Source organism: Hibiscus syriacus, unplaced genomic scaffold (genome assembly GCF_006381635.1).
Source record: "Hibiscus syriacus cultivar Baekdansim isolate YM2019G1 unplaced genomic scaffold, ASM638163v2 tig00111392_pilon, whole genome shotgun sequence".
Classification (NCBI taxonomy): Eukaryota; Viridiplantae; Streptophyta; class Magnoliopsida; order Malvales; family Malvaceae; genus Hibiscus; species Hibiscus syriacus.
The window spans coordinates 303,398-362,260 of record NW_024063078.1 but is presented as its reverse complement, the minus strand read 5'-3'; the positions used below and the strand labels follow the sequence as shown (position 1 = coordinate 362,260).

The following is a 58,863-nucleotide window of genomic DNA, read 5'->3' as shown; positions in this document are numbered from 1 at the left end:
AATACTAAACTCTATAAAATGATAGAGAAACAAAATTTGAGAATATGATACGAATGAAGCGACTTCAGCGGTAAATGAATTATTGTTGTTTCTTAGGGTTTCATGTTCGAGCACAATAAATGACAGGGGTCTGAACGTTCAATGCCAAATGGTTAAGATATCTTTGAACATTTACTACTTTGTACTTAACCCATATTAATCTAAAATTTTCTTTTAGAGTTTTAGTCCCCTCAAAATTTTTAAATTTTAAATTAGGCCCCTAAAATTTTAGAGTACTTTTGATTAAATCCTCCCTAAGTTTTTAAAAGTTCTCTCTTTGTCTCTACAAACTTTGCAAAGTTTTAGTTAAGCCGCAATTTTTGGAAAAAAAATTAAACCCATCAACTTTTTATTGAAAACTTTAATTTGGCATCTAAGATTTTGAAAATTTTAATTACATCCCCAACCTATTTTGCCAAGATCCAACACTAGGAGTATTTAACGTAGTTAATGACTGGATTGACAAAAGTATATTATCGATGCAATAATGATACTTTAAGTACTTAATTATAATGTTTTTGAAGTTTAAGTATATATGAGGAAATTAATCCCAAAGAGAAAAGGAAATAAATAGACATATACTCCGTTATGGTCATATAGTTGGACCTGCTTCATTTGTTGGTAACACAAACTCCATGTGGGAGACGTGTGCGTTTCTTATACGCTTTACCAAAAATATATATATATATATATATATATATTTGGGGTTTAAAGGTTTCACCTTTATTATTAGGTCGTACATTTAATTTTGATCGGTGAGTGTTTAAATAGATATTTTTTACATATACAAAAATTTGAATTCGAGATATTGCTGAAACGATATTATCAACCAAATATTAAATAAAATAAAATATTTATTTATTTAATAATTATTAATAAATACAGCGAATCCCCTTTAATACATTCTCATGCATCTCGTGTAATGCTCCCTCGCCTCTCCATTTATATGCACTTCAAATCTCTCGTTGTAACATACAGGAGCCAAACAAACAAACAAAAGCAGAGTTTTCTCTCAGAAAAAAAAATAAAAAAAATGTCGAGAGCTACCTTTGAGTTTGATTTCTTTGGAATGGAGAAAGCGAACTCCTGCAATTCTCAGTTCCAGAAATTCCTCGATCGCCGTCGGAGCTTGCGAGGTACTTTTTTTCTTCATTTTTAGTGATTTTTTTTGTGGATTTGAATTTGTTTGAGCGAAGGCGATGGTGTGATTCAGTGATTTTTTTTCAGTGTTTTTTTTTAGTGAATGATTGTGTTTGCAATGAAAAACGATTGTGATTAATGTTAACAGGTATTCAAGGAGCCATTTCGAAGATGAATCCTGAGCTGATTAAGTCTGTGATTTCCTCCGATTCGTCGAACCAGAGTCCGGTTGATTGGAGAAAGTCTTTTTCAGTGCCTTCGAGTCCTGAAGAAGATCGGACTAGTCCGGTTCCTTCTTTACCTATTCTGAATCCTGCCTTAAGGTAAATCGATTTTTCTGTAATTTCATGGATAAACGATTTCTTAGAGTACCGATGTGAAAAACGATAACGTTTTGTTCAACTTCAGAGCTTCTGAGGACGGTCCTGAAACAGCTCAGCTGACGATTTTCTACAACGGAACGGTTTCTGTGTTCAATGTTCTTCGTGACAAGGTTCGTTTCAATTATTGTCGAAACCTAATATCCATAGATTTATTTTAAAAACAAATGCATTAAAAATTGAGTTATTGATTTTTTTATTAGGCGGAGAGTATTTTCAAACTTGCTGTTGAAGGAAGCTCAAAAAATGTCGAATCGACTGATTCATCAAAAGTTGCTAATCCTTCGAGCAATCAACAAAACCTTCTCGAAACTCGTAACTCGTAACGGAGGTCAGTTTCTGTTTTCCACTTTTCCTTCCATTTCTACCCTTTTCTTCCTTATGTAAACACACACATATACGTGTGTATATTCATGTTCAACTTACCAAATTCGTCTACAAAAGATTTTTATATATTTGTGGATATTTTTATGCAGATTTACCAATTGCTCGAAAGAAGTCGCTGCAGAGATTTCTGGAAAAGCGTAAAGAGAGGTAAGACCATATTTATCAAATTGCATATTTTGCTGTGCTGAATCTCAAATTACAATTCCTTTTAAGTTGGTGCTTTTAAACAAACAAATATAAGAACAACTAAAACGATTATAGGTAAACTATGCGAATAGTCCTCTTATTTTTTGTCTGACCGACTTTGATTATTAATTTAAAATTTAAGAGTATGTGGTCTCTAATATTATCGATTCATCCGATTTTAATTCATAACATTATCGATTCTTTCGATTTTAGTCCATCAACCGTTAACTCCCGTTTGACATTAGTCCCTCAGCTATGTTACATATTCATTAAGGGTTAACAGTAGAGTGATTTAAATCAAACATAACGATAATGTTATGGATCATTTACCCTCAATTTTAAATTTAGTGATCAAATTCGGATAGACCCTAAACAAAATGGACTATTCACATAGTTTACCCAATGATTATTTATGAAAATTTAAATTTTTTGGAAATATTTTTAAAAATTTTGGAAATATTTGATGGCAGAAAAAAGTAATAGGATACAAAACACAGTATAGATCCTTAATGAATAAAATACATATTTTATTTCTTGTAAAAATAAATAAAAAACCCTTATATTCACACAAAAAAAAGCCTTGTAAAATGCAATTTTGCTTGCTTGCCTGCATTTAAGCACGTGGAAAAGGCAAATGGAAACTCAATTAAATTTAGAAAAAATGCAAACAAATATCCCTAACGTTTGACTGTATATGTAATTGTGCTCAAATCGTTTTTTTTTACATTTAATCTCCCCACGTCTCATTTTGGGTAAAAAATCACACTCGTTAGATAAAAACCGTTAATCAACTGACGATCAACACCTGAAGCTGATCAGCAAGAACATATGGAGGGAGATGCTGATGTGGCATGTCCATATCATAGTAGATGATGACGTGGCATATCCTAATAGACTAAATATTGATGTGGCATGTACGTGTTTGATGCCACGTCAGTAATTTTTTTAAAAAATAATTAATAATAAATAATTATATTTTTACTAAATTAATATTACTCAATCAAATGTTGTCACTGACACATGAATTTTTATTAAATTAAGAAAAGAGGGATTATTAAATCTCTACAAATTTTACAACTCATGGGATTTAAACCTGGGTCTAAAGGATGAAAGTCTTTATGCTTAACCATCAGACCAAATCACTTGTTGTTATTGAATGGTTAATAACAATATTTAAATTATATTGTTGCTATCAAAACCATCATTAACACAAGGAACCGAACGGCACTAAAAATTCTAAAAGATAAAGAGAAAAAAAAACACGCGCTTTTAAATAGGGGAGGCACATCGACCTTGACTAAACCAAAGGTTACAATTGGCCAAAACATTAAATGAATAAATTAATCGACTAAATTTTAATTTAATTAACACTTTTATAAGTTATTATTTAAATATAATTTATGTATAAATATTTTTTTTAAATAATCTTAGTGATTATAATATAATATTTATTTAAAATTTTCTTAATATAATGTCAACTCATATATTCTCTATAGATATAATTTTTCAAACTTATGACTTTTAAAAAAATATTAAGTTTAAATTTAAATTTAAATATTATGTTTGAAATAAGCAATGAAAATTATAGGGCTACATCTAACAGGTGGTTTTTTTTCATTTGTTTCTTTCTTTAGGATGACTTGTGCATCACCTTATGTTTGGTAGTCGTTATACCTAAAACAAAACGAGTTTATTGAGGAAAGGGTAGCCCACCTTTGTTTTCAAACCCTACATTGGAGATGCTAGAAAATGGAGCCGACGAGAGGATGGGTTTAGTTTTAGACGGATAAATTATATATTTATAGATGGAAACTCGACTGAATTATACAAGTTAAGTGATAGAATGATTTATTATATATTATTAAATGTTAAGTTACTAGCTACTTTTTTTTTGGGATAAATTAGCTACTTTTCTTTGGTAGGGATTTGGCGGATTTTTTTATGACTTTGGACTTTGTATGGACACAAGATACCTTCTTTTATTAATTAATTAATTTTTGACTTTATTAATGTTATTATGTTGATTGTGTATTTAATCTTTTTTATTTTTTTAATCATCAATTTTGATTTATTAATTAATTAATTCAGATCGGATATTGTATAGGTGAGGTCGACCCTCCTAATCTAATTTGTTTCATTTGTAAATATTTGGATTCAAACCTCTGTTCTTACTTAAGGAATCTAGTGTCTCATCTCATTAGACTAATTGATATTTAATCTTTTCATTTTATAAAAATTGAGAGGTTAATTTGATTTAAATATAATAAATTAATAAAAATAAATTAGAGTATACACATTTCATAAAATAAATAAATATTTAAAAAATTGAATTTTAAGATATATACTTACCCACTCTAGGATTATAAATGAGTCTAGTCGAGTTTGAATATTGTTGAGTTCGACTCGTCACAAAAAAATTTAAATGGAGCTCGACTTGGCTTGAAAATTGAAGAGCCTAAAATTTTAATATATATTTTTTTGAGTTACGAGCTTTTCGACTTAAGGTTTTTGCCTGTTAAGAATTAGAGTTCGAACTTGAATTAAGCCTATTCAAATCGAGTATTTATCGAGTTTGAGTTTAAGTTAGTATGTAGGCCCTATAATTGTCTATCTGTCCCTTTTATCTAATCAATGATTTTTCATTGACATTCATACGTGTAATTCTTTTTCCCCTTCAACATTATGAACTCCTTAAACATTCAAATAAAGGTTTCCAATAGCAAGATCTAGATTTTCAAACAATTAAAATAAAAGAGTAAAAATTTGAAAACAAGAAACAACTAAACCAGTAAAAATAAAAACACTTCCAAAGATTAAAAGTTTATAAAAAAAAGCTTAAAGCTGTCGATCGATAGCGATGTAGACAATGCAAGCGGCATTGAAGGTATGAAAAATATGAAAAAGGAATAACGATAAAAAAATAAAAGGAAAACAATGAGTTTGATTTCATTTGCTTTCATAAAAACATTGGGAAAATATATCAATTTAAAAATTTAAAAATACTATTAATATATTTTTAATTTGAAAATCAAATTTCATAACTTTAAAAAATTTGATTTTTATATTTTATACTCAGAAACTTTTTTATAGTGTTGTTGATGATGTATGTGATATCGTCAAGAAAATACTTTGGGTGCATGGAATTAGGGTGATCAATGTTTTTTTTTTCGTACGTTGGGCAATTATCGTTTATGATATTTTAATTAAATAATTAATATTTCATTTAATATAATAATTACATACAATTTAATATGTTGTTTATTATTTATCTTATAATAATACTTATTTTATATTTATATGTCGAGTAAAAAATATAATATAAATGAATTCTTATACATTAAAATTAAAAAAATTAATCAAATTGGGTGACCAAAATATAACAAAAACTTAAATTTAATAATGATTTTGAAGGGAAAAAATGTTGGGTAACTCAAACAAAACCACATAAATAGTTGAGTGACTAAATATGTAATTACTCGCGTGTTTTTTGACGGAGTTACTGTATGAAGTAAATGAGGTAACGATTTAAACTAAAAAAAAACATTTTAAAAAACATTTTAAGAGATAAGTCAGTACAAATAATATATTTTAAAAACAACGATACATTTAAACCTAAAAAAAACCCATGCATAAAACCCAAATCGGTCTACCAATTCCAATTTCAAATCTCAGCGGTACAATTTAAGGTCATATCCAGTCTTCATCTCTACTCTACAACATCTCTATCTCTACTCTAAAGATGAAACAGTAATTCATCTCCAGCACTATCTCTACATTACCATCAACTCTACTTTATTCACAATATTTAACTATTATAATATTGATTTTGCAAATATAAAATAAAACATATATATTTATAATAAATATCAAAATAAAAAGCATAAATGAAACATTCATAAATAACATTACGAAAATACAAATAAATAAGAAAATTACATTTCATAATAATTGTTTGACTAATTTCAATGTATTTTTATTTATCTTGCAAATTAATCTACTTGAATTTGAAAAAAAATCAGAAAAATTACAAAAAATAGAAAAATTACAAAAAAAAAAATAGTATTTTTATATATCTAATTTCAATGTATTTTTATCTATCTTGTAATTTAATCTATTTGAATTTAAATAAATCAAAAAAAATGTAGTATATGCTACAATACCATGTTAGATGTGACGCGGACTGTAGCGTTTCTCCAAACTGGAGATGATTATGACGATGCAGTGAAGGAAGTTTTTTTTCTACAGTAGAGAAAAGCAGGGATTATAGTGCAGCATTGGAGATGCCCTAAGACTGCTTATTTACATCTATGAAATAAACCAAATAAAGGGTGAACCACTTTTCTAACAATAACACGTACCGCAGTGAAAATTTAGTCGGAAGGTTCCCTTTTCGAAAGAGCCAGTCTATATAACTTTGTAATGACCATCAATAATTTCGGTGATAAATAAATTATTGTCATTCTTTAATATTTTGAGTTTAAACATCAAGAATATTAAGAATATGAGTGTTTAATGTCAAAAAATTAAGAATTATCTTTAAAGTTTAAACAAATACTATATTTTAAATGGTTGTCCCTTGTTCCCATATATAATGGGATAAGGGGAGGTAAGATAGTAGGCTGCCCTCAACACCAGGTTAAGAGCAGTTTCCGTAGAACACCTCTGAATTATGAAATATCTTGCGTGAGACTCGATCTCACAACCTCAAGGTTAAGAACCTTGTGCTTTACCAACTGAGCTGGATAGTCATCTCAAATACTATATTTTACCTCATATTAATAAAAAAATCTATTTAACTTCACAAGAAAGAAAAGACCATCAGACTTGTTAATTGGGCTGGAACGATTTAGCCTAGCATCGAAATAATTTGAATAGAAATCTTATTTATTTTAAATTGGATTAAATTTAGGTTTAGAGTATTAATGATTTAAAGTCTGAGTCTTAATTTTGATAAAAAAATATTAACGATTTAGCTTGGGGACGTTTAGGGTATTCTTTGATGATCACAACACAACCACTAACTGTTTATCGTTTTCGTTTGTGCGATCACATGTTTGAGAAAACGTGCATAGATAACAAACATTCTTTGATTTTCACGTGAGGAGAATCAAGCTGCCGACAAATTAACTAAGCCTGCTCGACCGCATCACTTTCTATTAGTGATAGGAACAGACACAAAAATTTATATTAAGAATGGTAAATTTATTAAATTTTAAATAAAAAATAGCTTATAGAAATTGAAAAAGAGTAAAGATATATTTCAATAAAAATATAAGAAATATATAAAAATTTTAAATTTTTTGAGAGAACTTCCACCAATCCCTCTAAGTCCATCCTTGGTTAATGATCTATGACATTCCACCGGCAGACCTCAAAGTATCTTAATCAGGAGCTTCCGATTAGCTATTATTTCATAATTGTTAGTTTTATAGCCTAATTGTCTAGGCTCTTTTCAACTAAAAAAATATGTTTGAATTATTTTAAATTTACATGGAAAATATTTAAATTATTAATTTTTTGATCATACTAAACTGGAAAATTTAAGGAAATAATACAAGAGAGAGAAAAAAAATTTGTAAAATGAAAATGATTGAAAATTATTTTTGAGATCTATATCATTTGCTACAGTGCACATGAAACTCGTCACGTAGACATAACGAGTTCTATAAAATATATTAAAATATTAAAACTCATCGTGAGGGTGTGACAAGTTCCATACAAATTTATTCTATATCATATGATGAATTCTACCTTTTAATATATTTTGTTCTACACTGTAATAAATATCGTAGATTCAAAAAAAAATAGGTCACCCTATTGTGTTAGACAATTTTCCCAATTGAATTATTAGACCAATCTTGCCTATCAAATTTGATCAAATTAAAATTATAATTGATAAATGGAAATCAAACTATAATTCTACCGATTAGAGTTAGGGTTGATTTAGTTCACATTCACAAGTTAAAAGCGAATTGTACGAAACTGTTTTATATTTATAGAAAACAATCCATCGAACGGAAACTTCTTTGATTTTTCCCATGAGACTGACTACCAATTAAGAAAGCCAGGTAAAGATCTGTATCATTTTAAATAGGTTTAATTTAAAAATAAATATTTAAAATATATATATATATATTTTTAAATATTGTTATCCGATATATATCGTGTTTATATATTTTTTGAAAATTTTATTTTAGAAAAACTTAAAAATGTTATTGATGTTTTTTAATAGATCCTAATTTTTTCCAAAATGTTAGAAATCCCTCCTAAAAATTTTAACCCCTCAAAACTTGCCGACCTCCCTTTGTCGGTCGGCCCCGTCGCAACGATCGCCGCCCTTGAATCCCTAATGCAGCAGATTCCCAAATACAAAAGGTTATGGTGGCTTAAATGTAGCAAATACTCCTTGTCGGCCGACCCCCAAAACTTGAATGTTGCATCGTCGTTTGCATTGATTGCTTCTTGGGGATACAATATCCAAATGCAGCAAGTTTTGGTGGCTTAAATGCGGCAATGAGCCACCCACCCCAAACGCAAGAAGCCAACCAAGCTTTAACCGACGACAACGAGGACTAATATTAGGATTTTAGGGATTGGATGACGACAAAGGCGGTGATCGATTTCTAAATAAGATGTGACAACTGGGTGGCTGTTGGAAGACGGCAAGAGCGCCGACCTGATAAAAGGGATTTAGAATTCAGATTTTTAGAATTTTGGATTTTAAAAAATTAGGGTTTTTATTTTAAATATTTTTTAAAATTTTATAAATATCTCATATGTCAGATAATGATGTTTTTTAAAGATCGTTACGGTATAAATACTTAAAATGATAATATTAGAAACGTTAAGCACTTATATTGACGGAAAAAATGAAACTAGACACCTAAATGAGAAAAATATATAATTTAAACACATTTTTTTTATTAATTTGATGTAAGTACAAGATAATATATATTCAAATATCACTTTTAATCTCTCGACATTGAAGGCTCACACCCTTGACATCTATAATGCTTGAATTCGAGTCCTCAAATAATAACAATAATTATTTTACCACAGACATCACTAGATGAAAACGATAAATTTTTTTAAACGTCTAATATATCTACATGATCTCGAACCTAAAATTCTGATTAAACCGAAACAACCTCGTTGTGTACTTCATTGCGAAGATAATACAACCTTGTCCCTTTAACACCCAAAATCTTTTAAATTGCAAAGTACTTTTCACCTTCCAGCATAAGAGAAAAAATAGTCCAACCTAAAGAGATTTTTCCATTTTCCGCCATAACCACGAGTGAAAAACCAGAAGGGAACACAAAAGTAGAAGAATCCCATGAACCATCATCCACAACAAAAGATGATCAATCACAAGGCAAACCAGGTGTTGATCATCATCATCCTTCTGCAAATGTACCACCATCTTCATCGGAGGAAGAAGAAGATAAAAAGCAATGGGGAACTCACATCATGGGGCCACCGGCAACACCTGTTGCTCACCCGGATAACCAAAAGGCTGCTGCTTCGTGGATCGCCGGTGACCACCAGCGAATCTATGAGCTGCCTTACCTCTTTACTCACCGGCGGCGAAGAAGCCGACGCCGAATTCATTTGAGCTTGTGATTAATTTGTTCAATACTTGGAGTAGGAAGGCCGAGACCGTCTCCCGCAACATCTGGCACAATAGTAAGTTTTATAGTATTGTAACATGATACGGTTTTTTTTTATTTGCACATTTGTTACGGGTTAATTGCACTCGCCGTCCCAAAACTATTATCCAAATTCTGAATTGGTCAATTAACTTCAACATATTCTAATAATCTAATTGAATTCTCAAAGTTTTTTTGTATTATGTTACTTGTATATCAATCGAGTTTTATTTTGGCAGTATTTTAGCCATAACGTTTTATTTTAGGGTAAAAAGACATAGCATTTTATAGAATAATAATTTTATCTCATTTTTTCCGAGACATTTTAGCCCTCAATGTTGGGGTTATTTTTGACATTATACATGTTTTTAGTTATGGGTTAATTTCACTCAACATCCCAAAGCTATTATCCAAATTCTGAATAGGTCAATTAGTTTCAAAATGTTCTAATTGAATTCTCAAAGTTTTTTAGTTATGGATTGATTTGAGATGTACTAATCACTAAATCTAAGTTACCATTTAACTCCCAAGCTAATGACTAGACTAATGGAAATGAATGCTTAGAGTTAGCTGACTGCAATACCTACTTGATAAGATATTAATATTACAAATATTGTGGCAAAATTTGGTGATAGAGTTTGAGGGATAATTTAAAATTTTAAAAAATCCAGAGGTTTAAATAAAAAAAATTAGATTTTTTGAAGGGTTTAGTTTACTTTTTTTGGAAATTTTGAGAGGATTAATGAGAATTTTTAAAAATTATGAGAGAACATTTCTAAAATTTAAAGTTGAATATGAATTTCTTTAAATAAACTAATTAACAATAATCATTATTTGTTTAGAAACCTAAATGGAGGAATCCCATTCATTTGATTTTACATAAAGAAACAGCTTTACCATATATAATAAAAAACGATTTGTTTAATCTTATCTGATGTTGATTTCACCAGTAAACACAATTCTATTGGTTGTGTTATAGGTACTAGCATCGCCTATTTATGACTATGTTCCCACCATTACGATTAAACGCCTCCTACCCACAATCCCATTGCTTCTCATTCATTTCATTTTGCACAAACACGTCTGTTATGCCTCAGAAACGTACATTTTGATGCCATTGCTCATTTGGTCAGATTTCGATGTCTTCTAAGTAAGATATTAAATTTGTATATCACGAATAAAAAACAATATTGAGAAAACATTTAATTCAGATTTAGATTTAATAAGGTCCTTGTTATCATCACCTAATGAAGATATTTTTTTTTAAATCTATATATAATTTCTTTAATATTATATTATATATTAAATTTATAATTATCTAATAATTTACTTATATTTAATTTTAAATAATATACTTTATAATTTAAATTTAGTATTTAATTTTTATAGATACTTAAATCTATTATGATTTGATCAATAATAATCTAATTTTAAGCCAAGCCTCGATGTTTTTCATTTGATCTGTTGAAAAATTAATAATGATTATAAGTAAAATAATAAAAAAGTACATATAAATCTTGTCACACATGTGTTGAATCACTGATTATGTGTTGTTTAATTATTGAATATTATATGAAAATATACAAAGAGTTGATTTTACTTGCATTTTTTTGTTTATGTATGTATGGTCGCCCAGCCATTCACATTAACTAGTAATGACCATTGCACTCAACAATTGATCCAATGGCCAAACTTCAAGTTTCGTGACCTCTAATTGGAAATACAAATTTGGGTTTTTGTTAGCCCGTAAAAATTTGGTTTATTAAACTAAACAAATTATAAATAAAAAAGTGTATTTAGTTTATTTATATTCATCAACAAATTCATTTATAAATTTATCTATTAATAACTTAGATAACGCTTTTGAATTTTTGTATTTTTCATATTTCGAAGTCAAATGAAAATAATACGAATACATGATTTATCTTCTTTCAAAAATCGGTGGATATGTTACTCAAACATTTTGATGAACCATGTTGTGTTCCCTTTGCAAGAGCGAGTATACGAATACAAAGTAGTACTTGTTCAAATATTCTTAGTTATTTGATAACGAAATTCATACTCTTATATTCACAATACTCGAATCTAAAACCTAAAGAAATAATAACAAATTTCTTAATTAATGAAATCACTTGTCTCGTGAAATTATTATAGTTTTCAATGAACTTTTTCATTTTAGTTCCTTTGTTGTCCTGATTTGGTTGATTGCCTTTGTCCCACTATGTAGTACAATTGCTTTATTTTTATCCACATGGTATACAGAAGTGCAATTTTATAGAATTCAAAACAATTTTAATTTCGATGCCTATTATATGTGGGTCTTATTTATATTTATTTTGGTCCGAATTATTATATATTTTAATTATTAATTCGATTATATATTATAATAATTGATTTATATTATTGTAATACTATTATAAATATTAATTTACCTATCAAAATATAACTATTATATTTATATTATTGTTATACTATTATAAATAATAATTTAACTATCAAAATATTACTGTCTCCATCTGAGATGGACTTTTGAGTTATAAACTACTTTCGTAAGCACTTAATTAGGGAAAATTTTAATTTGATCTTTGATCTTTTATTTATCAACCAAATTATTTAACGATTAAATTATGTCAATTAAGTTACATGTCGTTAACATTTGATGAAAGAGATTCTAAGATATTTAATATTTTGTCAAAAGGGTAATTTATGCCCATGTAGTAGACTCAATTTATCATTTTCGTCCCTATCGTATTTTCACATCAATTTAGCCCTCAAAGTTGTTTAATTGCGTCAATCTATAATCTACCCCTAACATAAAACCCTAAAATGATAACCCTGAACCCTAAACCATGCCCCTATAACATTTAAACCTTAAACACTAAATCTCTAACTTAAAACCCTCAATTTAGGAGTTTAAGTGAGGGGTAGGGTTTAGAATGATGTAATTGAGTAACCTCGAAGACTAAATTGATGTGAAATGATAAATTGGGTCTACTGCAGGGACAAAAATTACCTTTTGCCAAAATATTTTTATATAATTACACATTTGATCCTAATTATTTACACATTTTATCAATTTCGGTTAGCAAAAGCTCCTCATGTGACTAACGATAATTGCCTTCTTATGGTTTGATGTATTAAATTTATTCTTTTAAAAATATATATTTTTTCACTAAATTATTATTAAACTAATAAATCAATCCGAATTAGATTAGATTATATAATTGATTCAATCATCAATGTAACTTTTATAAGATTGATTTTACTAATTACTTTTAGGTTTAAGGGTCACATTTGTCTCTGTAGTAGATCTAATTTATCATTTTCGCTCTTATCGTATTTTTGCATCAATTTAACCCTCAAAGTTGTTTAATTACATCATTCTAGGGGTTTAAGTTAGGGTATAAAGTTTAAGGTTTAGAGGCTATGGGGGTATGATTTAGGGTTTATGACCATCATTTTAAGGATTAAAGTTAGGGGTCAAATTAGGGTTTTAAGTTAAGGGTAGGGTATAAGATGGTACAATTGAACAAATTCGAAGGCTAAATTGATGCGAAAATATGATTAGGACGAAAATGATAAATTAAGTCTACTATAGAAGCAAAAGTTACCCTTTTACCTTACTTTAATGATGAAATTGTCGAGACTTTTTTTTTATCAAGGATTAAGGGTCACTTTTGCCCCTATAATAGATTCAATTTATCATTTTCGTCTCTATCGTATTTTCGTATCAATTTATCTCTCAAAATTGTTTAATTGCATAGTTCTATACCCTACCCCTAGCTTAAAACCTAAAATGATAACCACAAACCCTAAATAATAACTACATGACCTCTAAACCATAAATCCTAAACCTTAATATCTAATTTAAAACCCTTAATTTAAGGTTTTAAGTGAGGGTTTAGGTATAGAATGATGCAATTGAGAAAAAAATAATGCGAAAATACAATAATGATCAAAATGATAAATTAGGTCTACTACTTGGGCAAAAGTAATATTTTTACCTTTTATCAATCATTAATTCATGCATTGATGAGATAGTTTCTCAAAAAATATTATCGTAATATGAAGTAATATTTTTTTAAATGAATGGAGAAATATCTTACACACAAAAAAAAGATGAATTAAAATCATGTCAAAGGACCAAAATGCTTATTTTCCCTTTTTAAAACAAAAGGCGAAAAGACAATTTTATCGTTGAATTCGGTTCAAATATTACACTTCAATTGATATTTTTGCCATCGTAGTCACAGGAGAGAAAGATGGTGAGAGCCAGTGCTACAGGTCCTTTTAACTTCATTACATAACAAATCCAACCTTATGAGATTCGGATGTCATTTTTGCCTTATCTTTACGTCTTAACAACATCATCAAGCTCCATGAGAATTTTGTCTTTTCCTTAAATTTGATTTCAGTGACGGAACATGACGAAAGAGTTTGAATTAAAATTTGAAAGAGTTCAGAGGGGTTAATTTAAAATTTTAAAAAATTAGAGGTTTGAATTAAAATTTTCAATTTTTTTGAAAAGTCCAGTTTACATTATTTCAAAAAGAAAAATGGGTCTAATTATTTTATTTTTAAATTTGAAAGGTTTAATAAGAATTTTTAAAATTTATGGGAGGCGTTTAATTAAAAAAATAAAAAATTTAAAGTTTAATATGAATTTTATTTTTTTTTTAAAAATTAAGAGTTAAAAACTAAATTTTCCAAAATTTAGGGGCATAGCTCCCACATGTCATCACTTAGTTCCGCTTATGTTTGATTCGATTAAAAAAATATTAAAATTTTGAATTTAATATCAAACTATTGAATTTATTATATAAACTTGAATTAAGGTCAGTTTGTTTTACTGAAAACTTTTTTTGAAAAATATTTTTTGTAAAATAAATTAAATTTTTTGAAAAACATTTTATGGAAAATGTTTTACGATGTTTAAAAGATGTTGTTTAAACCCTTTTCTCACTAGTTGATGAATTTTTAAAAAATTATTTATTACAAATATTAAATACAATAAATAATATTATTTATCATAAAACTCAATATTATTATTTTAAAATATTAAAATAATTTATTTATTATTAAATATTATTTTTATAATTTTACTAATAAAATATTAATATTGGCATATTTTATTGAAATAAAAATATTATAAATTATATTAATTATTTATTAAAGTAATAGTGTTTGATTATATTTTAAAAATATTAATTAGTATATTTTAAATATCATTATTAAAATATTATTAGATTATTATATTAATATTAAATATATAAATAATATTATTCATTATTAATAATTTAATAATATTATTTCTATGAAATTAATAAATAATATAAATTTTATTAATAATTTAAAATATATTATTAAAATTAAAATATAATATCTTATATTATTATAATATAATTGATTATTTTATTATAATATTAAAATTATAATATTATATTATTAGAAATATTTATAAATATATTTTAAATATTTTAATAATTAATATTTTGATTAAAATGATTTTAAAATATTTAATTAATATTCAATTCATAAAATAAAATTACTTTGAGTATTTATTATTTGAAATAAAAAGTTCGGAAAATGACTTACGGAAAATCAGACCGTAAGTCATTTTTCAGAAAACATAGAGGAAATTTCCAACCAAACACTGAAAAAATGAGGAAAACATTTTTCGAAAAACGTTTTACGTAAAACAAACGGACCCTAAATGTTCAAATTTAAGTATTAGATTAGTATTTTATTTAAACTACTTGAATTGTTCATATAACTTAAGTGCCGACATCAGTAAGGGCAATTAATAAACAATCTACTTAAGGTTTTGAGTTTGAATATTGTGAATTAAAAATTATTAGAAAGTTTTATTTTTATAAATCTAAATGTTTTATGATTTTTTTCTTAATTTGTATATAAATATTTGATCAATAAAATATCACTCATTAATCTAATTTATACATAAATTTATGGGACCCAATACGAACTCTAGTGACTTTGGTGGTAAGGAATCGTTGTTATTTCTTAAGGTTTCGGATGTGAGCACCAGCAACGTCAGAAGTACAAGTGTTCCATGTTAAATGATTGAAAATTATTTTTGAACAAATATAACTATTATACTTACCCAAAATTATTAAAAAAAAATTATGGGACCCAACAAATAATGTTGTCCTTGGAAATATCTAATTGTCAAGTAGCTTTCTCATTTCCTTTTCTTTCCAACTTTTTTTGTTCATTATAAATTGGAAGATAAAAAAGAATGTTATCATCAATACTTAAACACATGAGGATTAAAATGGTACTAAATTTAAAGTTTTTTTATATAATTGAAGAAAATATTAATAATAAGAAGTGCGACACAAAGAGATCATAAATCATACTCTAACTTGCGCATAATACTAATACTAATATCAATAACATAATTTAATTTAGCATATTTGATTCATGATCGAATTTTTAAAAATTGAAAGTATATAAATTATATAAAATTTGAAAAGAAGCTTGTTCCTTCGTTTTCTCTTAAAAAACCTAGTAGCTTATTCCTTCCTTTTTAATTATAGTTGATAAACCACGCTATTAGTTTTAATATTGGTTGTTGTCCGTTAATATTTATTATCTTTATTTTACTTTTCTTTTTTCTTTTTCTTATCCTTATTTTAATACCTAATTGCTAAAAACCAGTAGCAGTGTTGACATTATTTAATCAAATATTTTGTAAGAGATGAGGAATATTTTTAAAATCTATAGAATCAAATTTTAAATATACACGTGTAAACTTATATTCTAAACAATTTGAATATAATATATTGGAAAATTTTGTCATTACAATTTAGAAAGATTATATTTTTAGGGATAAAACAAATTTTAATGATTATATTTTAAAAAGTTAATAAATTGATATTTGAATTTTTGTTCATATTAGTTCTTAAACTTAAACTTAAATTTATTATTTTACGATGTAACATTTTGAGCCCATCACTCACAAGACATTATTAATGGATTTCAACATTCAATTTTGGACAATCAATTAGAGATTTTTTGAAGGGGTCTTACATATTATATAGTGCATAATTTTAACGTTAAATTGTATTCTTCGATGTATAGATTTTAAGAAAATAACTAAAACTTTTAAATATTTGAAAGGACCTAATAATCAAATTTTCAAATTTCAATAGATCAAATGCCAAAATTTCAAAATTTTAGGGGTCATACCCTCCATATCCTCCCCGTATTTCGTTATCATATGATATAATATTAGAGTATCGATTCATCAATTTTTTTTATTAAGCTAAAAATATTATAGAGTCGTATCTATTATAAATAATTTTAATCGTTTAATAATTAACGTTCAATCACCCTTACAGTCGTTGATGTTCGAATCTGTGACCCCTAAGAATAACAACAATTCATTTAACCACTTAGGTACGAAAAAAGTTACTAAATTCAGAAAATGACGAGGACAAAAATATGGACAAAATTGTAAAATTTGTCAAATTGAAGGACTAAAAATTAGATTATCCCATATTGATTTAAAATGAAAGCAAATTTGCTTCCCCAATACTTGTCATGTGCTCAGTACGAAGCAAACTACCCTACAAAAATAGTAATCTGTTTAATCATAGTAATAAAAAGCTGGAAAAAATCTCATTTATTTATTTAAAATAATTTATCTCTGCTATGCTGTCTGCTGTGCTTTCTAATCTTCATCTTCTACATCGAGGCTAGGGTTTTTTTTTTCTTTTTTCTTTGAAATTTTAATTGTCTATCACAAAAACTATGGTTATTCCAGCAGTTAAGGGAGCCGTGCCATGTGATTTCTGCAACGAGCAAACGGCGATTCTTTACTGCCGAGCTGACTCTGCGAAGCTCTGTTTGTTTTGCGACCAGCACGTTCACTCGGCGAACCTGCTCTCTCGAAAGCATCTCCGGTCTCAGATCTGTGATAATTGCGGGAATGAACCGGTTTCAGTTCGGTGCGAGACCGATAATCTGGTGCTTTGTCAAGTGTGTGATTGGGACGCGCACGGTAGTTGCTCTGTGTCGGCGGCGCACGATCGCACCCTCGTGGAAGGGTTCTCTGGTTGCCCGTCGGCTGTGGAGTTGGCTTCGGCATGGGGATTCGATCTGGAGGAGAAGAAAGCCTCGGATCGGAGCTGGAACGTGTATCACCAAGATTTGGTCATGCCGCCAGTGGAATCTTGGTTGTACGAGGCTGGTTTGCAAGAAATGATGGTGCCGTCCGAGGGTCTTGACTGCTACGGGGAGACGTTGAAGAAAGAAAGTCGCGGCAGCGGGAAGTGCAAACAGGTTATTTATAAGCAGCTTGTGGAGTTGATGAAAAGAAATTCCATGGACGGTGGTGAAGGCGGTATCGCCGAAGGTGGATGTGGAGATGAGGACAATCTAGTGTGTAACGTCGAACCGAACGTCGGTTTTGTGACTCAACAAGAAGTTATACAGCCGTTGCCACAACAGCTAACACAAACGCCGGCTCTGTTCACTTCTTTGCTGATGACGCAAACACAAGAAAGCGAACACGTTGTTAATGAAGGAAATGTGGCGTTGAATGGTAATCCAAACGGTCGAGCTCCCCAGGTACTTTTTCTTAGGTCTAATTATAAATTCATTCCTCTACAAAAATAAAATTGATAAATTAGTCTCCAGTCTTCGATTTTAATTTGTCAGAATTTGATCCGAGAAGTTAGTCTAGATGTTGAGAAACACATGATCTTAAATCGATGATTTTTGTTAATTTATTGCGTATAAATTGATCAACTGTTGATTTTTATTACTTATTTCCATATGAACAACGATTTAACCATGTTGTCCAATTGGATTAATTGTTGACTTTTCTTAAATTAAGATGGTCAGATCACTCAGAAGTACCAATTTTGACAAATTAAAGTTGATGGATTTCCTAATCTGTAATCAAAGCTTCCTCTTATTTTATTTTATGAAAAAAAATCAATGTTGTTAGCTTTGGCAATTTGAAATAGTAACGATAAGTTGGTTAGAATTGATTACAGATTTGGGATTTTAAGCTAGGGCGGTTGAGGGGTCAAGAAGAGTGCAGGCAATCCAGATTGGAAGATGAAGTTGGGTACGGCAGAAGCCATACAGGTTTCTTGATTAACAATTTTAACCAAGGCACTAATGCAAATTTGCTAGGCTACCCCCCTCCAAAACATGATTTGACTTCACTCAATAATGTATGTTCCTTGCTCATTCTCTATTTTCACTATTGTGTTATGATTCGTCTTTTCTTGTGATTTCTTGTTCATAATTACTGGAGTTTCTGTGAATTTATCATGTGGCCAGAAACATAAATTTAATACATCGTTTATCATAACACTTCTCTTGGAGTAATGGTTGAGGCTTCCTATTGACACTTGAAAACAAAGGTTCAAACCTTGAAAATGGTTTATGGGAGAGTATTTTGTGTTTGGGTCCGATCCGACTGAAATATGGCTTAACTGGGAGTCCTAGGAAAAAAAGCAAAAGTGAATATATGCCCTTTTTGAATTTAAGGGTGGCTCTCGATCTTCAAGTATCTGGTAGTCATGTTGGGTTTTGATTATTCTAGAACTGAATCAGGTCAGATGCCAAACGGGAAAAGTTCTTCCATTATTTCACAAGGTTTGTTTATTTGGTCTGTGTTATCTTTGTTTGATGCCAAATAAACTTGGAAATTTGATTGGGAATTGTTGCACTACTCGGCAATCCCCTCCTCCCCTAGATACAGCAAGGTTAACTTTGTTTTGCTTACATTAAAGTCTCTTTTGAGTGTTGATTTTGGAGCTTGAAAATGCAGAACGACACAAATAACCCAGGTGCAAGTGGACCAGCCACATCTGAGAGCAACAATCTACCACTACCAAAGCCATCATCGGGTTCAGCTTTGGGTAAACACAAAGGGTCTAGCAGTTCCAATGATGTTAACTTCCCCGAACAACCTTTCCTTGTGAGGCCGGTTGAGCAAGCAATGCCAACAGCAATTAGTAAGGCTGATCGCGAGTTGCTGGGGCAGAACCGAGGCAATGCCATGCAGCGTTACAAGGAGAAGAAGAAAACACGAAGGTACAAAAATCCTTACACTTAAGCTTAGCTACGTAATTTCACCTGTTAAAGGTTTTTTTTATTTTATTTGTATCTTGTTTCTGTGACCAAGATTCTAAATTTGTCTTGAACTTCAAAAGCTCTAGTTTTGTATCCCATCAGGTCCTTTCTTTAGCTTTGTTATTAGCTTCGACTTAAATGCCAGCTCAAATATGGAGTAAATTTAAAACACCTGAATTATATAAACACATTTACCTATCGCGTAAACTACTTGGATCTCACTTGTAAAAAAATATAGTGATCCAAGTTGTCTATAGTATACGATAGGTAAACATGTTTATTTGATTTGCGTGTTTTAAAATCGTTACATGACAGATCTGCACTGACATTTAACGCCTACGCTTACTTCCAAGCTGATGGAAGGACTTGATTGATATAGTACTGATACTTTAAAAATTCAATTAGAACGTTTGAAGATTGTTTTTAATATGACGCATTGAGGATTTATAACGAAATGTCACGGTGCTGTTAACGACAATCTCCATTGTCCAAACAGGTATGATAAACACATTCGATACGAATCGAGGAAGGAAAGAGCGGATACACGGAAGCGGGTTAAAGGTCGATTTGTGAAGGCTACGGAAGCTCCTGATGATTAGAAGCTGTGTAGTGAGAGTGAATGATCTTTGTATGGATTGTGCTGTAAATATTTCTTTTTTTACATCTAAACGTGTAGCTTAGCATTTTCTATATGATCTTAGTATTTTCCGCTTGCTAGTTCCATCAAATTGAAGTATTTTGGCTTGAGGGTCAACTTTGTTCCGGTAGTAGACTCAATTTATCATTTTTGTTCTTATCATATTTTCGTATTAATTTTGTCCTTAAAGTTGTTTAATTGTATCATTCTATTTTTTAACTGTAAACTCTAAATTAATAATCTTAAATCTCAAATCACTTTAGGGTTTTAAGTTAGAGGTGAGGTATATAATGATGTAATTGAACAACTTTGAGGGTTAAATTGATTCAGAAATATAATATGAGTGAAAATGATAAATTAAATCTATTATAGGGCAAAAGTTACTATTTCACAGAGTATTTTTACTCTTTCCCTTAACGCTACCAACGGAGTGTTGGATTCTGAGCTAAGGCAAGCAAGTGGGAGATGTTTAGGGTTTTTGATTAGGGGATAATATTAGGATGATGAAATGTAATATACCCCTCCACCTAACTTTACTCAAGTTTAGGATGATGACATCCTAACACGAGTTTAGAGAGGTTTTATACGATTTGAAACATGATTCAAATTTTAGAATAAAAATTTATATTTGATTTGTTTTAATATAAATATGAAAGAATATTTTCATCTGATAAAATAAAGACCTAATTAAAAGAGAGAGAAAGATTAGAGTAATTACCTTTAAATATATAAAAGAAAATCATATTATTTTGGGTTGAATCAAAAAAAAATTTATCTTAAATTCAAATTTAATTTGATGTCATCTTTTATAATATCCGATTTAACTCAACCTGAAGAATGGGTCTAAACTCATCTAATTTGAGTTAAATTATCGTCCATAGTGATACTTTATTTAAGAATTTTCGAGTTAAATGAATTTTTATAATCATATACAATATTCATATATATTTCAAGTTTTTTTCACATCTGATATATATATCTTGTAAAGATGAGAGACTCAACTTAAAACTTGAAAATCAACATACTAATTACTAAACTTTGTAATCTTATTCTATAACTTAAATTTATTTAAAAAATTCGAGTTTAATTGAGTTTATAAAAGTATAAATCGAGTCAAATCAAATTTTTTAATATCAGATTAAATTACAATTTTTTTTTTCAAGTCAAGTTTTATTCGCCTCTAAATATACATTAAAAGTTGTAATTTAGGAACATTAAAGTACGAAACAAAAAATAAAACCTATCTCAAGGTTTAATGATCACAATATCACCAAATTTCTAACAATCTCCTCCCACTTATTAAATTGATGCAGCTCCTCCCTAACGGCGTTGTGCTTCATTCCTGGGACCAAATAGTATATTAAGCCATTTACAGATTAAGATGATGCAAGGGGCCAGCATCGACACTAACCTGTATTAGAAAATGTTTGCTGCTCGAACTGGTTTCGATTAAGCAGCGGCGGCCGATGGTACCGATCTGTAGCATGCTCTCTTTGCAGCAATTTTCTTCATCTAATAGTAATTGTACAAGAATAGGGAGAAATGGAATCACCTGTGGCACCGCCATTCTCTCGAGATTTTCCGAATACGGCATAGGAACATCGGCTCCGGCAATTCTCTCGACTGGTGCATCGAGATATGCAAAACTCTCTTCCAAGACACATGCACTGCAAACGAAGTACACCGTGTAAATATATACAAGGTGCCATAATATATGTTAAGCAGAAATTAAAAGAGTTTTAAGGGAAAAGAACTCGAACCATATTTCAGCACCGACACCGTGCTGCGGAAATGCCTCTTCGACTGTGATCAATCTGTTGGTTTTCCTGACAGAGTTGTTAATGGTGGATCGATCTAGCGGCCTAATCGAACGCAAATTTACAACCTGTATTTAACGAAGATCGGTCATTGCACTTGTAAGGACTTGCACTACTTTTGAGTTATAATTTTTACCTCGGCATCGATTCCATCCTTTTAGAGTATCTCAGCTGCCTGAACAACAATCAATCCCTTAGAAGATAATCCCACAAGCAAAAATATCAGTACTACTTACATAAAGGACAATTATCTGGTATATTGGTAGGTGATAACATGGATAAATGAAGTTCCCGCCTAAGGCACAACGGCAACGAATACCGATATGCATCGGGTTAAACACACTCATAGTTATTTCCTTGGCCATTCATTACAAGATCAATCTTCTTGAATGATAGTTACGCATTTGCATATCGAAACAGATATTGCATACAAGACATACCTTAAGAGAATAGCCCACCATTTTCGAATAAGCCGCAATAGTCACATGCTTTCCTTTTCTCTCCATCTATTAAAAGTAGTGGTTAAAAACTATATATGTACATGTATTAAAATGCAGCTTCATGAGATCAAGTTATAGCAGAATCAATGGAAAATTTTAGGTGGGACCATAGAACTACCTTAGCTTTTCCGTTGGAAGGCAAAAACTAAAATCCAGAACTTCATCAGCAATCGGGAATGATTCACCGTATCTGAAGGATAACAATTATACCGAAGTAGCATCATGCATTAAAGTCGATCAATACAGAAAGAGTCAGAGTTCACTAATTCACTTACAACAACTCATTCTCGAGGAAAGCAACTGGGTCGGGATCTCTAATAGCCGCTTTTGAGCAGTCCACGAGCATCTTCGGAGTTGTATGATGACAGCACTTTCAACCCAGGATAAGTAGCATACCACGCAGCATAACACTGAAAAGTAACCAAGATATGAAACAATTGAACAAGCTTCTTACTCGATCGAAACTCAACTCGATTTCTAAAATATGGAAACAAGTAAACAGCATCATAAGACCTAGAACAATGTAACTCGAAATTTAACCTCGGTGGACTCTTGGAACAAAAGAAAGTAGATGAATGTAAATAAACCAGATAAACAGTGCAAGGAACAGTATTAAGAAATCAAACCTGAGAGTGTTGGGCACCAACACCGGCTGCGGCACCATTAGTGTTAGAGTATGCCCAAAGACCAATCATATGATGATTGTAATAATACTTATTTACCGATTTTATTGAATAAAGGCATTGCCGCTATTATTTTCAGTTATATATATGTGTTTAACATAAACTGGAAGATAATAAAGTCCATATAATGACATAATTGTTATTATTAAAAGATCTCTAGTCAAGTATTATTATGGGCATGGACAATAATAATACGCTCAAGACTAACATGTTATTGATTGATGACAACGAGCTGTCATTGACATAGAGATGTCAGAATTAATACATGATTATATTGTTAGAGAACAATGTATTGGATTGACCCACCATGAGCATATGTCTTGGATTATTATGTGACAGTCATAACATTACTCATAGTGATGGCTATATGTATGATCCTCAGACTTGAGATCAATACTATCCCAACATATATTGTTGTATGTTTTGATGCAACTAAACAAGCTCCGTAACTGGTTGCTCTATAAAGACTGTTATTGAATATATCTCAATATATGTAGTGGGTGTGTATGATTAAGATATGATGTGTCCTTCCTACATAATAGGAAATATATCATAGGCCTCTTGATTGAGTAAGACTAGAAACGCATGGCCATGCTCGAATAAATTGATATGAGATATCATAAACTATTCGTTAATTAAAGTCTACTCTAGAAATCAAGAAACAATAGATGGGCTATACAAGTGTGACTATTCCAAGACTTGTGCCTATTCTAGATATAAAGGACATAAGGATATAATACATAAAAGAGTTAATCACCAAGATGATATATCGAATCATATTTTCTTGTAACTTAGGTGACAATGATATATTGCTAGATGTCACTCATTGTATGTAATATTAGAATTGTTCTAATAATTACTTCTAATGTTACAAGAACCTACAGGGTCACACCCTAAGATTGAAACGAGCAAAAATATACAATTTGTTGTACGTTACTAAAATATATCTAGAGTTAATTAAGTATATATATTTTAATAATCCTAAATATTTAATTTCAATTAATTAAATATAGATTTAATTAATTTTAAATAATAAAATCCCTGATATGATTAGGGTAACTTGAATATAAAAGGATTATTAAATTCTAATTAATTAAATATAGATTTAATTAATTTGAAATAATAAAAACCCTAATATACTAGGTTAACTTGGCTATAAAAGGGTGTGTTAGGTCTAGCAGCCGTTTTGGGGAGAACACACACAAAACCTTCAGCCACTTTCTCTCAAAACTGTTTTGGGGGAAAACAAAATTGCTCTCAATCGGGTGAACTGAGTAGAGGCCGAGACGTGATTTCGTGGAGGCTTACGATTCGAACCGATCTACACCACCAGAATTCACTGCTTTCCTTGCTGTTTTTCAAGGAACCCGCTTTAAGTATTCGCATCTCTTCCTCCCGATTTCAGTTTTTTGTACTTGGATCGCTGGTGAGACCGTCGAGTTTTGTTTCCGCTGCGCCATGGGGTGCGCCGACGGTCCTAACAATTAGGACCTCTCAAAACAGATAAAAGATCTGATAACAACACATTTGAGAGAAACCAGAGTCGAAATGATCATAAAATACTAGCATACATAAATGACATCCAAATCATTAACTCTATTGAACATCCAAATCCTATTATCATATAATGAAACCACTTATGTTCTTCAGTATGTCAGACTTCAGAAAAAATATGCATATTCATTCATACAGACTTAGAAGGATATCGATTGTTAACATCATCATCTTCAACCAAGCATGCGATGATGTATATGGTAAACAAAACACTAATATAGGTGTACATAAGCAGAGATTAGAGACAGAACTCTCGAACCTGCATCGAGAAGTTAAACGTCATAAACTCCATGACGGGTTTCAGACCATAGTAAGCCGCCCCGACCACAATCCCAGTAAAACCAGCCTATGAAACAAGATATAAAAAACTGTGGTGAGAAAAGAAAAGTGCAATAAGAAACTACAAGGCATCAATACATGCAAATATGAAAAGCCACAGAACAAAATAACCTCAGTAATTGGAGTGTCTCGAACCCGTTCGGGTCCATACTTGTCCAGAAGCCCCTTGGTTATCTAAAAAGGATGGAAACAAAAGACAATCTTCAGAGAGATGTAAAAATGCTCCTATGGCCTCTTTTAAAGATGATGAAATAAGAATTTCATTCTTGCACAAAAATGTCAACCTTGTATGCACCCTGATATTCTCCGACCTGCATTTTATATTAAAAAAAGAAACATGAGAATGGAAGTAAAAGCAAAAGGAATAGCTGAAAATTTGGCTAGAATAATAAAAATTGATCATCGTTAACATTTTCTCACCTCTTCACCGATCAAAAAGACTTTCGAATCAGCTGACATCTCCTCATCAAGTGCAGAGTTTAACGCCCCTCTCATATTCATCTGCACATGATTGTCATTAGAGGAAAAAAATTAAGCCTTGCCTTCAGCAGACAATAATGATCACAAGATCAGCTTAAAATTAATAACAGGACCATAGCCATATGTGTGTCTGCACTGGGCAAACACATACAAGCAAAGACGGACGTATGATTCTATGCTAGAGGGGGCGAAAATAGACTATCAATAGAAAATATCTAAATTATATGAGAATTTAAATTGTTCAGGGGCAATCGTCCCCGCCAGCCCCGTCGTTCCATCCCAACATACAAGCAACCAACCTACAGAGCAGCTCCTAAGATCGTACACACATCTACTCCATTTCGAATGGATTAACACTCGAAAGACACAATTCGGCATCTAATAACATTAAAATCAAAACATTTAAAGAACTGCATCAAAAAATGAGTGAATTTTTTTACCTGTTTCGCATCAGATGAGTAACTTCTCAACACAGACACCGCAGGCCGAATCTTCTTCAATGACTGCTCCAACATCTGGTGCAAAGAAATTAAGTCATAAAATTAAAAACAAAAAATAAAAATCCTTTCATATTCATATATAAGAGAGCAGCTGAGTTTCCAGAAAATAACCTTTTGCCTTGCGATCCCCAACATCTTTGATCTTTCCTTCTTCAATTCACGTTTTCTACGATCACCAAAAGGAAACAACATATTTGTTAATGATTTCAGTAATTTCAAAGAAAACCCAGTTTCATATTAAATCATAGAAGCATAAAAAACAAATGTTTACAGTAGGTTTGTCCTTGAAAACAACGTAAATCGGATACTTAAATCACTAATAATTTGTCAAAAAACAATAAATTAAAGTATATATAAATAAAACAACAAAACAAATCGATAAATCTAATTCAAACATACAAAAATTACACACACATACAAACAAAAAGATGTTGGAAAGTGGGAAGCTAACGCTAATCGATGGAATATCAAAGAAGAACATACCCTTTCTCCTTCAACGATGTTGATGATGATGAATATTTTCAACAACAAAAAAACGATGTTGATGAAATTTAGAGTTTGGGGTTCGAATTTCTTCGTTAAAGGAAATTAATCGGCAAGGAGATGGCCAAAAATAGTACTCCAAGGAATAGATACCGCTAGGCATCAACTAAGCTAATCGAAGTGTGACACCAATACAATCAAAAGCTAATGATTAAAATATGGGTTAATTACAAAAGACATCCCCAAATTACGATCAATGACTTTAAATTGTTTTTTTTTAATTTATAATATTTTATTTGAATCCTTAAAGTTCTTGTGAATATCAACCAGGTCCTTCTAGAGTCCGGACGGTCTAGTAATTAGCTTAAACGTTAAAGGTTGGAACGGTGACATAAAGTATATTTTAAAAAATTTAATTTAACAAATGGCCCCTAAGCTTTGCAATTGTTTGCAAATACGTACCTAAGTTATTTTTAAACCATTTTGATATCTGAACATGAAAATCATTCTCAAAGTAGTACATATGATTAAAATGGCAATTGTTCTCAATGCTTCCTTTTAGCCTTATAGTTGGATTATCAATTACATATATAGCTGCTCAAACTCTGGGAAAATTGCAGACACCATGGTCGGCTTAAAGGCATGTCGTGTTCCGGCAGGTTTTTGAAGGCATGGACGTCGATAAGCTCATAGAATCCCGAGAGACCGATCAATGAGACCGTTCTAGAAAGAAGGTGGTTATCAATGATTGCGGTGAGCTTCCGATGTCTGAAGCCTAATCCTAGTTGTTCATCCGTCACTATTTTTCCGATCTTCGAATTAGTTTACCTGACGTGAAGGTTCTAGATTAAATGGATTTTGAATTCCAATCATTGTGTGTGTCCCTTCAGAATCCATCCAATGTCACCTTAGAACACATTCCAATCATAAGCTAACACAGTTAATTTGTTGGCAATGTCTAAAACAGATGTATTTACAGTACTCTTGAAGAACATGAGGGGAAAAATATTTACATGGAAGCTTTACAAGCTAAAATGTCTATGTCTAAGAACCAACGATCTACACTTTGAAATTTGGTTTTCTGAGGCATAAACCTACCAATTAATCCGAGCCGAAAGCATCAAGAACATGACTTTATCAGTCCCAGGTTGTAAAGAAGCTTCTCCGACCGAGATTTGAATAGAGTTCCCAACGAGAATATCCTACTCTCTTGTGGCGGAGTAGATTTCGGGTACGCTTCGTCCTTCACATGAAGTATGGTAAGGCCAATCTCTTTCTGAACTGATTCGATCGTTTCGCTTTTCACTGGATTTCCAGACGCATCGGTAACATAAAATGTGTTTATGGCCTGGGATCCCCTCGTTGTGACCTCTGCTCGTGTGACGGAAAGGCCGTTTTCTCTAAATATTCGAGTTACATCCGATAGAAGGCCGACCCTGTCATCGCTACAGAGTTCCAATCTTATGCCCTGCACATCACAAACAACTTACTGATATCAATACAAGCTAGCAAAATGAATAGAAAACTAGGAATGTAATCGAGATTTCCCCGCCTCCGTACCTCGGAAGCTCGCCTCTTAATAGCAGCCTCCAAACAATGAATTACCCTCTGTCTCTCGGCTTCGGAACTAATAGGGCAACCATCCATGTGCCTGATATAGTATTCCTACCGATCAACGAAATCGATTATAATCTACGAACAAATAGGAATTACTAAGTGAATTAACATAAAATATAATGAGGGGAAACCTGATAAGCCTCTGGTCCTTCTGCTATGACAGTCGCATGGTATACGACATATTGCATATCTGTTAATGTGCAAACCGTATCAAAGAGTAACTTAGGCCGATCAGGGCACCGCAAGTTCACGACGGTGTAACCTTTAGGCTCACAATTTTCCACAGTTACTAGTGGTTTACTCCGTTCTCCTGTTGATCCGATGTTAGCATCATCCATATCGTAATCACGATCAGCATACATCATCTGATGCAGTCTCCTTTCCTTATGCATCGAGCCCACAGAAACAGCGGTGTTAGCACTCCTCTTATCTCTATCCCCTTTGAGGACATAGAGGAGAAGCTGCTTGATCTTCGTTAGTCTTTCGGGATCATCGATTGACGATCCATTCGTCTCATCAGCAATATATACAACAGATGCCATTCTTGAATTATGGGTCCATACTTCGGCAGCCACGATGTTACACTTAAGGTCGGTCAGAACAGCAAAAATCTCCGAGAGCAAGCCCGGGCGGTCTCTCCCGGTCAATTCAATAATCGTCTGTTTTGAGACGGCTTGAACACCCACAGATCTTGCCAAGGACCGGAAGCTGTATGCTCTCGGTCCCAGTTGCTGAAAACATGTCGAATTAATCATCGAATTATATGTAACTCACATGACTCATAACATGTAGCTAAACCATCATAATTGTACAGACATACAGCAAACATTGCCACTATTTTGTCCAACATTGTATCTATTTGTGGATACACAAAAAAAAGGATTATGGTTATGCTAGAAGACTCGACTCGACTTGACTCAAATTTGTCAGAAGCATGCAACCAGATATGTACACTGAACATTCGAATTTTCAGTTTACCTCACATAAAAACTCGGCAATATCTATGATTGAAATTTGAGTGGAGCATAAAAAGACTGCAATAAGGCTAATTGAGAATGAGTTTTTTGCAGTCTTATTGCAGGTAAGTTACTCGAACTCTTCATTTTTCTTTGAAGTACTCGTGTCTGACATGCGAAGAAGAGGATATGTGTTAAATATATATCTATATCTGACACTCACATCCGAATTCGAGTACCTCACGTTTCAAATTCAGCTAAGTATCCAAAATTTGATGAATTTTTACAAGATAAAATTCTGGGGTTCTTTTTTTTTTCTTTGCAGAATTACCTGCTGAATTTTCTCTGCAACATCTACTTCAGATAGTTTATTGCCATGTTGATCGGTGACATGGAACACTGCGAAAACAAACCATTTGAAGGAAGAAGAAAAAAGACCCAAATCAGAACAAAAAATCCATGGAATCAACAACCAATTTCCACCAAACAGAATCCGAAAACCAAGAGGCAGATACCATCCATGAACCACTCTCCATCTGAAGAAATGTAAGCTCGTCGAATCATAAGATCCAAATCGGTTAGCACTTGAACCACCTCCAGAAGACTCCCTCTCTTATTAGCACTATCAACCTGCAAACAATTCTGAAAATCCTCAACAAAATCGCCCCTGAAAAAAAAAACAATCTCAATAAAGTCCAATCGTTCTTCAACCTTGATTAAAGTTGCTTTCCTGCTCGCGGCATTATCGACGGTAACCCTGCAAATCACCAACAATAACATAGAAAATTCTTGAAACCTTCGCCATTTCAGGCCAATTAAAACAACCCCAAGACCCCAAAAACACAAAAACGGTTTCAAACCAAGAATTATACCTCGGGGGGTTCATACGAATGACGAGCTTCTCGAACTCTTCATCCACAGTTAAAGAAGGAGACCAACAATCCATTGATGAGAGAAAAATTAACAAAGGGCTAACAGAATTATACTTATGAAAAGACGTAGAGAAATGGATGGTTGTTGTTGTTTCAGCACTCAAGAAAACAAACAGAGAAAAGGGAGAGTGAGCTTGTTATATAATAAGGCTTTGGGATTCAGAGTTTTGGTTTGTGAGGGGATTTGTTTGTGTGTTTTGTCGAGTGGTGGTGGCTGGCTCTTGAATTGGACGAAGAGTTTTGGAGCCGCATAACAACAACTTTTATTTATTATTATTTTTTATTTTGTATCGAAATGACCTATTTGGGGATGGATCGAGATGATGTTCAGGAGTTCGCTTGTATCTTTAAAAATTTTAAATTCTAACGTAGTTTATTAATCTTTTGTCAAAGATCTAATTTTGTATTCATAGAATCTATTGAATGATCTCAGTGATAAAAGATAGTGTTGTTTTCTTTAGAGATCTCAAATTCAATTAGTTGTTTTTGTAGTGTGCGTGTGTTGTCAATGACTACAAAAGATTTTGAACAAATAATACTTTATAATCACTTCAGACTATTAAAAAATAACACTCCTAAATATCCAATATAACTTCTTAAGTTCGTACATCTAGCATAAAATCATGTATTCATCCATGCAATTATTATTATATCTGAAATCGAAATAAGTCGAAATTTTTAATATAAAATAAAGCTCTTGTATTTTTTATTCATAATATTCAAACTCTAAATTTATTTAAAAGTATGAACAAAGTTAATAACTTAGAAGGGGATCGAAATTAAATGACACAATTTTGATGGGTCAATACTAAAAAAGTTATTTAAAAATGGTATAGCAGGAGGGACAAAAATTTCAAATTCCCCACTTAGCTAAAGAGTTCAGAGGTTTAAATTAAATATTTAATTTTTTAAGAATATGAACAAAGTTAATAACTTAGAAGGGGATCGAAATTAAATGATACAATTTTGGTGGGTCAATACTAAAACAGTTATTTAAAAATGGTATAGTAGGAGGGACCAAAAATATAAATTCCCCACTTAGCTAAAGAGTTCAGAGGTTTAAATTAAATGTTTAATGTTAGAAAGGGACAAAAAATGAAACGTGTCCATTGATAAACGAGTATTACTCGTCACTAATCTTTGTTTATGGTATGATTGGACACCCAAATAAATATTTATCATTTTAATAAAAATATTAATTTTAATTAATACAAAAATTTTACGATTTGCGTTATAAAAAATTTGAGTTTCGGAGTCGGTTACGCGTGGGGAAGGATTAACACCCCCACAACGCCCTATATCGATACCAAATTAATTAATTAGTTGTCCTTACAATAAATTTATACGTTCAAATATAATTTATTTTGAGATCCCATTTAAGCACATACAAAATAAGATGTGAAAATTAAATATATATATCAAACAAATACGATTAATTAATTATTTTATCAACCTTTAATAAGAATAAGAATATTCAATTATTTAAAGACATCGAGACTGGTCCTTAGATCCATTCTAACAGTTAAAGACATCGAGACTAGTCCTTAGATCCATTCTAACAGTTTTTTCTCAGTGAATTTAATTAAAATAACACAATTTTTTTCTCAATCCTAAATTTTAAATGAAAACAATTTTATTTGTTTCGCTTATAGGATACCCTTTTTTTTTAAGCCATTGGAAGTGACCTCTAATTCATTAAGACGATCACTTACAATGAACTTAAATTAAAAATATATTACATTTAATCACATTATTTGATTCAAATTCAAGCAATGCTTGAGAGGGTAACATACATATTAATTTAAAATAAACCCTAGAGTTATATGTACCAAATTGCACATTCATAGGATGCCAAGTAACCAAATTTATAAACAAATGAAAATATATGCATAATACATAAAAAAGGTCACACTTTATAAAACACGTACAAAGAATATTACCATATATTTATATTTAATATCTAATAAAACATAATGAAAACATCACTAAAAATTTATACATATGTGTAAATATATATAAAAGTAAAAACTAAAATGAATGACCAACAAAAACATAGGAGCTAAACAATATATATTAATTATTTAAAAAGGATTAGACCAAATCATGACAGAAATAACTATGATCAAGCATGCAAATAAACCAAAGCACCAAAAGAATGACTAAATAATAAAAAAAATGACAACTTTAATATAAAAATGCAAAAACAAAAGAATACATGGACTAAAAATGATATTAAACACATAAAGATCAAAGAAGGACTAAAATGAACATGTGAAAAATAAAAGATTCACATTAGATGGTCAATAAAATCTCGAAAAGTAATTAAATTGCATTAAAGTGAAATCTAGAGGCCAAACTACAAAGAATTAAACCAGATTTCACGCTATAAGGACTAAAATGAACTTTTTGAAAACCTAGAGGGATTGAGGAGAGAATTTACCCATGGAAGTCCAAAACACGCGAGTTCAAAGGTACCAAAACGACATCGTTTTGAATGAGGTGTAAATACCCCTTTTCTTTCTTTCTTTCTTTCCAGTTTATTTTATTTTCTTTTGTTTTCTTCCTTAGAGAGAGAAGTTCTCCCTTCTTTGTGTCATCGGTTAAGGCCTTCGATCGACCGACAACCGCCGTCCGATGCCACTGATGGGCACCAAGTCACACCGAAAGACTCATATCGATGAGGGGAGTCAGGATATGGGGTTCTTTTAGGCAAGGGATGCTCCGATCGTCGCAAAATAGCCAAAGACCGTACGACTTTCATCTTTCTGATCGATCGTCGTCCGTCATTGGATTGTCATGGTTTTGAGATATGTTGTCCACTGTCTTCCTCTCTGTCCTTTCACCGTTCATATATGTCAACGGAGTCCCCGAACGCTTCCTTTCACCACCGACCAAATGGGTTCTAACCGAGAGGGGCGATTTCTTTCACTCTTTTTTGTTTTTCTTTTTTTTTTTTAAAAAACGTTCTTTTTTATTTATGATCTCTCTCTTTCTTATCTGAAAAGTTTCCCTCTGTTTTTTTCATAAAGCTGGGTCCCCTCTTTCTTCTTGTTTTTATTCGAACCCTTTTTTTATTCTGTTCCTATTCGATTTCCTTTTCTTTTCTTTTTTTTTCGGGATCTCCCCTCCCTGGTTCGAACTCAACTCTCCTTTTTTACTTTGATTTTTATGGTGGTGAGGATTTGTTTTGGTTGAGAGTTGGTAAATTCAATGATGGCTCCTGGATTTTCCTGCATTGGTTGGGATTTGGTGTGATTTTTATTTGTTTTGTGATTTGTTTGGATTTGGTTAATGGTTGAACAAGGGTGGCTTGATCGACGCAATCGGAGGCTCGTCGACAGCGGCTTGCTTCTCGGCTTGGCAGTGGCTGACGTCGGCGATAGGCCTTGCTAGCGGTGACGGGAGCTGATCTGATGAAAACCCTAAACCCTAGGGTTCTCAAACTTACAATCTTACCAATTATATCCTTTTGTCAAGATTACTATTAGTTCGAACGTCACATGACAACTTAAATATAATACGAATATGAACTATATATTTTATCGTTCATATGGTTAACCAAACTCGTGGTACAATGAAAAAAAAAACTTACGTTGAAATGAACTATAGTTGATATTAGGTCTCGAATATGATATCGTCATAAGTAACATTTGATGACTAAAGCAACAAATATTGATCGATGCAAACATTGATTAATGAATGATACAGTAATGAGGACTTAAATTAAAATATTTTGAAATTTAAGAATTAATTTATTATTTGGACAATAGATTAAGACATTTTGTGAAATTAGATCTCTTTCCTATTTTGAGTTTTTAAGGATTTATATTTTGATTTATAACCAAAGTAAGCCAATTATTTTACATTTTTATAATATATTAGTCAATTACCATTTCACCATTTTTTTTTATCTTTCATGGTTAGCCAATATAACAATGACTTATCTTTCTATAATTATATTATTATTACCAAATAATGGCATGTTTCTTAAATGGAAATAAAATTGTGAATTTCAAATTTTGGATTTAATATATTATATATATTAGTTGATTTACGGAGGTAGAGCACAAGGTTCTTAACCTTGAGGTCATGTGATCGAGTCCCACGGAGGGCATTTCATAATTCGGAGGTCTCTTACGGAAGTTGCTCTCAACCTGGTGTTGGGGGTAGCCTACTATCTTACCTCCCCCTTATCCCATACATATGGGAAAAAGGGACAGCCATTTATATATATATTAGTTGATTTAATGTAGTGGTAAATGAGTATACTTATTAATATTGTGTTTTGAGTTTAAATATGAACACTCTTCTTTTTAATAGTTTAGTGTGGTTATAAATGTAATATTTATTCAGAATATTTCTTAATCATTGACAATGACGAAACTTGGTGATATAATTTGAGGGGCCAACTTAAAACTTTAAAAAATTCAAAGGTTTAAATTAAATTATTAATTTTTTAAAAGGATTTAGTTTACATTTTTTTCTAAAAAAATAAGGACTAACTAAAATTTTTAAAATTTTAAGAGGCTTAATGAGAATTTTTAAAATTTATGGGAGGGTTTTAATCAAGAACATTCAAAAAAATTAAAATTTAATATAAATTTCTAAAAATTTTGAGGGGGCTTGGCCCTCACTAGTTGCTCTTTTATTTCGCCACTAATCATCGACAATACACGTACACAATGCAAACGATTGCACAACATACAGATGCATTGCTCGAACTCAAAATCTAAAAAAAAACTTCACATAGTGTTATATATAATTTTTTTTAATAATCTAAGGTAAGTACAAGATAGTATATGTTCAAAGATAACTTTCAACTTTTTGAGATTAAACGCTTGTATTTATGATATTCATAATACTCGAACCCATGACCTCAAAGAATAACAACAATTGCTTTATCATTGAGGTCATTTGGGTTCATGCTAAACTTTATCTTTATTAGTATTATACAAAAGAAGTTAAAGTTTATATTAAATTTCCCTATATTCATAGTTTTTATTTTATATTGCCTTTATATATATATATATATTAAATTCCTATAGTTTATAAATCTAAGTAAATACACATGTTAACTTGTAAACCTTGATTCATATTATTTACGTAATTTTTGGATTTATATGAAATACTGAACATTTAAACTGGATGGGGAGAATCGTCCTTACCTCTGCAATATCAGATTTGAATTAATCGATTAATAAATTAAATATTAATAATTAATTCAATAAACATTGAACACTCATACATGATACGTGATGCACATAACAAAAAATTGTCATTGTAATAATATGTGTTTGGGCTATTAAAGTTAAATTAAAAGAAGAATTAGACAATAATCAGTTGGAGTAAGTGATCGTCCCGGTCTCCATGGAAGGAATTAAGATCAAATATTGATTGTCCCGATTTATAATGCAAGAGATACGACCAAACGATTAGAAAATTAAATAACAAATAATCATGATTAAAAATAATTAAACGAACGATAAAGAAGATTAAAAATGTATCAAAAATTAAGGAAAACGTACCATAAAATCATAATTATTTAAAATTAAAAAAATAAAGGAAAAGCAAATATATGATATAAGCATGTAAAGGAAAAACAATAATTCTCTGCGGTTGATGATCAACATCAAAACTAGTGTCATTGTCAGCAGGGACGGAGCCATAATTAAAATTTGACAGAGGCCGTAATATTAGACTATTTAAGAAAAATAAAATGACTTATTAGGTATTCATACTCAAAATTCAGCATAACTAAACGACTTTAGTGATTAAGAGATGGTTGTTATCCTTGAGGTCCTGAGCTTGAGCATTGCTTATGTAAGAGTATGAGCATTTATTGTCAAATGATTGAGAGTCTTTGTACAAATAGTATCCTGTATTCAACCCAGATATATATATATATAACTCAAAATTCACAAACAACACATAATTTGTATAATATTTAAACTTACAATGACTTTAATTGTTACTAGACAAAAAATTTGAGAATATGAGATTATCATTCTTTAGTTCGACCCATACTTGATTAAATATTTAATAAATTATTATATTTTTAATTTAAATATTTATTTTTACATGAACTAAAATACTATTAGATCAAAATTATATCGAATATACTAAATTTTTAATAGGAGTTGGGACCCTTTTGAGCCCCAACATCGCTCCGCCCCTGGTCGTCAGCCAAACAAAGAAAAAAAAAGAGGGGTGAAAGTGAGTCAGTGACACAAAAGTTGAGAGAAAATTAGGACAAACGGCTCGAGTCAGATTTAATTAAGTTCCTATTTTATCTAATAAAAATATTTTTTTATATATAATTGTGTTAGGTTGAGTCGGGTCATGTACGAGTTTTCACCCCAAAAAACCGAGTAGAGTTTCAAATCAGGTAGAACATCTCCAAACCCAAAATGGATCAGGTAACAAATGAAGGGGTAAAATGCTCGATTCAAATTTGAATCGGCCAAATATCTGAACTGACTCATATTCATTGGTATATATAAGGCTTAAGAGTCACTTTTGCCCATGTAGTAGACCTAATTTATTATTTTCACCCTTACCGTATTCTCAAAGTTGTTTAATTGTATTATTCTATATCCCACATCTAACTTAAAATCCTATATTGATAACCTTAAACCCTAAACTTTAATCTCTAACTTAAAACCCTTAAATTAGGATTTTAAGTGGGTGATACGGTATATAATGATATAATTGAGTAATTTCGAGGACTAAATTGATACGAAAATACGATAAGGGTGAAAATGATAAATTTGATCTACTATAGGGGCAAAAATTACCCTTTTACCTATATAAAATATAGTACCACATATAAAAAATACTAATAAATTTAAAATAATATACAAAAACATATCGACAATAAAAGGATACGTTAATTGATACGGTATTAAGTAAGGGAGGTGATATATAAGCTTTATGATATGGAATAAATGGAGTAGGATTGCGATAAGCTGGCAAAAGGAGAACCCTTTTGTCTTATATTTCAAGCTTTACAAACAAACACCCGCTTTCTTCCCCACGTTGGATTCTGTTTCGCTACTTGCGGAACTCAATCAATTGCCCATTCTCCATACTATTTGTTTAGAGGTCTCGATCGGATAATTGGATCAAATTATTTTAATATATATATAAAAAAATTATATTTAAGATGTTTTTTTATCTTAATCGAGTTTATTTTATGTTAATTCTGAAAACTTTGTTAAATTAAAATTCAATTTGATCGATTAATTAAGTATGTTTCAATTGATATCGAATTTATTATGGTGAGAGTGACCCAATGGGATGCCCTAGAAAATTCAGCATTACCTTCATTTCTCCTACTATGTAGTACCTTTTTTTACCTTTGTTTATAAGGCCAAAACTTAATATTTTGGTTAAATATGGATATCCATATCATCCCCACTCTTTGGAGCAAGAGACATTTTCAATTTTTTTCTTCCCGGTTCAAGGTTCGCTTTGATAAATTCGGATCAATATGCATCACACACCTGGTTTGGGTGGGTGAGTCTCCTAGCAAGGATTTTCTAAATACACAAAGACTTGAACTTGAGAGCTTGCTTAAAATGATATCAAACTGCTTACTACTTGAACCAACCCTTGTTGATACATTTTCAAGTTTTTATAATACACATCTTTTGTCTTCACTTGTAATATTTTTATAGCTAATCTTGTTGAAATCATGAAAATCTTAAAAATTTTTAATTCGAGTCCTTTCAGAGATAACTCTAGATCATTTAACATTGGACGTTCACACATGAAATTTATGGTACTCGAATTCGGGATCACAATGAATAACAATAATTTCTTTACCACTTAAATTGCTTGGTTCGTGCTTAATTTTCTATTTATTTACGTAAATCATACGTTTCATCAGTCAAGTAAATTAAAATTGTATATGCACAAATCAAACTACCTCAATAGTTAAAGAGATGGTTATTATTGCTATAGGTCCCATATTCGAGCACTAGAGACTGCAAAGATGTTAGAACTTTCATTGTCAAATAATTGATAATCTTTATAATATATACCATTCGTAATCATCTTAGATTAATAAAGAAAAACTATCTAATATATAAAAATAATAATATAAATTAATATGATCAAATATCAAGTAGATTTAAAACTTCACCTACACAATAAATATGATTAACTCGAACTATCAATTTATTAAAATATTAACAACATACCAAAATGCAAATTGTATGAAATTAATGAGATTTACAAAATGAATCTATGAACTAGACCTAAAATTTTATAAAAGAAAATAAAAGGAAGGAACAAATGGACATTAACGGCAGTGGTAGGTCCAGTATATATATATAAAGTTATGGTATGCTCCATGCTTAATAAACCAAGTGGAGATTCAACCATGTGTAGGTAGAGTCGATAGCTGACTAGAGTTGGTCATTCATCTTTACCAACCCACTCAGATCTAAAAACAATTATACGAACCATAAATTAATTGGTCTATGAGATTAAACATTAATTTTTTTAAATAATGTCAGAGATTCAAATATTGATATTTGCAAATATAGCAAATCTCAATTTAAAGTAAAATATAAATTTAAAGTAAATATATTAAATTTAATAAATTTAAAGCAAATATATTAAATCTCAAATTTTAATTTAATAAATAAATTGCAAATATAATTTTACTTTTATTAAAAAAAATAAATAATTTAAAGTGATCATAAGATAATATATGTCTATAATCATTATTAATCATTATCTTATAAATATAATTGTTCAACTTTAAAAATATCAACTTTTTCAACAAAAAAAATGGTTCGTATCGACTTTAGAGTAAACATTCCTCGGTCTGACTCGACCTAAGAAAATAATATTAGCTCTTATATATTTAGAGATAGATGCAATAATACTTTTTTATATTTTTTATTAAGACTTTATTTTACCTAATAAAAATAAAATTATATATATTTATGTACGGTTGGATCGGGTGGGGTACGAATTTTAACTAAAAAAATAAGTGGAGTTTCCCTAAACCTAGGTAGGGTGACGGGTGGACGGATAGAATGTTCGAATCAAATTCGAGTTTGGCGAAAATCTAACCCGACTCATTTTCATCCCTACTCATAATTTGATATTAAATAATTTGACTCTTCCCGATATTCAATCCTAGTTTCGTTCATGAAAGAGACCAATATCCTATAAATAAGATTTTGAATCGAAACATTATAAATAACTATAATAACATTAAAAGAGTTTGATCCTAAAATTAAATCCGACCCAATTTAATTTTAAATTTAATCAAAACTATTATGATTACCCTACATTCCAGAGAGTAACACATGATGAATTGAAGGCAGTCAATGCAATAAATACTCACAATATTCCTATATAAATATTACTCGTCCAGCACCAGCAATCGGTTGGTCTAATAGGATGAGACACTAAATCATTTAAGTAATGTTAGAGATTCGAATCCTGACGTTTGTAAATATAGCAAGTTGGATTGGGAGGGTCGTCCTCATCTTTATAATATCGAATCCGAATTAGTTGATCAATATATCGAATACTAATAGTTGCAAAAAAAAAATATATTACTTGTCCAGCACATGTGAACCACATGGAGTGAAAATAGGTAGGGACTGGACGACTTTGGTGTTGGTTTCTTTGTCTGGGCATTTCTGGGACGATCACATGCGCCTCTGTTCCCCACACACAAAATTAAAATAAAATTTGGAGAGGAAAATTCAAGGGTTGATGGCGATTTGATAAACATTTTATTTGTCATTTTCTTCACTTGACAAAACCACCCATAATTTTTTCATGCTTTGCATCTGTTTTTGGGGTAAATTACGCTTCGAGTCTTTGAACATTTTTTCGTGTATTTGAAATTTAGTCATCCTACTACTATTTTCATGAATTTAATCTCTCTACTTTTCGAATTTACAAAGTCAAGTCTGGTTGTTGACATTGTTAAGTGTGTTGATTAAATTTGTCGATGTATCTTGAGGATAACAAGTAGTAATGGTTGTCCCTTTTTCCCATATGTATGGGGAAAGGGGGAGGTAAGATAGTAGGCTACCTCCAACACCAAGTTGAGAGCAGCTTCCGTAAGAGACCTCCGAATTATGAAATACCCTCCGTGGGACTCGATCCCACGACCTCAAGGTTAAGAACTTTGTGCTCTACCAGCACAAGTAGTAAACTATCGCAAAATAATGATAAGGAAAGATAAGAACACACAAAGATACATGAAAAATTCTTAAAAAGTCACATGTCCAAGGGATGAACTTGGTGATAGAGTTTGAGAGCAATTAATTTTTTTTAAAAAATTAGAGGTTTATATTAAAATTTTATTTTTTTGAAGGTTTAATTTATATATATTTTTTAAATTTGAGAGATGTGATGAGAATTTTTAAAAATTATGGGGGGGGTTTAATTAAGGATATTCAAAAGATTAATATAAATTTGTAAAAAAATTATGGGGGATAAATTAAATATTTTAAAAATGTAAAAGTCCAAAGTATAAATTTTAAAATTATCGGGGGCTATGAGCCCCACTAGTTTTGATTTGTGCTCCGCCGTTGCACATGTCGAGGATAATGATTTGATTGTAGGTGGTGATAAATTAGAGGGGGATTTTATGAGGGTACATAAAACTCTATAACCTTGATAAATATATATAGTTGTACAAACACGTATTCTTTTTTTCTATTTTATTTTTTCGATACTAATTTGAAAGCAATGTATAAAGAAAATGATGGTATAATGGACTTTATTTAATGAAAAAAAATTAATGGTGTCGACAATTGGAATTGAGTTTTCTAATCTGGAAAGTTGAGGATAAAATTATGAAAATAAAAAGTATAGGGATTATGTTATAATTGTACGAAGAAGTATAGGGACTAAGAGCACATTTAACCATTATACAAAAACAATGTTTATAAAATTGAACAGTAAAAGGGTGAAAGGGGGGCCTCACGCAATTCACAAAGTAGAGGGAGACAATATCTCCGTACCATCAAGTAAAAGTTTCTTTTAAAGTACTGTTTCAGAAAATAAAAAAATATATAAAATAACTTAATTAGGTGATTAAATAAATCGTTATTATTCTTAGAAGTTATGAGTTTGAGTACCAGCGGTTGTTAGGGTGATTGGACATTTATTATCAAATGATTGAGAGTACTTAAAACATATAATACTTTATAATCGCGTTTAGCTTAATCAAAATAATAATAATAAAAAAAAAGAGTTAATTGCTTCACATGTCCTCAAAGTATAACTCTCATTTTAAATTGGTCCTTAAACTTTTAAATATTTCAATTTCATCTCTAAACTATGACTATCATTCTAAATGAGTCCTTGAACTTTTGAACATTTCACTTTCATCCCCAAACTATGACTTTCATTTTAAATTGATCCCCAAACTTTTTGAATATTATAATTTCATTCCAAATTATACATATATACCTATCAAATCCCTCGTTAATAAAATCGTTAGTCCAAGTTATATTATTATATGTTTGAAAAAATTAGGTTAAACTATTGTTGAAACTAATAATATATTTGGATGAATTTGGGGATGAAAATGGAATATTCAAAAGTTTGGGAATCAATTTAGAAAGAAGGTCATAGTTTAGAGATGATTTTTTAGGGATCAAATTGAAATACGCAATAGTTTAAGGATTAATTTAAAATAAAAGTTATAATTTGGGGATATATGATGTAATAACTTAAAAACTTAGCACATGCGAGTTGTGGTTGGAGCGAGAGTGATATCAATTTGGTTTAGTTTGGTTTGGTTCGTGTTTGTCTAGAGAAAAATGATTTGGTTTTAGAGAGAGGGAGAGAGAGGGGAGACAGAAATAGGATGTTATGTTAGTGGGTGAAATGACTATCCAACTCAGTTGGTAGAGCACAAGGTTATTAATCTTGGGGTCGTGGGATCGAGTCCCATGGAGGGCATTTTATAATTCGGAGGTCTCCTACGGAAGCTGTTCTCAACCTGGTGTTGGAGACAGCCTACTATCTTACCTCCTCCTTATCCCATTACATATGTGAATAAGGGTCAGTTAATTTTTAAAGGAGAGATAAACTTATAAAATTTTAGAGGGAAAGAAAATAAATTTTCAATAAGGAAATACAAAAAAATATCTAAAATATATAAGAATTTCAAATTCTTAGGTGGGGTGACCGCCCCCTCTAAGTCTATCCCTATATATATATATATTAGAATTTCCGTTGTTATCTTATTCAACTTCATAATCGTAATTAATAGTTTAATGCTAATATTTTTTAAGAAATGTCTGCGTCAATCGACCTCAATAGTTAAGAAATAATTATTATTCTTAGAGATTCGGATTCGAACACAATATTTACAGGAGTATTTAGGCGTTCATTGTCAAATAATTGAATCTTTCAGACAGATGATATCTTATAATCAACGTAGACTAATAAAAAAGATCTTTTAAGAAATAAATTTAGTTTAAGACAGATTAAAACAAGTTTTAAAGATCTTTTGAAATGAGCCGACATAATTATTATAATATATAGATATATATTGATTAAACTAAAGATGATTACAAAATAGTAATTGTTCTAAGTACTCTCATCCATTTGACAATGAACACTCAACTTACAGTAGTTAGTGTTCGAACTCATGACCTCTAGAAATAACAACGATTTATGTGAAAAACCAAAAAATATCACAATCAATGTTTTGTAATAATTCAATAAATTTAATGATTATTGTATAACTATTTTATAATATTTAAAGATTTACCGATTAGAAAATTATTTTAACAAAGTTCAATGACCTAGTCCTACTACGTACTTGACCCTAAAAAAGTTCATAGCAAGGAAAAATTTCAACCAGTATCCCTACAAACGTATGAATGCAAAATCACTTTTTGAACAAAGAAAGAAGGGGCAAAGTCAAATCCATATCTTCGCTCATTATAATTGGTTTTACACAAACTTGCATGCAGAGCTTCTCTGTTCCCGTAAATCTATGTCGACGATGTCGAAATGTAGTCTTAGGCTGGTGACTGTTCTACGCCAACATCACCCCACCGAACATTGTATCTGGCTGCAAGATAGTGAGCCCCTACAGGACCACGGCTTCCGTAAGGGTAGTATTCTGGTATGATCTTTTTCTCTTCGACCTCTGCCAAAACGGGAGTGAAGAGTGACCAGGCTGCATCGAGCTCATCGCTTCGGATAAATAGCCTCCTCTCACCTTCAATCGCGTCCAGCAGAAGCCTCTCGTACGCATCCGGGATCTCTTTTGAGTATCTACTCCCAACATGTCAGTAAGTTCGGTTTGGAATTTCTTACCGCCATCGAATTAATAATAAGAAATGTAGGAACAGGAGGGAACTTCTATGGACATCTTTCAACAGTAAAAGAGCAACTACATACGGCGTTTCGGCCATATAAATAACATAAATATAACCGACAAAACAGATAAACAGCTTGTTTACCTGTCAGCATAGTGAAGGTTAAGGTTACTGCGGTCCAATCTCATCCCAAGTCCAGGGACCTTGTTATTGATCTTCAAATAAATAGCTTCATCTGGTTGCACTCGAATTCATTTGTAGCTTGATCGAGATCGGTTCCGAATTTCCGGTTATATAAATTGCCAGGCACGTGCCTGAATTGTACCCTTATCTCTGCCCTGGAGGTTAAAGAAATCTTAGCAACAAGCATGTATTAAATAATCCGATGCTAGATACTAGTTATAACCTATCCGAATCGAAATTTTCTCTACCGATTACATTTACCTCTTATTGTGTAATGCTTTTCCGGCTTTCATAAGAAAAGGCACTCCACCCCATCTTGCATTGTCTATGAACAAGGCAGCTGCCGCAAAAGTAGGGGTCAAGCTATCGTTGGGCATGGTATTGTCGTCAGTATAGGCGGGGTAAGTAACTCCTCCTTTAGTGTGGCTCTTGTACTGCCCTATAACTACATCTTCGAGTCGCAACGGTCTCATTGACCGCAACACCTTAACCTGGTCACCCGGTAAGCGATTCAGTCAATGCATGCATTAGGACCTACAAGATCATACTATTACGTCTATAGATAGTTCACATAAGTGTACCTTTTCGTTTCTTATATCCTCCGCGTCTAAACTTACAGGAGTTTCCATAGCAAAGAGAGCGAGTATTTGAAGTAGATGATTCTGCATTATGTCTCTAATTATTCCATAATGGTCGAAATACCTAAAAAACGACAACAGAAGCAAAAAAGAGTCGGGTGTTTCGTTGTTTTAGCTAAATAGTAATAACCGTGAAAAGATGGAAGATTACCCTCCTCGTCCTTCAGTTCCGAAATCTTCAGAAAATATCAATTGTACATTTCTAATAAACTGTCTTGACCACAATGGTTCGAAAATAAGATTGGAGAACCGAAGAACGGATAGATTTTCCACAAGTTCCTTTCCTAGATAGTGATCTATTCTGTAGAAAAAGTATCAATCGGATCAGATTGTGGTTCAAATTCTCTGCACAACAAGCACGAATGGAGGCAGGAAAATTGTACCTGAATATTTGATCCTCATTTAGGTACTGTTTTAGCGCTTTTGTTAGCGCGGCAGAAGATTCTGAATCTCGACCAAAAGGTTTCTCGACAATGACCCTGTTCCAACCTTTACCAGATGAAACTCTCCCGTCCTGCACGAACAGTTTAGTGTCATCAAACAGAGCTGAATTTTCACATTATGAGAAGAACGGCTAAAATAATTCTTTTCACCAAAACGAAAACGAATAATAAGGTACGTGCAGAATCCCCTATGGTACTAGATTTTGAAGAACACTTGCACGTAAAATACCATTGCAATTCCAAACCTGCAATACATCGCTATATAAGCATTATAAAGCAATACTTCATCTCATCAGTAAAAATGGAGGAACAAGTGAATATCGTGCATGATCCATAACTCAAAAACGGTCGAGACTCGAAACCCTCAATATCCACAAATACATTCAATTGTACATAGATCATAAACAGCATTCGCTCACTATTCTAGTTAACTGGATCAAAACCTCATTACCTCGTGCTCCTTGAGCTTCTTGTCCAACTGTGCAAAATTTTCCCCAGAATCATACTGACCAGAGTGGTAGAAACATCTTTTAAGAAATTCACCCATCTTTTCACCACAGTTCTCCCTGGAATTACATATCACACCCATTTATAAGTTCAATAACCAATTAAAAGAAACAAACAATCAAATCCATATCTGGATGCCTACGAACTTCAAGTTGCAAACAAAAGATAGGAAAACAGTTCACCTTTTATCGATCCTACAAGTAAGCGTCTTGCTCACCATATTCCTTAGTTCCGCATCAGTCATCTTACTCCTCGCATAACCATAGATGGTAAAGTGCTGCAACAAAACGAACCCACATTTTTTTGAGCATTAAATCTAAACCAACAAATTAAAAATCATCAATATATGGAAGTTAATAACTTTGCTCTTTTCGATTTCTCCATAGGGTTTTCTTTTGCCACAGGTGACACTTTTGTTGCCACTGCACCTATGCATGAAAACAATATCACACACACACACACACACACACACACACACACACACACACACACACACACACACACAGACACACAGACACACACACACACACACACACAGAGACACAGAGACACACACACACACACACACACAGACACACAGACACACAGACACAGACACAGACACACAGACACACAGACACACACACACACACACGCACGCACACGCACACACACACACACGCGCGCGCACGCACGCACACACACACACACACACACGCACACGCACACGCACACGCACACGCACACGCACACGCACACACACACGCACACACACACAGACACACAGACACAGACACAGACACACAGAGACACAGAGACACAGAGACACAGAGACACAGAGACACACGCACACGCGCGCGCGCGCGTGCGTGCGTACGTGCGTACGCACGCACACTATGGTTAAGCATGTAAAATCTAGCATTAAATCTAAACCAACAAATTAAAAATCATCAATATATGGAAGTTAATAACTTTGCTTGTGTAATAACAACTACAAAATCAGTTGGATTCAAGCTAATTGATATTCAAGTTAAGACTTTTCCTCAAACCCAAACAGAAAAATACAGATTTCCCAGAATTTTGCATGCATTCAAAAGAAGAAAACAACTAACAAATTGAAAATCTGCAACACACACAAGCATGGGACTTAAACTTATAAGTTAACAACTTTGCTCATGTAATAGAAAACAACACAACTAAATCAGCAATATATTGTGATTCAAGCTAATTGATATTCAAGTTAAGACTTTTCCTCGAACCCAAACAGAAAAATGCAGATTTCCCAGAATTTTGCATGCATCCAAAAAGAAAACAACTAATAAATTGAAAATCAGCAACACACACAAGCATGGGACTTAAACTTATAAGTTAACAACTTTGCTCATGTAATAGAAAACAACACAACTAAATCAGCAATATATTGTGATTCAAGCTAATTGATATTCAAGTTAAGACTTTTCCTCGAACCCAACCAGAAAAATGCAGATTTCCCAGAATTTTGCATGCATTCAAAAGAAGAAAACAACTAACAAATTGAAAATCAGCAACACACACAAGCATGGGACTTAAACTTATAAGTTAACAACTTTGCTCATGTAATAGAAAAACACAACTAAATCATAAATATATTGTGATTCAAGCAAATTGATAGTCAAGTTAAGACTATTCCACCATCCCAAACAGAAAAAAATGCAGATTTCCCAGACTTTTTCGTGCATTCAAAACAAGGGGGACTAACAAATTGAAAGTCCATCAAAACTAAAAGAAGCCAGATTTTAGAATCTAACCATCTTGCATGAGGACAACATTTTGATGGGAATTTCCAGGAGATTGAACAAAGACCTTAGCTTTAGCTGGAACAGAAACTCTGGGAGAAGCAGAGAAAATAAAGCTTTGATTTCTGCCTCCATTTATTGATGAAGAATATGAAGGAGGGCAATGCATTGAAGAAAAAGCTGCCATCTTTATCAAAAACTTTTCTCCTTTTTTTTGTGTATAACCTCTGAATTTGTTCTAATTTTGTTTTTGAGTAAAGAAAAAATAGAATTAAAGTGGAAAATAATGAGAATTTATGTTAAGAGCTTAGGTGGCTTGGGAAACACCGAGGGGTAATAAAACCCTTTGAGATCTCCGAAAGGGTACTTTGCGTTTTGCCTATGGATCCTCATATATGTGAAGAGAGAAGACGAGTCGGTCTTTGTTTTGTTTTCTTTTAAGTTTGGTGGTGGTTGGGTTAATTACAATATGTTTATTCCATGATAAAAATAAGGTTTAACTACACCATTACTCACCCTTAATCATTTTAGCCACTTAAATGTAAAAGGTTGTAAGGTACTAATATTTCTAACGGTACGATAAATTTTTTCTCTCTCTCATTTAATTTTCTTTAGAAAATCTTAGCCTCACTCTAACCACTGTCATTATTCGATCATTGCTCATCATTATTTGCAACATAACAAATATTAAAATGTTCCCTTTTGTTTTCATCGATATCAATTGACGAAAATTAAGTTTCGACCTTTTCTTATCTTCATCTTCATCTTCATCATTCATTTCCGGATATGTTCTTATTCTCAAACTAAAACTTTTCATCGCTAAGATTTTCGGACGAATATTTCTAATTCAAAAAATCATTCATTTTATGTTTCAAAAGTATTATAGAAAAATCTAAATCTCTAGAGAATGTGAGATGTGTGTGTAGACTATTAAAGAGATCAAATAGAATACCAAAACACAAATAGCGGTGACATCTAAATTATTGAATTGTTGATTTCTAACTCAATGATTTAAACACTCTTATCCAATAAGACTAGCTTCTCAATTTTTCATAAAGTAGAGATTAAATTTTGATAAAATAAAAGAAAGATACTAATATATCAAGTTTTTTAAAGTACAAGGATGATCTTTATAATTACACTCATTATCTTAACTTGTTAATAACATTGGTGGGCTGGAATATTTAACGGGCCAATTCAAAGTTTAATTTCTTTTGGGCTAATAAATACTCTACCTCCCAATGGGCTTTTACCATTACTTTTGTAATCTACAAACTAGCATCTCAAAAGAAATGAATTTAATTAATTTATAAGATTCGAATTAATTAATATATTAAATATAATTTATTCTTAATTATGAATTTAATCAAAATAATTTATATTTTTGTTTCCCTTCCGGTTCCCAAGGCTTTGCCTCGACTAATCCGGACCTACCCGAGTCGCACACCTGCCTTTGGTAGGTGAGTCTTCTAGTGGGGATGTTTTGCATACACAAGGAATCGAACTCGAAATTTACTTAAGCGATATCAAACTGCTTACCACTTAAATATAAAGCTTCTTAATAAAATATGTAATATATTCATATGCACAAGAATGCATCAAATTTATATAATATGTGTTATATGTAAATATAAATTTTAAAACTATTTAATGACTATATCTTATTTTCAAATATGTATAATAGTCGGAAATCTTTAACTTTCCAATTAAATCTCTATACTTTGAAATTTTATCAATCCGTCATTTTTTATGTTAGCGTGGGCAGAACTAAAAAAAGGGGTATGTTCCTCCTTCCCTCCGCAATTTTTTTTAATCAGATGATAATATAGATTTTTATAAATTTAAATATCAAATAAATAAAATTTTGCCTTCTGAATTTTAAGTTTAAATATTTAATAATTTTTTAATATTTTTTAAAGTTCATTCCTCCTATGAATAGATCTTAACTTTGTCACTACATATTAGGCTCCAATTATTTTGAAGTATGAGTCGTGTTGGACCCCAAATAGTTAAAATACTCTCGCGATGAATATATTCTCCGTTCACAAACCCTTAAAACTGATACTAACCATCAATCGATCTAGCGGGACGATGCTCAAAGTCCCTTAAACAAAGGTAAGGTGCTTAAATTTTGATATTATGAATAAAGACTATTGAATTGAAAGTATCGTCTTTACAATGAGTTTCTGCAATACTCGACCCATATTAGTAGACCAATGAATCGGATACTAAAATGGAGTCCATTGGAATAGCTAAAATATTTGGAACCAAAAGGAGACGCCATGGGAATCTATCTTTTTTCAGGCCGTATGCATTCTCTTAGTTGCCAAGGAAGGAATTTCAAGCATTCAATAGTCAGAGGTGGAAACAAAAACAAATGAGAAATCTGACATTGTAAAACCAATGCATGCAGTATATGCTGAATCAATACAGCCTTCCATAAAGCATTCATATTCCCTCTTCCATTTATATAACACCAAGTTTACTTATTACTCTTTTTTAAGGGAACGAAACTTCGATAAAGTTAGTGTTATAGATACATAGGATTTTTAATATTTAAATTCGAGTTTCATGAACATCATTTATCCGGATTTATATTTGGTTTAAGTTTCGTAATATATTGTCTTATTTAGTGGACGGTAATAAGTTTTTTTTTTTCTTTTTAAGAGGAAATTCAATTTGTATGTTTCCGTTAAAAAAAATTTCTAAACCTAAATGGAGAAAAAAGTGTCGACGCTATAACACACCAACTATAACAAAATTATAACGTCCTGCCATTGGAACCTCTCGAGTACAATTTTTGAAAACTTAACTGTGATCTTTGAACTGTACTGCTAAAACCACACAGACTGTTTACTGCAACACGGGGTCTCTGGTTTGGAGGGGCGACAGCTATAGGCGGATTCGAATCACTCTTGCTAGTGGGAACGTCTTCTCCACAGGAAACGCTTTCGTACTAATTGTATCTCCATAACAGTTGGTCTACTCCCTTCAAAACCCGCTTCAACGACATCTAGGCCCCCAGTAACTTTGATTTCTAATCATTAGCTGCAAACCATAATAAAGCTGGATTCCTCACGGTACTAACTTGAGCTAGAACGTGAGTTTCCGAGTTCCTTTCCATGGATACAAAAGCCACCTTCCAGATAAGTTAGTGGAGGTTAACTCTCTAAGATTTAAAATCGAAATATTAGTTGAATCGGTTGTTACATTGATTTTTGCCTTATGAGTCACATTTGTACATGTAGTATACCTAATTTATCATTTTCGTCCTTATCGTATTTTCACATCAATCTAGCATTCAAAGTTATTTAATTGTATCATCCTATACCCTACCCCTAACTTAAGACCCTCGATTGATAACCCTAAACCATAACGTCATAACCTCTAAACACCTAAACCCTAACTTAAAATATAATAATGGTTTCAAGATACATGAAGTCTTTAATTTTTTTTTTCAAAAAGAATATTTATATTCTTATATTTTAAATATTTATCAATTAATTTATATAATTAATATTATTTAATAAATTTAATAATTTTTTATAGAAGCCACTAATTTTATTAAAAATGTAAAATATTTAAATTGCAATAAATGTTTACAGCCATAACCGTAAACTAAATATATAATAAAAATATTTTCATAAACAAAAGAAAACTAGCCTGATAATAATCCAAGGGTCCAAAACAGGGAAGATCAGTGTGATGACAAATAAGTGTCATATTGATCAATCGTGACAATGTCAAATCCAACCCTAAAAAAATGATAAACGAAAACAACGGCCAAACGACAAAAAAACGTGCTATAAAGACATAGAAAAACGTGTCATAAATACAGAAGAAGACATGTCATAAACGCAAAATTATTAAAATTAAAAAGAAGAAAAAAGATATGTTATAATAAAGCAAATGAAAAACAATGAATATCGACAATTAGCGATTAGCACTAAGATAATAAGATTAATACAGCCATTGATTACAAAGATAAAAAAGAAAAGATACTAACAATGATTAAGGAAAAATATAGTAAATTCTACATAAATTTAATATTTTTTTAAATAAGTTAATATATCGTAAAATATATAATATGACCAATTCATTGAACCTAATTTATACAACAAAATGTGTATGAATTAATTAACAAATGAAAGCAAGCTATGAAGGGAATGACGTGAAGGGAGATATTTGTATAAATATAATTTTTAATTTTATTTGATAAAATATGGATCTGATAGAAATGTAATAATATAGAGAATGATATATTATAATTATCCTTAAATATATAAGATATAATTATATTATTTTTCGTATCGAATCGAATTAAAATTTTTAGATTATGGGTTCGATTGGATCGGGTGCCAATCCCTACCGGCAAGTTGCAACTATGCATGTGGAAGAGTTGATTAATTAACCTAAGATGCATTTCATTGTATTTCATATTTTTATATTAAACAAAATTATTCATAATTTTTTATGTAAATAATTATTAAAATAATTATCGATAAAAGAAAGGTAATTAACTATACTAGTGGTAAAATATAAAAGAAATGACAAGTTTGTTATGTTCGACGAGCAATGTTGAATATCCTATAAAATAAATACTGTTGAGCACCATTAATTTAATTTATAAAAGTTTAAAATTATAAAGGACTTAACTTATAATTATAAATTAGTTAAAAAATTAAAAGTAAATTATTTAAAATAAAATATTAATTACATTTTTTATAATATTTTTTGGATAAATTGTATCATTGACCCCTTAACTATTGTCCATTTTCATTCTAATCACCGTTTTTGAAATTTTGTCAATCATGGCACCCAAATATTTAAGTACATCCAATTAAGTCACTTGTCTTTATCATTTAATGGGAGAGTTTACATGACAATTATTACAATTAATATAATTACACATTTAGTTCTTATTTCTTACACAAACTATCAAATTGGTCGTAATTTTATTTAATTCAATATATTTAATAATCCAATCATATGACGACTCGTGTCATGACATCATTGGAGGACTTTTTTTAATTTAAATTATATTTAATTTTGATAATTTTTCCTACTAACACGTGACACCATATGATGGAAGGAAAATAAATTGAATCAAGAAGCTACTGGAAAAGTTGAACCTGAATTGAGTTTAAGATAAAATATATTAATCTAACAATTTGATTCAACTCTCATACAGTATTTTTAATTTATTTTTCACCAAATAGATTGTAGCACAAATATTTAGAATCATTCTAACTAATCACAATCATTAAAAATTACCGACTGGGATACCATCACCCGCTTTACCTTCCATTTTCATAAAGTAACCTTCTCATGCAAAAAAAGCAATTGAAAAAGCAAGTGTAGAATCTCATGAATGTCACCAAAATATTCTTCGATCTTTATTCCTCCTCCACTATATATCAACTCAATCAATGTTGTCACCTTGTTGAATGTTAAGTTCTCTTATACAAACCCTTTCTTTTATCCCTAAGAATCCTCCGCAGAATCTTTAACTAAAGGAAATTGCAATGAAGAAGCAGAAGAAAACCCAGTTTTCTATCCACAACTGCACCCTTCATTTGCTTGCTGGAATATTATTCACTTGCAGTTTCTTCTTCTCCGATATTCCTTCTCCATGTTCATCCATGAAGCACTTCCTTTCAGTCTCTCTCCCTTGTATCTGGTCTTCATTTTCCAACCCTAAGTGCTTGTTTATAGTGATTAATGTCATTGTCATCTTCCTCGTCGGAGAATCCGGGGTCGTCGGTTAGAAAAAATATCCTTCGGGAGGTGACGTTTACGACGAATATATTGAACGGAGTCGGAGCCGGCTCGAACGAAGATAAGGGGATGGATTGTGAAGAGGAAGTGATTAGATGTGAGTTCGAGTCCAAGTCGGCGGAGGAAGGGAGGTGTGAGAATATTGCAGAAGAGGATGGAGGGGAGATTGTTGAAGATGAACAAGTGGTTGAATTGCCTGCTGAGGAGCTTAATAAAAGAGTTGAAGAGTTTATTGCTAGGGTTAATAAACAAAGGTGGAAGGAAGCTCAGTTAATGGTGTGTTAACTTGTAAGGCATGATATATATTTATTTTTATTATTAGGGTAAAGTATACAAATAGTTCCTTTTGTTTAGGACCTAGCCGGCTTTGGTCATTAATTTTAAAAATTAAGGATAAACAGTCTCTCAAATTATCGATCCGTCCACTTTAAGTCCCTCTGTTATTATTTTTCGTTAACCCCCTTTTGTTTAAGTCTCTAACATTGTTGACGGACTAAATTTGAACGGGAGTAAACGGATGAGGGACTAAAATCGAACGAATCGATAACATTAGGGACTAAAATCGAACGGATCAATAACGTTACGGACAATTTCCCCTAAATTTTTAAATTGGTGACCAAAGTCGGTCAGACAGAAAACATAGGGGACTATTCACATAGTTTACCCTTATTATTATTAGAAATTTAAGTCTATTTACTGAAATTTTCAGTAAAAAATATATAGACTTATGTATTATAGTTTCTTGATATAATAACAAATTAACTTAATTTATAAATAATTATTTCAAATCCGATTAAATTTATTTACTCCTTTCTTTTCTTTAAAAATAATAATCGGGTTAAATTCGAAGGCTTTTAAATATTGTTCAGATTTAGAGATGACAAATTTCTCTAGTTTGGAGGAGATTGGATTTTGTTTTGATAGATCATACAGTTAAAATTTTTAGAAATGGATTGAAAAGTGAAATTCACCCGTCTCCATATATATATATTTTTAAAATTATAAGAACATTTTATTGATTATTTTGGAGTAAATTTTGGGATCAAATCGAGATCATTTATGCTTATACTATGCCTGATTGGGTAAAAAAAAAGACCCGATTTTTTAAACTGAAATTAGAGTGATAAAAAATCTACCCCATTTAGGGATAGACATTGGACACAAAATCGAGTAATTTTGATTCAGTCACTTCTTTTTCCAATTTGAATTTGGGGTTAGATAAACTCTTTTAAGAATGAAATCGGACGGAAACATATTAATCCGGCCAGAGATAGTTTTATAACTACTCCATATATATTTTTGAAACGATTACAATAATACTCCTCTATGGTTTTTAAATAAATTCTTGTTTTACCTAATCAAATAAATTATATGTAAATATATTTGTATATAAACTTTTATATAAAAAGCAAACAGTCGGATGAAACTTTCCTAATCAAATATGGGTAAAGAGATGTACTATTCGGATCGGGTTTAAGTAAACTAAAGCCCATCCCTAAGGTCCCCTCGTTGCCATTTTAGTCCGGCTCTCAAGAACTATTCCACTTTCTCATTCATAAATTCAAATCAGTATACATTTTCTAATTACTTGCATATAATGGAGGACCGCAAATTTAGTGTGTAGCATACAGAGCGAAATACTCGAACAACCGGTTAACGATTCTTGCTTAAACCGAGACCGGAGAGGGTAGCGAAGGAGGGACCTGATTTTCAGCTGGGATTTCAACGAATTCCGACAGGATTGCCCTGAATTCATCCCCGCTCATCGTTTCCTTCTCGAGGAGGACTTCGACGATCTTGTCGATGGCTTCACGGTTGTTCCTTATGTGACTCAATGCAATCTCGTAAGCGCTGTCTGATAGCCTCTTCACAGCGGTGTCGATATCTTCAGCAAGTTTTTCCGACATTGAGTTTCTTGCCATCATTCTCATAATGACATCTGCACTTTGGGCCGATGAGTCCATAAGGGACCACGGCCCGATTTCAGACATTCCAAATGTCACCACCATCTGCATAGAGATCGATTCACAGTGTAATTAAAATTGGATCGAATGGCTCCAAGGAAACTCATGGAATGGGGCAAAACCAGAGATATGCAGGTAATCCGACAACAGGGACTCGACCTATAATAAGCTTAACACTAGCACCAACAACTAGGGCACCTACTCGGTGGTGATTGAGCATTGTATTTGAAGAAAAAAGAATGCGCTATGCTATGAAAATTTATGCATATAATGAACTCATTGTGCACGATTTCTAATAAAAACCCATTAAGCGGCACGAAATGACTCGTGAATTTTACGGATGTTCAAAATTAAACTTGAAACGGAAGGTTAGAAATGTGCAATTACCTGTTTAGCCAAACCAGTAATCTGCTGCAAATCACCAGCCGCACCAGTTGTCACCTCGGGTTCACCAAAGATGACTTCCTCTGCCGCCCTGCCACCGAGTCCACCAACAATTCTTGCAAAGAGTTGCTGCTTGGAGATCAGGGTGGGATCATCTGAAGGAATGAACCAGGTAAGACCACGTGCCTGGCCACGAGGAACTAAGGTGACCTTTTGAACAGCATCGTGACCAGGTGTCAAAGTTCTGAGACATGAAGGTAAAGAACGATCATAAGTTTCTAAATAGTCATTCGAATATAAAGCTGACAGTATTAACAGATAATATGAACAAACATGCATAATGAGAGCTGAAAACACCATTTAAGGGGTACACGATCAACAGAGAGTGAGGAGCAAGAACGGTCACAAGCAGGTAAACATGGGCAATGGGCATATCATATAAGATTATTACCAATACTTCCACATGGAAAAATGATGTGAAAATATAAACACCAAAAGTAAATTAAGATGCTCTTATTTCACTCACCCGCATATGGCATGGCCAACCTCGTGGTATGCAACCAAGCTTTTGCTCTTTCCATCTGTCATAACTGTTCCTTCCATTCCGGCCACGATCCTATCAATTGAATCATCAATTTCTTTAGATGAAATCGCAGTCTTGCCGCGTCGGCCAGCCAATATAGCAGCTTCATTTAACAGATTTGCAAGATCTGCTCCACTAAAACCAGGTGTTCTCATGGCTATAACATCAAATGATACATCAGCACCAAACTTCTTATTGCTACCGTGAACCTTTAGTATCTCTGTTCTGCCTCTGACATCAGGAACATCGACAGTGACCTGCACCAAAGTTTCATGTTGACTACTTTGTTCTCCAGACATAATAATGATACAGACAATAATTATATATTCTTACCTGTCTATCAAACCGTCCTGGCCTCAACAAGGCAGAATCAAGAATGTCGGCCCTGTTGGTTGCTGCAATTACGATGATACCTGTGTTACCCTCGAAACCATCCATTTCAGTCAAAAGCTATTTGAGAGTTTGCTCCCTCTCATCATTCCCTCCACCAATACCAGTTCCTCTTTGCCGTCCAACAGCATCAATTTCATCCACAAAGACAATGCATGGGGCATTCTCCTTGGCCTTCTTGAAAAGATCACGAAACTCGAGAGGCACCGACACCAACAAACATTTCAACAAACTCGGAACCTGAAATGGAGAAGAATGGCACTCCAGCTTCACCAGCAATTGCCTTGGCAAGAAGGGTCTTTCCAGTTCCAGGAGGGCCAATGAGAAGAACACCTTTAGGAATGCGAGCCCCGACTGCAGTAAACCTCTCTGGCTTCTTTAAGAACTCGACAACCTCCATGAAGTCCTGCTTTGCTTCATCAACTCCAGCAACATCATCAAATGTCACACCAGTGTTGGACTCCATCTGAAACTTTGCTTTCGATTGACCAAAGGCAAGAGGAAAGCCAGGCCCACCTGGACCACCCATTCCTCCAGATGATCTCCTTGAAAGAAGGAACAACCCTCCAATCAAGATTAGTGGGAATGCAAGACTGCCAATCAAGTTAAATAACAGCGAACCAGAGTCTTCTTGAGCATTATGGGCAGCAAAGTCAATGTTCTTTTCCCTAAACTTCTGAAGAAGCTCCTGGCTGAGTCCCGGAAGCTGCACACGAACTCGTTGAACACGGTTTCCCAACTCAGGAGAGACAGCCTCCACGATAGCTATTGTTCCATTTTCAAACAAATCCACCTTTTTAACCCTGTCCTTGTCCAAATACTCCAAAAACCGAGAGTAGGACATTCTCGAGGAAGAAACCCCTTGCTCGTCAGCATATGCTATCCCATTTCCTAGTGAAGCTGGAACTCCAATTCCAGCACTTCCAAGTAACAACCGTAAAAATTCCCTTCTTCCTTCATGCTGTTTAGGTTTTAAAGTTGCCTTTACAAGGACACCATTTGATCTCCTACCCAACGATGAGATGCTGGGGGTAGATGCAATATTCCTTCCATAAAATTCTTTACCGAACTTTGATTTTGTTCTGTGGGTAGACAAACCATTCCCTAGCAGGCATGCCGATGATGCTGCCATCTGCAAAGATAAACGAACAAATCGCCGCAACAAAAGCAATTGAATTATTCAACTATTTAAGTCCACAAATGCAACCGAGTATGACCAAAATTTCATTTCAAAAAAATAAAGAAATAAAACAACTACCTTGTTAAAATCTGAAAGCTAAACAGACGCAATTCAACTATACACACAATAGGATATCGAGAATAACAGTGAAGTGTGTCAAGAATGTAATACTATCACAGGACAAGTTTACTTCAGTTAACTACCAACCACCACAGAGTGCAATAGAAAATGAAAAGAAAACAATCTAATTGTGAATTTCATCGCTCTACTTTGCGAAAACTGAGAAGTTAGTCCAATCGAATAACACTATTAAACCTCGTTGATCAATTGTTCACCTGGAAATCAGCAATTTGACATTTATATGCACAAAATAGTAAAAAACAGCAGTTCAACAATTAACATACAACAAACTTGCAAAAGAAAAAAACACTTCAAGTTCATATTTTATCAACAAGTGGACTCCCATTTCAGTTCACCTGAAATACCATGAACAAATTTAAGTAGAATACAATCTTCTCAGCTTGCATAAGACCAAAGAAAATTCAAACTCTCTTCCACAAAGCTTCAAATAATAGAAAATCCATTTGAGGGGTATTTATTTCAGCCAGGTTTTCACAAAGCAAATGCAAATTCAGAGGCATATCAAGAACATATAAGATATACCCACAAATTCAATCACTATAAAACTTCGTTCAAAACATCGAACCGTACAATATCCTAATTCCCAAGCAAATACTGCATCATTTTTCCTACTATAACTTACTACAGTAAAAGCATAAAGGATACTACCTTTGAAAGCAGAGGACTGGGATGAATGATAAGAGAAAAAAAGGCAACCAAAACGAGACTGATGAAAAGCTTTGCTCTGGGTCGGTATGGAGTGGAGAAATGGGTTCAGGGAAGCCATTGGAATTGGGAAATAAAAGGTGAAAGTCCGAGATTGGATGTGGTTTGGGAAGACGATACGTGGCGCTCTTAGTATGACTGGGTGCTTGTGTATCATTAATTTTCACATTTGCACTGGTTTATCAGTTCGTAAAGCAGATATTTTTGCTGTTTTGTGAGGATCACAACCCAGATTCTACCGTGTATGATTGGTGATGCTGTTACGTATCAAGCTTATGTAATTCCATATTAGTTCCATGAATTGGTGGGTATCAAAATTTGATTTCTTTTTCTTACAAAATTGTTTTTAATTATATTTTAGGGTAAAGTACACAGATGGTACCCCAACAATAGGATATTGCTTTGTTGAGTCCCCCGACTATTAAAAGTTACAAAATAATCCTCTGACTATAGGGTATTGCTTTGTTAAGTTATTCGACTATTAAAAGTTATAAAATGGTCA

General features: G+C 31.9%; 3 protein-coding genes and 3 pseudogenes across 3 annotated transcripts; 2 read left to right on the top strand and 4 right to left on the bottom strand.

Moving 5' to 3' along the window:
* The first annotated feature begins 954 nt into the window (after positions 1-954).
* LOC120160365 (protein TIFY 9-like) lies at positions 955-3,907 on the top strand. The gene is made up of 7 exons (XM_039170792.1): positions 955-987; positions 1,021-1,175; positions 1,328-1,502; positions 1,588-1,672; positions 1,763-1,877; positions 2,030-2,093; positions 3,767-3,907. The coding sequence occupies exons 1-7, from the start codon at positions 962-964 to the stop codon at positions 3,795-3,797; spliced, it is 651 nt and encodes a 216-aa protein (XP_039026723.1). The 5' UTR covers positions 955-961; the 3' UTR covers positions 3,798-3,907.
* A 13,512-nt stretch (positions 3,908-17,419) lies between these two features.
* On the top strand, positions 17,420-20,692 carry LOC120160760 (zinc finger protein CONSTANS-LIKE 14-like). The gene is made up of 4 exons (XM_039171112.1): positions 17,420-18,373; positions 18,805-18,987; positions 19,590-19,855; positions 20,391-20,692. Exons 1-4 carry the CDS (start codon positions 17,555-17,557, stop codon positions 20,491-20,493), a joined length of 1,371 nt encoding a protein of 456 aa, XP_039027043.1. The 5' UTR covers positions 17,420-17,554; the 3' UTR covers positions 20,494-20,692.
* Positions 20,693-21,727: 1,035 nt separating this feature from the next.
* LOC120160220 lies at positions 21,728-27,040 on the bottom strand (annotated as a pseudogene).
* A 768-nt stretch (positions 27,041-27,808) lies between these two features.
* On the bottom strand, positions 27,809-30,606 carry LOC120160241 (ACT domain-containing protein ACR4-like). The gene is made up of 8 exons (XM_039170654.1): positions 30,333-30,606; positions 30,172-30,217; positions 29,976-30,090; positions 29,792-29,859; positions 28,636-29,235; positions 28,448-28,552; positions 27,982-28,355; positions 27,809-27,946 (listed from the first exon to the last, which is right to left on the bottom strand). The coding sequence occupies exons 1-7, from the start codon at positions 30,404-30,406 to the stop codon at positions 28,008-28,010; spliced, it is 1,356 nt and encodes a 451-aa protein (XP_039026585.1). The 5' UTR covers positions 30,407-30,606; the 3' UTR covers positions 27,809-27,946; positions 27,982-28,007.
* A 12,763-nt stretch (positions 30,607-43,369) lies between these two features.
* Positions 43,370-47,638, bottom strand: LOC120160549 (annotated as a pseudogene).
* A 6,901-nt stretch (positions 47,639-54,539) lies between these two features.
* LOC120160462 lies at positions 54,540-58,541 on the bottom strand (annotated as a pseudogene).
* Between the last annotated feature and the right edge of the window lie 322 nt (positions 58,542-58,863).

Bases quoted from the DNA above. Each gene is read 5' to 3' on its own strand.
- LOC120160365 (XM_039170792.1), top strand. From the start codon at position 962: ATGCTCCCTCGCCTCTCCATTTATAT. The intron at 1,503-1,587 runs GTAAATCGATTT...GTTCAACTTCAG, and splicing joins ATTCTGAATCCTGCCTTAAG to AGCTTCTGAGGACGGTCCTG. The intron at 2,094-3,766 runs GTAAGACCATAT...TTCTTTCTTTAG, and splicing joins CTGGAAAAGCGTAAAGAGAG to GATGACTTGTGCATCACCTT.
- LOC120160760 (XM_039171112.1), top strand. From the start codon at position 17,555: ATGGTTATTCCAGCAGTTAAGGGAGCCGTGCCATGTGATTTCTGCAAC. The intron at 18,988-19,589 runs GTATGTTCCTTG...TTGAAAATGCAG, and splicing joins ATTTGACTTCACTCAATAAT to AACGACACAAATAACCCAGG. The intron at 19,856-20,390 runs GTACAAAAATCC...TTGTCCAAACAG, and splicing joins GAGAAGAAGAAAACACGAAG to GTATGATAAACACATTCGAT.
- LOC120160241 (XM_039170654.1), bottom strand. From the start codon at position 30,406: ATGGATTGTTGGTCTCCTTCTTTAACTGTGGATGAAGAGTTCGAGAAG. The intron at 29,860-29,975 runs GTATCTGCCTCT...TTGTTTTCGCAG, and splicing joins TGGAGAGTGGTTCATGGATG to TGTTCCATGTCACCGATCAA. The intron at 28,553-28,635 runs GTTTCCCCTCAT...GTTGATCGGTAG, and splicing joins AAGGACCAGAGGCTTATCAG to GAATACTATATCAGGCACAT.